Source organism: Zingiber officinale, chromosome 2B (assembly GCF_018446385.1).
Source record: "Zingiber officinale cultivar Zhangliang chromosome 2B, Zo_v1.1, whole genome shotgun sequence".
Classification (NCBI taxonomy): domain Eukaryota; kingdom Viridiplantae; phylum Streptophyta; class Magnoliopsida; order Zingiberales; family Zingiberaceae; genus Zingiber; species Zingiber officinale.
The window spans coordinates 101,200,982-101,265,357 of record NC_055989.1 but is presented as its reverse complement, the minus strand read 5'-3'; the positions used below and the strand labels follow the sequence as shown (position 1 = coordinate 101,265,357).

The 64,376-nt window shown below is 40.9% G+C and overlaps 7 protein-coding genes across 7 annotated transcripts; 3 read left to right on the top strand and 4 right to left on the bottom strand.

Annotated features, from left to right (window-relative positions):
* Positions 1-11,832: 11,832 nt before the first annotated feature.
* LOC122046521 (MACPF domain-containing protein NSL1-like) lies at positions 11,833-17,167 on the bottom strand. The gene is made up of 7 exons (XM_042607257.1): positions 16,727-17,167; positions 16,275-16,513; positions 15,245-15,449; positions 13,986-14,075; positions 13,722-13,905; positions 13,008-13,171; positions 11,833-12,719 (listed from the first exon to the last, which is right to left on the bottom strand). Exons 1-7 carry the CDS (start codon positions 17,141-17,143, stop codon positions 12,036-12,038), a joined length of 1,983 nt encoding a protein of 660 aa, XP_042463191.1. The 5' UTR covers positions 17,144-17,167; the 3' UTR covers positions 11,833-12,035.
* Positions 17,168-17,439: 272 nt separating this feature from the next.
* On the bottom strand, positions 17,440-19,232 carry LOC122046523 (aspartyl protease family protein 2-like). Its single transcript, XM_042607260.1, has one exon. The coding sequence runs from the start codon at positions 19,143-19,145 to the stop codon at positions 17,652-17,654; it is 1,494 nt and encodes a 497-aa protein (XP_042463194.1). The 5' UTR covers positions 19,146-19,232; the 3' UTR covers positions 17,440-17,651.
* Positions 19,233-24,302: 5,070 nt separating this feature from the next.
* LOC122046524 (transcription factor MYB36-like) lies at positions 24,303-25,562 on the top strand. The gene is made up of 3 exons (XM_042607261.1): positions 24,303-24,603; positions 24,713-24,842; positions 24,951-25,562. The coding sequence occupies exons 1-3, from the start codon at positions 24,468-24,470 to the stop codon at positions 25,489-25,491; spliced, it is 807 nt and encodes a 268-aa protein (XP_042463195.1). The 5' UTR covers positions 24,303-24,467; the 3' UTR covers positions 25,492-25,562.
* Positions 25,563-26,168: 606 nt separating this feature from the next.
* LOC122048494 (cytochrome c1-like) lies at positions 26,169-28,111 on the bottom strand. Its single transcript, XM_042610057.1, has 3 exons — positions 27,991-28,111; positions 27,398-27,724; positions 26,169-26,296 (listed from the first exon to the last, which is right to left on the bottom strand). The coding sequence occupies exons 1-3, from the start codon at positions 28,109-28,111 to the stop codon at positions 26,169-26,171; spliced, it is 576 nt and encodes a 191-aa protein (XP_042465991.1).
* Positions 28,112-28,384: 273 nt separating this feature from the next.
* LOC122048493 (uncharacterized protein ycf23-like) lies at positions 28,385-30,416 on the top strand. Its single transcript, XM_042610056.1, has 7 exons — positions 28,385-28,523; positions 29,474-29,595; positions 29,675-29,734; positions 29,826-29,915; positions 29,993-30,100; positions 30,176-30,298; positions 30,411-30,416. Exons 1-7 carry the CDS (start codon positions 28,385-28,387, stop codon positions 30,414-30,416), a joined length of 648 nt encoding a protein of 215 aa, XP_042465990.1.
* Positions 30,417-57,551: 27,135 nt separating this feature from the next.
* LOC122046520 (L-type lectin-domain containing receptor kinase VII.1-like) lies at positions 57,552-60,396 on the top strand. Its single transcript, XM_042607256.1, has one exon. The coding sequence runs from the start codon at positions 57,628-57,630 to the stop codon at positions 59,758-59,760; it is 2,133 nt and encodes a 710-aa protein (XP_042463190.1). The 5' UTR covers positions 57,552-57,627; the 3' UTR covers positions 59,761-60,396.
* Positions 60,397-60,436: 40 nt separating this feature from the next.
* LOC122046525 (VQ motif-containing protein 19-like) lies at positions 60,437-61,432 on the bottom strand. Its single transcript, XM_042607262.1, has one exon. It carries the CDS (start codon positions 61,252-61,254, stop codon positions 60,520-60,522), a length of 735 nt encoding a protein of 244 aa, XP_042463196.1. The 5' UTR covers positions 61,255-61,432; the 3' UTR covers positions 60,437-60,519.
* Positions 61,433-64,376: the final 2,944 nt, after the last annotated feature.

Below are 64,376 nucleotides of genomic sequence, written 5' to 3'. Positions count from 1 at the left end.
GCTTCAATCGATCCATGGATCGATTGTAGTGCCTGAATCGATCCGTGGATCGATTCAGAAGGCAAGTCTCCTGCGAGCAGAAGCTCGCTGGATCGATCAGCCGATCGATCCAGGTAGTCTGAATCGATCAGTGGATCGATTCAGAAAGGTTCAATCGATTGGAACCCAACTCCAATCGATCCAAGTTGCTGATTTTGGCTGGGAAGGTCTGATTTCAGCATCTTTGAACCTCTTTGAGTCTAGGTAACCATTCCAAACCCCCAAAACACATTTGTATACATACAAAGGGTGTTTTCATGTGAAAACAAGGATGGATTGGTTAAGGAAGGCTTCATTGAAGTTTAGGTTGAGGTTTGTTTTAAATTTTGAGTATTTGAACCTCAAAACTTCTAAATTTGGGTTTCCTAAAGGTTTTGGGGATTCCAAGTCATTGTTGGTGCAATGACAGAAATTACCACCATGTCTTTATGGGGATGGACTCTTTAAAGACATGAAAAATTATTTTTTCATGAACCTTGGAAGGTGGTTAACCTTCTTTAAAGAAAATGCTCATGTATGAGCTTTTGAACTTGTAATGGGGAGTGAATATCCTCATTAGTTCAAGTGGGAACTCAAGTGGTTAAAAAATGCTCAAGGTTGGGTATTTGTCTACATTGAGGGAGAAGTTAAGGATAAATGAAGGGTATGGGACCTTCATTATCGTGTTGATCACAACGAGTGATGTTGTGAACAACGAGGAGCAACTCTTCAGGGGGAGAGTCGTCAACAAATGGATTTGTTGATGTGTACCCAAAATTGGGGCATGGGTTGATGTGTGCCCAAAGATGGGTTGATGTGTGCCAATAGGGGGAGAATGAAAGGACCTGTGGTTGATGTGTAAGTTAGGCTTTCATTATCTAGAGGGAGTGTGCCCTCTTAGGGGGAGAATGAAGAGCTTAATTTATGTGTTCATTACCTAGTGGCATGAAGATTGAGGCTATAGGATTAGCCTAACTTACATGTGGTATTGTAAGTATTATTGTGGTATTGTCAAACATCAAAAAGGGGGAGATTGTTGGTGCAACATCCCTCAGGTCAAGGTTGACCTGGTTGACCAAGCTGAGTCTTGGTTTGAGTTTAGATGTTTGAAAATAAGAAATTGATTGAAGAAGAGTCAAGTAGGTCAAGGTTGACCGGATACTTGACTGGGAAGTCCTAACTGGGATGTTAGGTAGAATCGAAGTCCTGGTGAGTGAAGCCAGGCAGAAGGAAAGTCCTAGTGAGTGAAGCTAGGCAGATTGAAAGTCCTAGTGAGTGAAGCTAGGCAGATTGAAAACCCTAGTGAGTGAAGCTAGGTGAAAGTCTTGGTGAGTGAAGCCAGGTGAAAGCCCTAGTGAGTGAAGCTAGGCAGATGGAAAACCCTAATGAGTGAAGCTAGGTGAAAGTCCTGGTGAGTGAAGCCAGGCAAGGGAAAATCCAGATGGATCAAGGATGATCGGACATCTGGTGTTGGGAAGTCCAAGTAGGTCAAAGGATTGACTGGATACTTGGCACGAGGAAATACAGATAGGTCAAAGGGATTGACCAGACATCTGATGGAAGTCCAAGTAAGTCAAGGGAGTGACCAGATACTTGGCATGAATAGAAAAGTCCAAGTGGGTCAAAGGGATTGACCAGACACTTGGTGGGAAGTCCTAGCAGGTCAAAGGAGTGACCAGATGCTAGGCATGATGTACCAACAGGTCAAGGTTGACCGGATGTTGGTTTGAGAGGCTTGGGACTTGGTTTTGGGCAAAAACCAAGTGCTGGATCGATCAGTGGATCGATCCAGGAGATGGATTGATCAGTGGATCGATCCAGGCCTTTCCTAAGCGAACAGAGAGCCTCTGGATCGATCCGATCCAGATGTCCCAATCGATCAGTGGATCGATTGGGACGCGGCTGCTTCGCGCGATAAGCACTGGATCGATCCATGGATCGATCCAGGCGTTTTTCCCAGAGCACAGAGGCGCTCTGGATCGATCCGTGGATCGATCCAAAGCCTCCCCGATCGATTGGGAACATTCGAATCGATCGGGATCCGACCGTTGCGTCGGGTTTATAGCCACAGGCGAACGTTGTCTTCAGCATCTCTTCACCGATTCACTCCAGATCTCTCGCCAGCTCCTCCACAGCACTCACAAAGCTCAGATCGCCAGTTCTTGAAGGATCTTGGAAGTTCTCCAAGTCAAGAGGCGGATCAAAGCCAAGAAGAGAGTTAGGGTTAGGGTTTATACTCATTGTAAGCTTGTAAGCTTGTATTTCTTGTATCCTTTCCCTCTCTTCTTGTATTGAGTCTTGTAGGGCTTCTCCGCCCTTGGTAGTTACCATAAAGGAGAGTTTTACTTAGTGGAGGGTGTGTGTGTTGGTGTGGATCCTTGGATTAGTCACCTCTTGTGAGGTGGATACCAAGTAAACCAACCGTGTTAGCGTTGTGTGATTGTTTCTTTGTATTTCCGCTGCACATCTTTGAAGGAACAAGCAACGCCGACCACCGAGCGAACGCGACGAGCTATTCACCCCCCCCTCTAGCTACTTTTGGTCCTAACAATTCTCCCCCTCTAGCCAGCCACTACCGAGATCAACAAGTGGTATCAGAGTCAAGTTCGCTTCAGGAGGACTAACTGCCGAATGAAGCATACGAGATGGCCGAATCAAGCATCTATCCACCAAAGTTTGAGGGGGATTTCACCAACTAGAAAAAGAATGTGGAGGTATTTTTCAAAACTGATTTCGATTTGCTTTTAATAATGGAATTTGGTTTTATAGCACCCGAAGACAAAGAAAAATACCACTGGACCAAAAAGGAGCAGGTCGATTTGGTAGCAAATGACAAAGTAGAGTTTCATCTACTAAGAGTCTTACCACTACAAGAAGTCAACCAGATCGAAGCCTAAGTCTGTGAAGGAGCTCTTAGAGAAATTCCTAGAACTACACGAAGGAACCTTGAAGGTGAAACTCGCGAGACGGGATCTGCTGAGAAACCAAATCAGCAACATCAAACTGGAAGAAGGCAAAACCGTTGCACACCTTCACTCAAGGATCAAAGAGCTCATCACTAGACTCACGAATCTCAGAGAAAAGGTAAGTAACCGAGATTCGATAAGGTACGCTCTTAACTCATTCCCTAGAAATACTGAATAAGCATCATTAGTAAATGTTTATTCTATATCTAAGGATCTCGATTCAACTACTTTAGAATAATTATTTTCAACTTTTGAAGTCTATGAAATGAGATGTGCAGGTCCGAAGAAGGAGCATAACATTGCCTTAAAGGCAAAGGCAGACGAACAAAATTCAGAATCTTCTCTCGATGATAATGAAACAGCACTGATGGTACGTAAATTTAAAAAGTTATTTAAAACTAAAAAATTTAATCAAGTGCAGGGTAGAAAAAGAAGGATAAGATGTCACCACTGCAATGAAGAAGGACATATGAAAGATAATTGCCCTAAATTGAAAGACAAGGATAAGAGCAAGAACAAGAAGCCGACCCAAGCAAACAAGTACAAGAATATAAAGGCGACGTGGGATGAAACGTCATCTAAATTAGAAACTGAAGCCATCGCCGGACTTGCGCTAGTGGTAACACTAAGAAGAAGGAGACGAAATAAGCTCATCCGAAATGAGCATCGAAAGTATCAATGAAGAGGGAGTGACATCGGAAGAACGTAGTACTTCAGGGGGAGCTTTGAATCATGGGATCAATAAGGTAAGTCAAGTACGGTCTCTTCCTTCTGGCAAGTTATTTCAGTTTATAAAACTATTAACTAAAAATAATTGTAAATTAGAAAAAGAAATTAAAGAATTAAAATCAGCTCTAGCTAAATCTTGTCGATTAGAAGAATTTGATAAAATAAAAAATAAAAATGAAAGCTTGAAAAATGGAATGGGTGATGCTTTGATTATCCGAAGTTGAGTTCAACCGAACACAACTCCAACCTTCTCCTCGAGCTAGCTTCTACTCCGGTTTTTCGTCTCTCAAAAGTGTCATGCGCATTCTTCTCATCCGTCGGTGTACTCTTCTATAGCTTTTCATCTCTTGGATGTATCGAGCCTGTCGACTCGCTTCCTGTACTATCATTCTCATCCGCTGTATCTTTTGCTTAACTTCTTGTGCTCCTAAGTTCATGTACACTTAGACACAAGACATTAAATACAAATAATACCTAACTTTAACTCGGTTGACCACATCAAAACTATCTTGGGGTACTTACACAGTCGACTGGTCCACTTCGGTTGAGAGAATAAAAATATTCTATTCTCTTCCAATCAACTAGTACCAGTCGATTGATGAAGACATCAGTCAACTTTTCACCTTGGCTGAGCAAATAGAAGCTCAATTGCTGAACTTGCTATTTCTCAACCATCAGTCGACTAGGACATACATCAGTCAACTGGTAAACCCTAATCTTAGAATTTTACCCCGAGTACAATCTCTCAGCACTAGTCCTCGCCCACACAACTTTGACATTGTCTTTTAGCCTCCTCCATCATCCTTGCATCCCTCAAATGCTTTCTTATCCTTTACGCTTTGCCTTCAAGAGCTTCCTTCAGCCTTGTCCTATGTTGTCAGATCTTCCATTGCCAAGGGGATCTTCACCTCCAGAACTTCAACCTTGCTAAGAACTCCTCGCTCCGGGACTTCATCCTTGCCAAGAGCTCCTCGCTTCGGGACTTTATCCTTGCCAAGAGCTCCTCGCTCCAGGACTTCATCCTTGCCAAGTCACAATTGGACTTACGTTGCCAAGACTCACACCGCCAAGCCTCCACACTTGGATTTGCCTTGTTGTACTTGCATCCTGCATACTCACAATGCATATCAAATACAATAAATAATCTAACTTAAACCTTTACCCAAACATCAAAATCTAGGGTCACACTGATTGCTCAAACAACCATTGCATTTAAGAACAAAGCTCCCAGTATCTGCTTACAAACATGGTATTTTGCATGCTGCAATATTAATTTGCATCAGACCAACAAATTATAATGATTTTTCTCCCCAACAAATCGTTTTTGTCCAGAACTAGATATTTCCTATCTCAGAATTTTTTGATGTTTGGTCTATATTCTAATAACTCCACCACAACGGACAAAGATGGGACCTCAAAGGAGGTTGGGAATATATGTTGGGTATGAATCTCCATCTATAATAAAGTTTATTGAGCCAAAAATTAGAGATTTATTTATGGCTCATTTTGTTGATTGTCATTTTGACGAATTCATATTCCTTGTATTAGGGGAAGATAATAAATAGTCTGTTAAGAAAATTAATTGGAATGAATTATTATTATCTCATTTTGATCCTCATACAAGAGAATGTGAACTAGAAGTTCAAAAGATAATTCATTTATACTGTTTAACAAATTAATTGTCAAATTCTTTACTGACCCACAATGGGTGACCAAATCACATGTACCAACTGCTAATGCTCCAATTTGAATTAATGTCCATGAAGGGCTAACTACTATTAATAATGAATTAAAGGCATAGTTAAAATGTGGTAGACCAATTGGTTCCAACGATAAAAATTCTCAAAAGTGAAAAAGAGCCAATAATGTTGATGGTCAAATCGAGGTACAAACTCCTGAAGAGTTTCCCAACATGACAAATAATAAACTTCTAAAAGAAGTTTAGGTACTTGAAAATTATGATAATCATGATATCTCAATTAATTATGTTGTGACTGGGGAAAGATGAAATCGATGTGCAATTGACGTCAATGATAAATTTGTCTATGCTATAGCAGTTGCAATACTAAATGAAAATGAGGGTCATGAGCCAAAGTGTGTTGATGAATGCATACATAGAGATAATTGGTGAAATTGGAAAGATGCAATTCAAGCTGAGTTAGACTCATTGGAAAAACGTAAAGTTTTTGGGCCCGTAACACGCACACCTAAAGATGTGCAACCAGTGGGGTATGAATGGGTATTTGTGCAAAAATGAAATAAGAAAAAGGAAATTGTACGATATAAGGTACAACTTATTGCATAAGGTTTTTACCAAAGACCGAGTATTGATTATGAGGAGACATATTCTCCTGTGGTAGATGTGGTAATTTTTCATTATTTATTTAATCTGGCTACAAATGAACGACTTGATATATGTCTTATGGATGTTGTGACAACCTATTAATATGGCTCACTTGATACTAATATTTATATGAGAATCCCTAAAGGATTTAAATTTCTTAAAGGACATGATTCTAATTCTCGAGAACTTTATTTGATTAAATTATGCAAATCTCTTTATGGTTTGAAGTAAGTTAGACGCATGTGGTATAATCAACTTGGTGAATCTTTGATAAAACAAGGCTATATGTATGATCTCATTTGTCCATGCATTTTTATTAAGAGATTTGAATTTGTTATCATTGTTGTTTATGTTGATGATTTAAATATGGAACTCATGAAGAGATTGAAAGAGCTATTATTTATTTGAAGCAAGAATTTGAAATGAAAGACCACAAAATTTTGTCTTGGTTTGCAAATGGAACACTTAGAAAATGACATCTTTTTACATCAGTCGGCTTATACAACCAAAGTACTTAAAACATTTTATATGGATAAAGCACATCTGTTGAGCACACCTATGATGGTAAGATCATTTGATGTGCATAAAGACCCTTTTCAACTCCATGAAAGTGATAAAGAATTACTTGGACTAGAAGTATCATACCTTAGTGCTATTGGAGCATTAATGTATCTTGCAAGTCATACATCTCTTGATATATCATTTCTCGTGATTTTACTTGCAAAATATAATTCTTCACCGTCACAAAGACATTGGAATGATGTTAAACATATTTTTCGATACAGTATACCGCACATACTATACTGAAATATACTAAACTATACCAATTTAATGGTATATCGAAAATTTTGATACGGTATAATGTTGTACTGAAATTTTCGATATCAATATCGGTATAACATTTATATCAAAATTTTTAATATACTGCACCGATATCAAAATTTTACACTAAACGGTATGAAATTTAACCACATCGAAAATTCAATATAGTATCGATATGATTTTTATGTATACTGAATATTTTGGTATAATATACAATATAGAAAACAAAATTTGGTAATTTCGATATGCCACCCTACTTATAGGTAATGCAAATGCTAGATATTTATCTAATCCTCATAATGCTCGATCACAAATGGGGGTATGTATTTACATGTGATGGTACAATTATTTCTTGACGTTTTATGAAACAAACTATAGTTGCTACTTCTTCTAATCATGCTGAATTAGTGGTGATTCATGAAACAAGTCGATAGTGTGCTTTGTTGAGATTTGTTATCTATCATATTCGAGTAACATGTGGCCTACTGCCAAACAAAGAAGTACCTACTGTATTGTTCGAAGATAACTATTTGTATTACTCAATTAAAGGAAGGATACATCAAAGGCGATGGAACAAAATATATTTCACAAAATTCTTTTTCATTCATGATCTTACAAAATTAGTATTCAGCAAATTCATTTGAGTGACAATTTGGCGGACTTGTTCATAAAATCACTACTTACTTTAACATTTGAAAAGCTAATTCATAAGATTGGAATGATGATTGAAAGATGTTAAATGACATGCTCAAGAGGGGAAGTTATACACTGTACTCTTTTTTCCTTAACTAATTTTTTCCCATTCGATTTTTTGGTAAGGTTTTTAACGAGGCAATGTTACATTTCAAAGATGAACATCCAAGGGGGAGTATTATGAATAATATATTTTAATGGATGTCCATATTATTCACATGTTAATGTTACAAGATGTAACCTCTATTACCTCATTATCCCCGATTACTCTCCACTAACTCTCATAGTTATGGAGTCCCGTAACTTCTAATGTGGAAGATGAAAAATGTATACATTAAGCCTATAAATACTAGCTTATGTGACAGAAATATGAGTGGACAAAAATGAAAAGAAGTGAACTCTCTCTAAATTACTCTCTACATAATCCTTATTTATAGTATGTTATGTAGTATTTAATAAGAATGCATTAATTTTTTATAATTGTAGTTGAATATTTTTTGAAGTTTTGTGTACAACATTAATTGGAATCACCAATTGAATCTATATGATGCGGTGAGTAGAGGAGAAGGCACTTGGAGAGGAGGGTATTTTCAAAATTTCACTTTTTCTTTTCTTTAAGAGTGTGTTTGATTCAAGCATACCCTAAGTTATATGATTACCTAGTAATCACATAATTAAGATTATAGTCTTCCATGCACTATCTCAGCTAGTGGCTCACGCGAAGAACATCAGCCAGCCCAGCTATGACATGTTCTCACTAAAAAAATCTGCAATATTGCTTCCACCAGAGAACAATGGCAGCTCTGATATATCACCCTCTGTCGATAATATGGCAGAGACTAACTCGTTAACCATAGTTCTACTTTTTGTCAAGATAGAAACTAAGCCCCCTTTCAAACTAATCGAGTATCTCATGTGTAAACTCCTTGGCCAAAGTCTTTGTAAAAAATATCATGTCGAATAAGAAATAAACACATCCTAATAAGAAACCAGACTCAACTTAGGAGGAAAACTTTGCGTCAAATGGTTTCATCGTGGACGAAGTATACAAGAAGGCTGGCAACTCGATTGAGTCTTTTCCCCTAGTAAAGTAAAGAAAACGAAGAATACACATTGAGTAAAAAAGTTACTTACATGTGTTTAAAATAAATAAAGCTTTAAAAAAGTACACATTTAGTCAAGCTCCATATTGAACTTTGCTAGAAACCAAAACTAACAAAGAAGAATTGCCAAAAGTGTCAAGAAACGAATAGAAAATGAGAACTAAGAAAATCATGCCGCGACGATATGATCTTTGGGAGAAGATGGGGAGACCCGCCCGGTGGGGAATCGAGCTCTGTTGTGCCCAAAGGGTGTCCACATATCACCACAATAGTATGATATTGTCCACTTTGGGCATAGACCCTCATGGCTTTGTTCTTAGGCTCTCCCCAAAAGGCTTCATGCCAATGGAGATATCCTGCATCCTTTTAACCCCATGATCTTTACCAAATCTTTTCAATGTGGGACTTTGATTGAAACCCAACAATCCTCCCCTCAAACGAAGGACCACAATTACTTTCATAGTCCGGGCCTCCCCGCGAGCATCCGGTCATCCTGACCTGCTCTGGGCCTCCCCGCAAGCATCTGTGCTTGGTCACCTTGACCTACTTCGGGCTTACCTGCGAGCATCCGGCCACCCTGACCTATTCGCCTCACTGCAAGTACCTGGTCACCCTGACCTGCTCCAGGCCCCCCCCGCAAGTACTCGGTCATCTTAACCTGCTTCGGGCCTCCCCGTGAGCATCCGATCACCCTGACCTACTTGCCCCCTGCAAGTATTCGGTCACCTTGATATGCTCCCGGCCTCCCCGCTAGCATCCATGCTCTGTCACCTTGACCTACTCCAGGCTTCCCGCGAACATCCGGTCACTCTGACCTACTCCGGGCCCACCCTCAACTTCGTTCAAGGTCATCCCACTTGGCATCTGGTCTAGACCATGACTCTGATATTATTTGTTGTGCCCAAAGGATGTCCACATATCTCCACAATGGCATGATATTGTCCACTTTGGGCTTAGGCCCTCATGGCTTTGTTCTTGGGCTCTCCCCAAAAGGTCTCATGCCAATGGAGATATCTTGCATCCTTTTAACCCCATGATCTTTACCAAATCTTTCCAATGTGGGAATTTGATTGAAACCCAACAAGCTCCATGCCAGCAATGACGCGAAGCCAATTCCAGCAACTCCAGGTCCGCAATGGCGAGCTTCCCTGACCCAGGGTGGTGTAAACGAGAAGAAAGGGCAAGATCGGAGGATAACAACCCCTAATTGAGATCCGATGAACCAGCTATGATGAAATCGCAAAAAGCCCCGACATTTTGTGGCTTCACTCCTAGATAACTCACAAGTAGGATTGTTAGGTGAACAATAAAAAATCAGGTGCTTGTGAAGCAGATTTCTGCTTGCATCAAGGGATCGAACTGGTTTGGTTTCTCAACGCGAGGAGGGAGTCGAGGTCGAGAGTGACAAGCCGATCCGCGTATCATCCTAGCCCACGTGAAGAACTCCGAGTTGCAGGGGGTCGCGAGGCCATCGGAGGGAGCGAAGTCGTGCTCCTCCTCCGTCCGACGCATCAACTCCGCAAAGGCCGACAAGTTGAGCAACGACATAGGGATCTCAATCCTCTGACAGGCCACGGGGGAGATGCACAGTTTGCGGAGGGTAATTTTTGAGAGAAAAAATCTTTAACCAATTGGTAAAATTCCTACATTTTCAAGATTTTTTGATTCCGGATTATATTCTAAAATTGCTAACATACGAGAATCACTGGAATTACTTATTATCTAAACCAAACAAAGGTTTTGACGATAACTCCCAACTAAACACACCCTTAGGGAGGGTTGGGTTTTTCAGTCGCAGGGGTGCACGCCGCTGCCATTGCACGGGTGTATGTCTCTACCGTTGCACGGGCGTACGCTGCCGCTGCACGAGTGTATGTCATCGGCGTTGATGCCGCCGCCACACAGACACACGTCGCCACCGCAAGGGGTCTTCTCCCTCTTCGTTTTCTCTGTTTCGTGCACACTGCCTTGGTCTCATGCTGCCCTCGTACCACAGTCGGCCGACGCTACCCTCCGGAGCGCTGCTCTCCGACACCGCCTCCCTTTCTTCCTCATCACAGCGATCATCCACCTCCGCTGAGAAGGCACGCCTTTGGCTCCCCTTCCCACTGAGCTCTTAATGCCCCCACCTCCTCACCGGCACACCAACAGTCCACGCACGCTTTGCCGCCTCCCTTTCATGTCGTAGGGCACGCGCCATCTCCTTTGTCGACCAGCTGTTCCCTTTGCCAGAGGCCTCGCCGTCGCCTCCCCTCCTGCAAATATCGCCTCTTCTACCCTTTTTCCGTCTGTCGCTAGCCATTGCTGTCTCGGGTTTTGCCACCTCTAGCAGCCTTTGCCTCCTCCGTCGTCTCCAGCAGCCGCCCCAGGTCGCCTCAAGCGATCGCTGCCTTATGGATCGCCAACCTCGCTGGCCACGACTCTCCTTTTTCAACACAACCACATCGGTGCAAATATAAGCGTGTTCCGCCTCCACTGTGTTCTGGCCTTCGAACTGTCCGGTCTTCTCATCGATCTGGCCTGTGTGCTGTGTTCCGACCTTCGCAGCGATATGATTTGTGTGCTATGTTCTAACTTTTGCATTGCTATTATGTTCCAACTTTAGAACCGTTATTATATTTCGGCCTTTGCATCATTGCTATATTCTAACCACCTTTGCGTCGTTGTTATGTGTTGGCTTGCGAGCCACTGTTCTATTCCGACCTGTGTACCAATGCTATATTTCAACATGCGTGTGACTGTCGTATTATGGCTATGTTGCGTCCTCCAATTTCATACCACCCTTCAGCTCTACACCATTGCCTCCGTCTCTATGCTACCGGAGTGCTTCTAGTCTACTCTTACAGGCGTGGCATGCTTTACATTCAATTTTTATGTTCTTCGTCACAGTATTATTTAGTTTCTATCATCAAGTGCTAACTTAAGTGTCAGACTAAGACAATCCCCGATCTATTTTCTGACAAACTTACAAATTCCATGGACCGAAGACTTTGGGACATTTCAATCATCTTTTTAGGATGTCCAGCGACTTAAAACATAAAAGACAACTCATTATCTCTCCTCCCTCATGGTACGAGGACTTAGTCAACATTCCAACCTCATCATCAGCCCTGCCACCCCAACCCTTCTCATCTTATAGACCTATACACTAACTGTCTATTTTAAAGGAGTACGAAATCGTATTTGAAACTTATATTACAAACTCATACAGCATAATTAAATGCAGGAAATGGCTGGCATTGCAATAATCTACAATGAATTCCCCTCATTCTCTTGATTCTGTCGTAATTTTAATTGTACTATTCGATTCACTTTCCCCGAAATTTGCACGTCGTTCCTTTGGCCTGATGTTTCATAAGGTTAGAAATCATCCTCTGGCATTTCTATTAGCAAGGAATACTTGACTTTAAGAAAGATCTTCCCACCCTCCACGCATAACTTAGCACCAGTAACCACCCAGTAGCCTGGTAGATCATCTGGGCCTCTCGACATCTCGATGGTGTCCACAAACCGTGCCATCCTTGGTATTCTGATCGGCACCGGTGGACCTTTCGGATAGATTGCAGAGTTCACTTCCACCTTGCCCTTTGGCTCCGGTATCAGACCTGTGCTGAAGCGCGAGCTGATCAATGCTGAGATGGAGCCTGACTTTTGAGAGATGGTAGTCGGCCCTCCATCCCATGCTGACCGCCGGATTTTCATTGAAGGGGCATTGGAGTATGCGAGCCGGAGAAACAACACCTTCTTCATGCCAAACTCTTTTACTTCCAACCATGCCTTGGTCACTATGTAGGCTGACTCGTCGAAGGAGCCCTCGTATTGCACTGGAGCTGTGCAGACTTGCGAGAGCAGTGCCCACTTGACAGGTACGTAGTAGGCACGTTCATCCAACGACAAGTCATTTCCAGCACAAGCAGTGGTATCAGAGAGATGAAATGAGTTAGGTTGTGAGGAGAGGTGTTGAAGATGAATTGCTAAGCGATCGTTCCTCTTGCCTTCCAGGTAAAGTCGAAGACCCGTCACAGGAAGTTTCTGGGAATGAACCTGTAAAAATAGCACAGAGGTAGTTGCAAGTGACGAAATTGGCATGTAGTGAAACAGAGAAAGCAGACGAACTATATCAAAGTTGCCATGGTGATATGATGATTCTGGGTGAATGATCTATCATATTCGCAATATCAATCAATGAAAGAAGAATACATATCCCAAACAATTCTTCTTATGGATCACTTCATGGCAATCACAAAATTCAATTTCCTGCATCCTATATTTTGCTTGGATAGGTTACTTATTGTGAATAAAAAGATAGGTTATAAACGAACTGTTGATTACCTGAATATTGTTAACATAAAGTCGTGGACCCATCAGTGTAAACTGGAGTGATTGTAAATGTTTTTTTTGTTGAGGACCAAGAGGTAGTTCACCAAATGCTGGAGCCCACTGACGAGGTATTTGGAACTCAAGAAAATGACGCAATTCTTCAATCGGTGGCTTATCTAAGTCATCAGTAAGAACAGTCAGCAACTTCACAAATTCACAATCAACATTAGGAATATTGTATACATAGACTAAGTAGATGGCATATAGCCCAAGTGAATAGGTAAAATTTTCTAGTTTCAGAACCATTATGGGCAACAAATTAAACGATATTAGAGAATGTAAGATTAGGATCTTCATGAGATGGAACCACAAGATACATGGAGGCAGCCAGGGGAACATTCATTTAAAGTAAACTTTTGAGAAGAATTGCTGACTATTGTCAATCTTATCTACTTGTCTTCTAAAATATAGGAAGATGTTTGGTAATTGGTTGAGACAAATGAATGATTGGTAACCTGCAAAGAGTATCAAAGTGGATTCTTTGAACTCTCTTAGCTAATCATTTAATATTATCTAACAAAGTGCATAGGGAAAATCTAACCTTCAGTGAAGGATTCCATAGGAATCGAAATGTTTAAATTAATGAATTGCCTTAACTCCTTTGTTTTCTTGAGAAGAGCAGTAGGAAGCATAGGAGGAGATTGTAGTGGGGCAGAGATTACTTACATCTACAATAAAGATTCACTGCATGACTTAAGAACCCACTTCCTTTAACACCATTCAACAGAGAAATTATAGGCACCAAATGCATTGACACCAAACTCGGTGCTTGTGGTATTGTTACAAGCCATTGGTCATGGCTTTGCCCTTTGTCAAATCCTCCTATTCGCACAAAATGACCTGCAATATCCTACAAAAATAAACATGGAGAACTGTCATACATAAAAAGTTCATATATAGTAACACCTTACAAGAATTAATGAAACTTACACCATTCTTTGTCTGTAATACCATAGTTGATCGAGAAGACACTGACTTAAAAAATGGTGTGTGTATATCTTGGTTCTCAAAATTCGTGACCTAAAAGGCCCATGGTTCAGTCAAAAGCTTGAGATATTATCAATACGAATTAAACAAAATAAACAGTATCTTGATACAGAATAAAGATGATAACATTTCCGCAGGTGGTCATGTGTTAACATTGCTACAGAAAAAATTGTAAGAACAAATCAAGCAACAATGAATAAGCATGCCAATCCATGCTAGCATCTCTTCCAAGAGTTTATCATCAGTTACCATCATGATATGTCAATGTTATCTAGAATTTTATTGAAATCTACATGTTTGTTTTAGCACGAGTGAATCTAAGACAATAACATGGTGGCAAAAGGCGAATACGTTCGCCCCCAGCGCCCCCGCCAACCCCTCCTCGGGCCAACACGGAGGAAGTAAATCACGGACGGCTACTAGCCTTTGGAATAATGACTAGCACATAAGGGAGGCATTTACCTCGGCTTTGTCGAGATTCGAATCCCAGACCTCATGGTGACAACACCTCATGCGCTAGCCACTAGACCATCCCGAGGGGACTAATCTAAGACAATAACATGAATCTAGACAAGGAGGTGGATTGCAATTAAAACAGGTGACAACAAAAGATTAATAAAAATATATCAATAAATATGCTATCCTCCTATTGTGACTTTAGGGAACAAAATCCATTTTTTTTAACGCATGTGGTGGTGGCTCAAATGCCCCTTGCAAGGATAGAAAATCAGAACCAAATGCAGATTGTAGATGGTGATCTTGCAAAACAACCTCTATATTGTTCAGTAGCTAGGAGGGTGAGATTTGAGGCGTAACCATGGGAAAATAACTTAATTTATCTCTTATTCTTGTTACTATCTAAATTATCAGAAGAAAAATGGTGTGCCAGAGTTATGATGCTAATCAGTTATGAGTACTAATCAGTTATGATTACTAACAAGCCAAAACCTCAAGTAGTCACTAATGCAGGAAATTGAACAATTCTAGAATTGCATAAAATTTCCTACTAATATCCAGCCAAAATAAGCCAGAAAAATTCAGGCTACCCTTGGCTACAGGATACTTCTGTATGTTGCCTGACAAGGGACATTTGAAAAAGTATACTTTGTCACATATAAATGTACAGTTCGCTCAATTGCTACCATTATGTAAACTTTTCTACTTTGAATGCAATATGCAATCAGTTCTCTTTCTCATACTACCTTCATCTTTCTAGAAGATTCATCATTAGCCAAGGTATGATCTCCTTTTGTAGTTTCTGAAAATCTCCCGTCGACTAATTTTTTTAGCAAACTTTGCACCTCACTTTCCTGAAGAAGAGAATGCTTCTGTTGCTTAAGGTAGACCACATCTTTACCGCCCATTGCTAAACCAACAATTATGTGTGTGCCATATTTTTGGATAAACCTAGAGGACAAAAATAACTTTTACGTTTCAAGAAATGATACAGAGGCTGAAGCAAAAACATCATTCTTTGACCTTGCTGCAATTGATAGTGAAACATTAGGAAATGAAAAACAAAATTAATATGGCTGGATCTTAAGTTGCCAGAAGTTGATCACCCTCAGGTAAAATTATATAAGAACAAAAGGTTTTATGTATAGGAATTATGAGACCATAAAAAGAAATTCACGGTAAGGAGGGAAGTTTTGTAAAAGATTATCATGAAATATAGGAATTGAAGAGAACCAAACAAAAAAAAAAGAGGCATCCGTGAACCCAAGTAATCAGAGTGAAGATTCATTTTGTTTTTTCTTATTTTTCTTATGAAAAAAATACTCAGGTTATAGATCACTAAAGGACAATGCAATTTGCTTAGATCAATTTGCAGAAATTGTTTGACAAAATGTTATGCAAGTGATTCTACTTTCTAAATTTTCTTTGCGTTGGCTTCATATATAACTGAGATTGTTAATAAAACATAAAGCATTTTCTTCACATCAAGCATGTGCTGAAGTATTCTCTATCCATGTATTTCACTACAATTGAAGCTCAGAGCCGCCTACATCCATGTAAAGTGGTTCACTTGTTTTTCACAAATGAAAACTCAGACAGTTCTCCTGGAAAGTTCCAATAGCCTCAAATAGACTGTTGAATGTTAGCGGAGATAGAAACAGAGAACTGATGGGAAAAAAAACAATAGCAATAACAACAAGTCAACAACCAAGCCATATTAGAAAAATGTGAGAAGATATATTAGGAATTTAGTTTTACCATCAGAAGCGAACTTACTCTGCAAGTGCAGCAGGATCCCATGAGGAAGGTACTTCCTGCTTAATACTGTCAAGCAGGACGATATGAGAGCTCACAAGCTCGACGTGGTATAGTAATATGTACCAGCCGTCGAAGGCGAGAGTTTTGGTAGCTGACGCGTCCTTCTGCCAGCATCCTCCGAAATCAAACATGGCGTTGAACAAACCAGAGGGAATTTTTCCCGGTGTGGAGAGATTCTGATTGAATTGCTCTGCCATCTGATCACGATTCAAAAATCAGTGGTAAGACCACAACAATCGGATGGTAAGAAGCATCTCTACCCGCCGAAAGGCAAAATTTCGGTGCAAGCAAAAAAAACCAAAGTCAATCTAACTAGGCATCCCAAGGAAGGAAAAAAAACACAAATTTTGGCGATAGTCGCACAACCAGAAATACCGAAAGAGAAGTAATACACGTTTTGAACTGAGAACCTGGTTAAACGAGAGGACATCGCTCCGGTACCTCGTCCTCTCCCCTCTATCGCACTTGATGACCTTGGGGGCATTGGGTACGACGACACCTCCCGGCATAACGAGATCTTGGACGAGGGTTTGGTCCAGCTCGATCAGCCGAGAGCCATCCGGTCCTGGCTTCACGTGGGAAAAGGAGAAGTTGTAGCATAGATCGTACCCGCATCCGATCGCCGCGACGGCCTCCGCCGCCGCCACTGCCGGCGTCAAATTGCTCCGACTTTGAACCGCCATCATCGTACCTCTCTCCCGCCGCCCTCGCAGTGTCTCAGTTGCCGGCAACCGAGAACAGCAAAGCAGTAGTAGAATGAGAGTTAAGAATAAAAAGAAGCGACTAGAAAAGAGGTCGTAGTCGTCGTCGTCGTCGTCGTCTTCCATTTTTTATCTTGACCCGACGCAGAAGCTTCGTCCCATTTGCCCCGAAAGCAACCGATGTGATCAATCGCGGCGCCGCTTGAATCGAACGCTGACCGTCGGATCCCCAACCGAAGGGTCTTGCTAAAGGAGTCCACTGTCGCCCCAGAGCACCCAACCACGAACGCACACGTTTTAATTTGACGCGCCATGTAGCTTACCAATGCGCGAATCGGGCACTGACGGAGAAAATTAATAATTAATAATAATAATAATAATAAATAAATAAATTACAAAAAAAAAAAAAGGCATTCACCACAGACACATGTAAACTCAAGTTGACCATGAAACAAGAGACACACAAGTGGTGAACAAATCACAGTTCACGGGTGGCCGCCACTTGCAGATCGTGCCCAACGGCTAATCAGGTAGAAAGTACATAAAGGTGAAAGTTTGGGTGGAGTAAAAGCTTGTACACCAAAAAAATCACATAATATGAAATAATTATCTAATTTTTTATGTATTAGATTAGTCAACATCCACCAGGCATGAGTCCCACTTTCGACCTTTGGCCGTCGAACACCACCCGGTACCCTTGCTGCTGTATGTTGCCGATGATGGACACGCCGCTGTCCGCCCCTGCGAATGCGAAGCAGAACGTGCCCTTGGTGTCCACCGGGATGAGGTAGTTCGACGCCGGAAGCGACACAGCCGAGCCGCCGGCGAGGTGGAGCACCACCGTCGGCACCTGCACTTCCATCTGGCCGGTGAGGTCGTAGCATGTGTCGAAGAGTGAGAAGCCACCTGGTGCCAGCTTAAGGTCCATCGTCCCAGCCCTGAAAGCGTCGCGCAGCGCCTCGTACGCCGGCCGGGCCAGCCGCGTCACTGACGTTCCTGAGTCCACGATGACGCCTCCCCTTCCGGTTGATGGGTCTAGTCGGAGGTCGGACGCCACGACTCCGGGCACGGAAGCGCCGCCCACGCTTACTCCCGTGAGTTCGATATAGTAGAAGGTGTCCAACTTGGGGTTCCGCAGCATGGGAGTGTAGGCAACCCGCGAGGAGGCCCTCGGCACGGCCGAGTCACCGAACACCACCGAGGACGAACGATTCGGATAACCGGCGGAAGTGCGATCCACCAGGCAGTAGGAAAACACGCGGCCGAACCTTCGCCCTGCTTGAGACGGAAAGGAAAGACTTCCCCGGCCGAGGCCGAGGAGACCCGCAGCGGCGACGAAGAGGCCCTCATTGTCGTGGCCACAGCCTAGGGCGACGCGCGGGACCCTAATGCTTCGCCGGAAGGTAAGCGTCTCGGTCGAGAACTCACCTGTAGTAAGGGATCCGTCGCCGTAGGAGACCTGGTATTGGCAGGCATTTCGGCTCGTGTCGCATCCGGCTTCATCCAAGCGGCGGCACAACGAGGCGCCGCAGGGAACGGCGGCGTAAGTGTGGGAGGTTCGAGGGTCAAAGATGGGATCGGATTGGGAGTAGCAGCTCCGGCACGGGGCGCACTGGAGCCAGACGACGTCGCTACCGGTGTCGAGCACCATGTAGGCGTACCTCGGCGGCATGCCGATCCCGATCCTGGCGAAGTACTCGCCGCTGCCCAGGGCGAGGCCGGAAACCACCGTACTTCCAAAACCTCTCCGGCCAGTTTCGTTGGCAACGGCTTTGGGAGGCGGCGGATCAGCGGCCGCGAGAGTCCGCCGGAGGGTTTCAATCCGAGCGGCGTCGCGGTCGAGGCGGAGGCGGAAGATCTGCTCCGGGGAGGCGTCAGTGGCGGCGAGAAGAGAATCTCGGTGGGAGAGACCAGCGTGGAGGGAGGAGGGAGAGCGAGTCGCCTCGAAGTCCACGGCCGTGGCAAGGGTTTCGGCGGAGTCGTCTTCTGGGAGGAGGGCAGCTGGATTTGTGAGAGAGGTGAGGACCAGAGTTTGGCGCTGCAATGGCTTCGAAGCGACATCAGCCACTAGGAGTAAGAGGGAGAGGAGGAGGAGGTTGTGCGAAGGAGGAAGAGAGATCGTCGCCATGAAATGAAAGAGGGCGAGCGAGCTCAGTGGGAGAAGCGTGGCATGCGGGTTCAAATGAAGAAGGTAGCAAATTGCAAAGGAACGTTACGGGATTTATTAGATCGGCACGTGGGTTCCGGAACCAGGTCGGCGGGCCGCAAAATAGATTCCTTTTTTTCTTTTCAGGGCACCATCGTCTATACGCGTAATTTTACCACCAACAATTATTTTTTTAACGACCTTGTTCAATAAGTTTCCAACCGTTAGACAGCAAAAGAGGATAAGACAGAAGGCCTGTGACTAGCAGCGAACAACACTTCCAGCTTGCAACCTCGCGCGATTCACTTTGACTTGACATGCATCGTCACCGCACCTTTTGTCTGGTTTTGAACGCATAATTTTACTCCAAACTCATCGTATGAAGATGTGTGAAACTGCAGAATAGATAGATGCTTCAACGACAGATAAATAGATCTTAATTTGTAGCAAATTAAAATGGCAATTGTAGGACGTGAGAGAGAACATGCATGATCAAGAGACATACAAGGAGAATTATATATTAATTGGATGCTAACACCGTCGTCACATGACTTGTGCAGCGAGTGGCATCTGGTAGAGAAGCTAGAACATGGTGCCAACGAGTTGTCATCGTTGGCAAATTAAAGATATATTCTTGAACAGATCACGTCATAATCCTCCGAGAAAGATGCAGAAATATTGCACGAATTAATGCAGGCAGTAGATCCACAACGCTTACTGTAAGGCCTTGACATGTTAGACATTCACGACTTAGATAATATCCAACATAAATCCTCAAGTCACAAGAGTTAGCTCACTCTTCTCTCCCCGCTCCTTAGTCGCACCTACTGCGGCGCCGCCACATTTATTACTAAACTGCGGAGCATTCCCTTTGCCTTTGTCCCTCCAAATGAATAAACAACATTTTACTCAACGCATTCACAACTTCGATTTCAGTATTACTCATTCCAGAGGTATTTAATTTTTATAATTCCAAAAAAACTAGTACATTTATGTTATATCCCTTTTCCTGCTTTTTCACAAAATAATCACGTGGATTTATGTACGCAAGTCTTTATTTTTTTTTACAAGCCTTTGTAAATTTTAAAAAAAAAATTGCTGCTTTTAATTTATAGTATCAAATTCAATTAGGAGGACATGGAAAATATTAAAGAAGCTTATGGAAGAATATTAGTTTTAATTTAATATAATTTAAAATATTTTTTAATTTATAAATTTATATCATTTAAAAATTTAAAGTTTAATATTTCTGAATCAAAAAGGAGTTTTAGGAACTGTGTTAGCTAGTGATTATCATTATCCTAATTCTTATACTAGTAAGTTTAAAAATTGACAATTCTCAATTCATACTATCGAATTCATGCAGGAAGGCAGGGATACATTAAAAAAGCTTTCAAATGTATATTAATTTTGATTTGGAGTCATTTAGAGTTCTTTAGATTCATCAGTTATTTTCGCTTAAGGATGACAATTTGAGTCGGATTTGGGTTGATGGGTTCAGATTTGACAAGTTGGAATATTAAAATCCGAATCCAACCTGATTAATATTTCAGATCAAATTATTCAACCCGAACACTAACCTAACCCATTTATCTGTATTTGACCTAAACCCGACCTAAAATGACCCAAACCCGAATCAAACCCTAACTCGACTCAACTCGACTTGACCTGACCCAAAATGACTCATTTATAAAAATATATTTATCTTAACCCGAACTCAACTCAAATTCAACCAAAAAAAGACCTATTTTATTAAAATATGCTTATTTTAACTCAAATTCAACCAGAATCTAACACGAATCTGACTAGAATCCGACACGAAAATATTTATAAACAGGTTCGTGGATTGTAATCAGGTCATTTCAAGTTGACTCAAACTCAACCCATTTATTAATCGTGTCAATCACGTCGACCAAGATTTAGGATTTTTCAAAACCTCTGGTCCACCACTAGGAGTGCTAAAAATAATAATGGACACCATATTTTCACTCTTTGTAATTTTATAAATTCATAGAAACTGAAATGGGTGCAATCGGAGCTTTCTAGATCGATCAGTGAGTTTTGGTTAAAACCCACTGATGGACCTAGAGAGCTCCGATTGCACCCATTTCAGTTTCTATGGATTTCTAAAATTGCAAGGAGTTCAAATATGATGTCCATTATTTATTTTGGCTTTTTATATATGTTAACAAGCAAAATCAAAGAATCGGCAAAAAAGTCTACATTGGGCCTGATATGGACTCAAATCAGGCCCAACGTGGGCTTTTATGCCGATTCTTTGATTTTGCTTGTTAACATCTATAAAAAGCCAAAATAAATAATGTACACCATATTTGAACTCCTTGTAATTTTAGAAATCCATAGAAACTGAAATGAGTTCAATCGGAGCTCTCTAGGTCTATCAGTGGGTTTTGACCGAAACCCACTGATCGACCTAGAAAGCTCCGATTGCACCCATTTAAGTTCCTGTGGATTTCTAAAATTGCAAGGAGTCCAAATATGATGTCCATTATTTATTTTGGCTTCTTCAAATATATTAAAATGTGATTAAAGATTGACTAATGTTATTCCTATATTCTGCCGACAGAGGAGAGAGAGAATTTAGAGAAATATAATGAAGAAAAGAAAAACAATAGAAAAAGTCAAATTATCATGAGGGTAAAATAGGAAATGCTTTTAAAAAAGTGCGCTCTTTAGTAAATACCAAAGTAGTGTACGTCTTTTGGTAAATTCAGATTTTCAAGTGTATCCTTTGGTAAATTGCCGAAATATTAAAGAAGGTTTTGGAAAAAAATATTAGTTTTTAATTTAAAATAATTTAAAATATTTTTAATTTATAAATTTATATTATCCAAAAATTTAAAAGTTTAATATTTCTGAATAAAGAAGTTTTAGGAAATATGTTGGCTAGTAATTGTCATTATCTAGTTCTTATACTTTACAAGTTTAAAAATTAACAATTCTCAATTCATATTATCGAATTCAAGTAGGAAGGTATGGATACATTAAAAAAAAGTTTCCAAACTTATATTAATTTTGATTTGGAGTTATTTAGAGTTCTTCATATCCATCAGTTAGTTTCGCTTAAGGGTGTCAATTCTAGTCGGATTTGGATTGGTGGGTTTAGGTTTGATGGGTTGGAATATTAAAATCTAAATCTGACCTGATTAACATTTCGGATCAAATTATTCGACCCGAATCCTAACCCAATCCATTTATCTGTATTTGACCCAAACCCGAATCAAATCCTAACCCGACCCGACCTGACCTAACCTGAAATGACCCATTTATAAAAATATATTTATCTTAACTCAAACTAAACTTGAATCCAATTAAAAAAGACTCATTTTATTAAAAATATGCTATTTTAACTCAAATTCAACCAGAATCGAATCCGAATCTGACTTGAATCTAACATGAAAATATTTGTTAACAGGTTCGTGGATTGTAATCAGGTCATTTCAAGTTGACTCAAACTCAACCCATTTATTAATCGTGTCAATCAGGTTGACCAAATCTGACCCGAACCCAATAAGACTTAACCCTAATTTAATTATTTTTGTGCTCCATTTGGGTCATGTTTTTGTGTCAGGTTAGAAATTACCACCCCTAGTTTCGCTCCCTTGATTCCTAGAACAATAATATTCATTAACCAATACCATCAATAAGTTCCTAGGACTCTCTGTTCTGAAAATATTAAAATTTTGAATTTCTGAATGATATAGATCTATAGTCATTTTCGTATTAGAGTAGCCGATGGACTTAGAGAACTATAAATTACTTTAAATCAAAATCAATATATTCTTGAAAGTCTATTTATCTATGCTCTTAGACCTAAATTCAATAACATAAACTAAAAGCATAATTTTTAAAATTACAAAAACTTAAAATTTTTATCACAAACTTATTATAACATCTAAGACAACAATACTCACTAACCAATACTATCAATAAATTCCTAGTACTCTCTCATAGTTCGAAAAATATTAAATTTTTACATTTTTAAATGAATGTGGAAAAAAAGAAAAAAGATATAATATGAATGCGCCACATGTTTTTAAAATTATCAAATTAGATATATGAAATGGATAGTATCGGAACTTATTTACACGGTTCAATAAAATGCTGATCACTAAATCAACTCTCATGCCGATGAAAAAATTAAATCAACTCTCTTTTTTCTCTCAAATTAAGGAAATTTCAAAGATTACATGGGATCAACATCACTCGTGCTTTTTAGCCTTTTACCGAGTTCGGATCACGAGGAGGAGACGCGTTCAAAGGACTCACCGCTCTTGCCTTGGAATTTTCAGAAAGATAACTATATTTTGTCTTTAAATTTTACTTATCGTCGTTTAATCAGTCAAAGTACAATAAAAAATCTTTAGCTTACTTGTATTAATTAATCAGTTTTCTTTTTCGTTCAGAAGGATCACATTCGGGACTTTTCCACTTACCGATGAAGATGTTGTGGACAGCGATTAATTTAACTTTCTTGGTTAAAGTGTGGACAATGATGTGCGATATAAATACGAGATTAAAGTCAAACTCATTGTCTAATAAGTTTCAAATTGCATGGTGAAGCTTATCTGAACTTTTATTTCACAAAAATAAATAATGTATTATGTAATACGAACTATATCAAGGACTATACTAGCTAGTATGATTGCCTAAGCTTCCTTTAACTCGAGCCGAACCAAATAGGTAAAATATCTACGAATATGTTCACTTCTAGCATTTTTATCAATTTGTCTCAAAACTAACACGGAGAAGATAAATCATAGACGACTATTAATCTTTGAAATAGTGACTAATATATAAAGAAGATATTTATCTCGACTATACTAAGATTCAAATCTAGACAATAATATTTTATGTGCTAGTTACTAGACGATCCGAGAGACAAAATATCCATGAACATGTTTGCTTGCCTTAAGAGAGAGCAATGAGGCATGCATTAAATTAAACAACGAGCTAGAGAATTGGGAGTGTCTCTCTGTCCATGAAAGTATGAAACAGCTGGTGGTATTCCGAGATTGTAAAACCAGGATTCCTCCGTTGCCATCCATATTGGACTTGTCGATTTAATTCAGAAACATGCTCACACAAACTTGAAATATCAAACTGATGAAATGCGCAAGAGGAAAGAGACAGGAAGCAGTCACAGGGTCCGTCTATATAAATAAATACACAGGGAAACCTTTTGGCATCGCATCGTAGCTCATAATCCACCCCAATTTTAACTCTCTAAGCTTAATTCCTCTGTTTATAGCAGTTTCTGTGAGCTTTTGATCTGAATCACTCATGGGGAGGGCGCCGTGCTGTGACAAGGCCAAGGTGAAGAGAGGGCCGTGGTCGCCGGAGGAAGACCAAGTCCTACGGAACCACATCGAGAAGAATGGCACCGGCGGCAACTGGATTGCTTTGCCCCGTAAAGCAGGTTTCCAATTTAATTTCCTTTTACCAGTCATATATTTTCCGAAATTTTGCGATCAATCGTCTCAAAATGGAAATCTGATTGATCATGGATGTAAAATCGAACATTTCAGGTCTCAATCGTTGCGGGAAGAGCTGCCGTTTGAGATGGCTTAACTATCTCAGGCCTGATGTCAGGCGCGGTGGCTTCACTGGGGAAGAAGACGATATCATTTGCAGTCTTTACATTCAACTCGGGAGCAGGTAAAATTTAGCAGTTTGACGGACGGACCATCATCAATTCATCATCACACTCGTTCTTTGCTAAGCCTTAATGGAATATAATCCTTTATAAATCATAATATTAAGTAGGTGGTCGATTATCGCCTCTCACCTCCGTGGAAGAACAGACAACGATGTGAAGAACTACTGGAACACCAAGCTGAAAAAGAAGCTGATGGCAACGTACCCAGCCACTCAAACTCCTGCTGCTGCTGTCGATTCCGAAGCTAATTGCATCGTCATGGATACCGTCTGCTCCGCGATCGATGCACATGAGCGACACCAGTCGTACTCGACTACCTTCTCCAGCAGTTCGAGCTTGATGACGGAGCAGAGAGAGGTGAGGTCCAAGATCAGCGAGCAAGAAGGCCCTGCGGCTTCGTCGAGCACAGTCACCGTCGAAGATAGGAGAAGCAGCAGCAGCAGGATCGGGTACGATAGTTGGCCGGCCGGCGAAGACGACATACTGCTGACGGAGTTCGTTGACATGGGCTGGATTAGTGAGCTTCTGGGAACGCCGCGGGAGGCGGTGCCTCCAATTTCTTGTTCGTTTTCGGCCGCTTCCGAGCCTGTCGACGACAGTCCTAGAACAAAGGCCCGAGAGAATACAAATATTCGTTTTGGCCCTTGAGTTGTGGAATTGTTTCATTTGCCACCCAGATCTCGGTACAAAATGTAACGATAGAGGATATATATTTTTTTAAAAAAAATTACATTGTAAATGACTTTAAAAATGTAAACTTTTAATTTTAAAAAATGCTTAAAAACTAAAATAATGATGATGTAACGGAAAATCTATCCTGCGATCGGCTAACACAACAAAAACAAAAAACAATCTCTTTTGATCTAAGAAATTAACATCATTTTAACATCTAGGCTTCTTTCGTGGACACAAGTCATCCAGTTTTGTATGTATATATAGGTAATCAGAATTGATTATAACTTAATCACTTATAAGTTGATTACTGATCAAAGTGATTACTATATTTTATATACTAGATTAAATAATTACCTATTACTCATGTTATAACTTGTATGTTTTATATAACCTAGCACTAGGAAAAACCTTGAGGAATCCAAACCCAAAAAAAAAACTCAAGCATGGGAATTTCTGTATGCCCTGATACGGTAGTTAAGGTTGATCTGTTGGTAGTTTTGAGAGCATGAAAATTAAAATGAAGTAATTAAAATAATGCGGTAACCACTCACAGTGATCTCCCGAAGAACCGTAACCAAAGACGCAGATCGATGAAGAGATTGCTGTTGTCGGAAGCGCGATCACGGAGCTGCCGGAAAGTGCTTCAAGGTTCACGAGCCAAATCCCAACCTACGGATGTTCTCCCTTTGCTCGCACACGATCACCTCCGCTGCTCCTCTGATAACCTCGATCGCTTGCTCGCTCTTCACCTCCGCCTCGGATCTATGCTTGGACGCACCTTAAATAAGAAGGCTGAGGAAGACGAAGGGGAAAGGACACCCCTTTGTCTCCCTGGCGTTTGCAGCAAACATCAATTTGCAGCAGCGAAAGGGATGAACCCTTTCGTCTCCATTAACGCCTAAACGTCCAACATCTCCCACTCGTCCAAGTCAATCCATATGGTCACATAGACCATGTCAGTCACATAGATTACAAGGTGATCAAGTCACGAAGACCAGAGCAAAATTAGTCTCAAAGACTAAATAAGTCACATAGACTTTATGAGGATCAAGTCACGAAGACTAGAGCAAAATTTAGTCACAAAGACCAAATAAGTCACGAAGACTTTATGAGGATCAAGTCACGAAGACCAGAGCAAAATTTAGTCACAAAGACCAAATACGTCACGCAGACTTTATGAGGATCAAGTAACGAAGACCATAGCAAAATTTAGTCACAAAGACCAAATAAGAACATTCATTCCATACATTAGGAAAAATGGTTCGTGCGACAGCAAGCACAGTAAGCATTCAATTGCTAAGAAGATTGTCACACCTTACTTAGCTGCTCTATAGAACAAACACTACAAGAATTTTTGCATTCAACAACACCCAATAGACAACGCTTTTTAATAAAAACGTTGTCGTTCTTTGTTTTACAACGCTTTTAGTGAAAAGCGTTGTCTATGGTATTTACTTTTTACTAAAGACAACGGTTTTTAATGAAGTGTTGTCTTTAGTGTTGTTGTTTATGGTCAAAGACAACATTTTTTTAAAAAACGTTTTTTAAAGTGTTGTGTATGTTTCCCCTAAACTCACTTAAAATAAATTCGCAGCCCTCGCTTTGCTAAACTCTAAACCCTCAACGCGCGCGCCTTCTCCTCACCACTCCTCTCCACGAGTTCTCCTCTCCACTCCTCTCCACGAGTGCCTTCTCCTCTCCTTCCTCTCCACGAGCGCCTTCTCCTCTCCACGAGTGCCTTCTCCTCTCCACTCCTCTCCACGAGCGCCTTCTCCTCTCCACGAGCGCCTTCTCCTCTCCTTGCCGCGTGATCTCCTCTGAACCCTAATCTCGACCCAAACTCCTCACGCCGGCCCAACTCCTCCAAGTCGACCCAAACCCTCAGTCTCTTCCGCTTCCTCCTCTTTCTCCCTCTCCTCCGCCTCCCCCTTCTCCTTCGCTCCCACCGCCGCTGGCGCCGCCTCATCTTCCGCCACTGGTTTCTCCCTAGGCGCTTCTTCCTCCGCCGGTTCCTCCCCATCTCTCTTCGGCCTCTCAACCTTTGGCTCCTCATCGGCCGCATCCTCAGCCTTTTCTACCTCCAGTCTTTTCTCTACGTCTGCTCCATCTTCCGCCGCTTCTACCTTCAGTCTTTTCCCGCCATCTGCTCCATCCTCCGCCTCTACTACCTCTAGTCTTTTCTCGCCATCTGCTCCATCCTCCGCCTCTACTACCCCCGGTCTCTTTTACTCGCAGGCGGTCTCTTCTCCCAAACCCATCCCTTTTCCCTCAGCATCCGCCGCACCTTCCGCTTCCTCAAGCCCTAATTTTGGTTTTGGATTGGGGGCTTCGACTCCCAACTTCGGCTTCGGTTCGTCTTCCACTGCTGCCTCTCCGTTGTTTGGTACTTCCGCTTCCCCTCCGGCGCCGGCCTTGTCCTCGGCTCAGATGATTTATTCTCCACGAGCGCAGAGGATCTCTAGCTTCCTGCACTGCCTTCATGGCGCCGCTTCGACGACGCCCATCTAGCTCCATCCTTCGATCCCTGCTTCTGCCTCCGTCCCTCTATTCTCTTCTTCGCTACCGCTACCTCCTCTCCTGCCATCACCAGCATTTCGACCTCTCCTTTCTCCTTTGGAAGTGGCAGTTCCTTTGCTCCGAGTTCGTTCGATGCCGTGTCGTCTGGTAGTACTACTTCTGTTTTGTGAATGATGATGTTTTAATTTGTGACAACCATCCATCTGGATTATTGGTGTTATCTGATCGTTAACTTGACGTCGCTCTCTGTGTTTAACCTTGTTGTAATTGATTTTTTGTTAGGATATGTCAGTGGTTGGTGTTCCAGACTGCTTGCTCGACTAAGGTTACTCGTCGCTTTGGAATTGCTATGGCCACTTGGGTAGAGAAGGTCGGGGCTCAAGGGGCCTCTGTTGTTGTGAAGGGTGTTTGCTACGACAATCCGATTGGGTTCACTCGGGCTGTAGGATTTCCGGGTCTTATTTACACAGTTGCTAAGATCATGAATCGTTAGTGTGGCGGCTGGTTAATAATGTACTGGTTAACCAACTAAGCTCTGTATAAGATTTAACTGTACCTGAGCTATTCAAATAAACAATCTCAATATCGACGAATATTAGCGTTAGAAGAAAGGAACAAAGCTTAAATGCTGTTTAGCAGCAGTTTAGTAATTTAGAGATTGATCATATGGAAACTAATCCAATTCAGAAATGTTCATATATACAAAAAAGAGTAAAGTAATTAAGCAGTCACCGGAACTTTCTTGTGCCACAGCGAACAATATCAAAGAAAAGGCTGGAGGTTAAATATATTTTGCATTAACAAAAAAAAAAAACTTTTCTTTGTCAATTTGTGTTGAATTTAGGCCATTAAACGAAAGTATTTTCTTCAACTATATATGATATACAAATTAAAAGTTGATATTACTTATTCCAAACAGTCTGGTAGTATGGTTTCATGGTAAATTACTTCTCCTTTGAAAGTATGATGATGTTTTGTGAATGATGATGTTTTGGAAAAATTGTCACTTAGGTGAAAGGATGTTTTCTGGATTAATATGCAAGTACAAAGCACTGTATTATATGTTATTCTGTAAAGTTCTGTCAGTGTAAATTATCTAGTTTCTTTATCTAGCTTTTGTTCCACTATTGGGTTTGTTTTTCTAATAATTACTCGTGCAACAAAATACTGAGCAAGAAGCTGTAGATCTTATAATCAGGTAAAGTAGAAAAAGTTAACTACTTCATTATGCTTTCATCTTAGTATTTGTATATTTGATTTGTCTTCTTTGAACCAGCTTCAAGTCAAAAAGCCAGATCCTCTAGATAGCTGTTAAAAATAAGGTATTATTTGGTTTGTCAGTGATCTTAATATTTGGTAATATTTGGTCTTTGATGCTCACGACAGAGTTCCAACGCTGCATGATTACCTTGTTCAAGCAGATTGCTCGCTGCCTCAGTAGCTCGCATTTTCAGAGTTCCACAGCTCTTCTTTCTTATGATGATCTTGTTCTTGCAGATTTGTGTTTCCTCTGTGGACCCTTTGGCATTTCCTTCTGCAGTGGAAGCAGGTGCCCAAATGGTTAGGATGCGATGAACTTGACTGGTTTCGATCGGATTGTCTGTCATACCAAACATTAAAATCCTTGTGCTAAATGCAGGTGGAAATTGGAAATTATGATTCTTTCTACGAGATGGGAATTCAGTTTTCCCCTGAACAGGTATATGAATCATGATCGTACTTTTCCTTGCAGTTCCTCGAGTATTTTCAGCTATTTCTATCTCGTCACTATTCTGTGGTGCCATTGTCAGATTCTAAAGCTCACTAGAGAAACTAGAAGGATTCTTCCATCCATTACACTGTCTGTAACCGTGCCACACATGCTTAGTCTCCCTGATCAGGTAGCTCATTTATTTCCTCGTAAACTGAGATTTGTCACTAACACAATCTCTCGTTGTTTTTTGTTCAATTTAAAAAGGTGAAGCTAGCAGAGTTGCTGGAACAGGAAGGTGCTGATATAATCCAAACTGAAGGAGGGAAATACTCAAGTCCATCAAAACCTGGTGTCCTTGGTTTGATCGAGAAGGTAACAACAGTACGAATAAGAAATCTTAGCACACTTGTGATGAAAAATGTGATATTTTTCCTCTTTAAAATGTAGGCCACACCAACGCTAGCAGCTGCATACTCCATTTCCCGAGCAGTTCAGATTCCAGTTATGTGCTCATCTGGATTAAGCGCTGTCACTGCACCTATGGCTTTAACAGCAGGAGTAGCTGGTGTGGTATGCGTTCTTTTGCTTTCTAATCTAATCATTATCTGCTACTAGTGAAAGAAATATAGACTCTTTCAGATTCTCTTGTGTTCTTGATTATCTGCTACTACTTCATTGTCAGAAGTAGTTGAACACTAACACTTGGACGCCAACATTTTTGAGTTGGCGCCTAGATTTGACCATCTAACAGACACGGCTAAAGGATCAACTTCTATGAACACCCTTAATAACTTATACAAATATTTGTGAACAATTAGGTTGGTGGCTATCATTTATCCTCCCTTTTTGTTGTTTTTTCCATGTACCCAATGCAGCTTTCATTTCAAAGGTTCCAAGCTGATGAACAAGGATGGGTGGACACAATCAAGTTAGTGCGATTTGGAGGAGCTGTCAGGATTAGTACCATGGATTGGCTTGGGCAATCTCAATATTTGCGTCAAACTGTCTTCTGGCCTTCCCTATCATCTGCAGTATCTGAGGTATACTATGCACATTTACCGTGAATTTTCCTTATTGAGCTTGGGCTAGTGACGGTTACGAATGTATTTTATTTCAAGAACCGTATAAGCAAGTGTTCGTGCATCTAGTTTTATAACAATGCACTTCATATCTTTGATCTAAAAAGCTTCTGAAACAAGTCATCTTCTCCAAGCATGCCCTGGTCAACATGCTAGTCACCTACTGGAGTCATTTCCTCGATGGCACGGATGAATACCTGAAATCCATCCTCTACTCCACCATTCTTTGCCACTCCTCAAGCCGAAACAACTGCAAAGGTAGAGTCAACATCAAGTATTACATTGTGCCTGGCTACAAGAAGACCGGGGCCGCAAAATCCAATAAAGACAGGTCAAACATCAAGTAGCATTTTGTAACTTATTCCTCTTAGGTTATATGCTTGGTTAATATATATGCTTAGAACTTGTAAAGACAGGTCAAACATTAATATGCTTGGTTAATATATCCATCTACAGCACTCCTTTTCTACTCCCCTGCTTTGTTCCTTTCTGTTTGATCTTTTGTCTACTTCTCTAACCGGGCTTCTAGCTACCCCTTTTGTGTTTCTGGTTTCTCTCTTTTGAATCTTTATGGACAGATCGAGCAGAATATTCGTGCTTGGCAGTGTAGATCGAACTGCATATGCGAAAGGCATCAGAATCAAGGAAGGGAGCGGAGGGTTTCCCAAAGTTCCTTTGATTTCTCCAATTCTCCTCATGGCAGGTTTATCAATCTGCCCCTTTCTCTTCTACTTGTTCCGTAATTTCTGTGTAAAAGGTTTAATGAATTATTTTCGATTTTTTAAGATTTAAATTTTATGTTGTATATATATCACAATATCACACGAGGCTTAATGATCACAATTTTTTTTTGAAAGCAACGGATAGGGAGATCCACCGGTAATATGTATCCTACTATATATCCAGTTATGAATTGATCATTGCTTTTGTAATGTGTTCCTCCTCAGTTTATTGAAAATTGAAATTGCCGTCTATGGGTGAATTATGTATGTCGACGAGCTTATATATCGCATGGTTATTGTGCAATGCCACAGAGATTTATCTCTTTGGAGCCTGCATCACTTCTTTGAAGCTTCTGAATGGTAAGGACCTGCTCTTTGTTCAATCTGATATGTTGTGTTTTTAATGGACATAAACAGATCAGGTTCTGATAGTTCTTGTTCATTGTTATCTCTTCACATCTTTTATAATTTCTTTCTGATGTAGCTCAGCATCTAAATTTCAGGGATTAGCACAGAACTAATGCCAATTTTTTTATTTTGATGCAGTGTTTAAAGAGCTTGAGTAGAAGTTGGCCCTAAAGAAAACTTGTCAGTTACGATATAAACACACTTACGGTATGAATTACATGTATATATAACATTGACATATTATTTAGTACGAGATTTACATGTATGAAAGTTTTCATACAAAATTTCTTGATTGCCTACAACCCCAGGTGTGCTGATGACAAGTTGAAGAAGATGGCTCTAAGAGTGATAGCCGAAAGCCTTTCAGAAGAAGAGATTGCTGGACTTAAAGAAGCAATTCCATGCGATGGACACCAACAACAGCGGTTAGTCAATGATGAGGTTTTGTAAAACTTGTGTGTTTGAAAAATTATTGTCATGAAGTTAAGGATAACTTGTATGATACAAATTTAATTTGTGGATCAATATGTATACATTTTGTTTGTATAATATAAAGTTTTATTTATTTGTTAAATAGTCTTATTATAAAAATGATTGTGGTTGTGGATATTCAATTATATGTAAATTTTGAGTATTTTTATAATTTTGCTATTTAATTAAGAAAACACTATTTTTTAAATTTAAAAAGACAACGTTTTTAAGTAATAAAAGACAACGCTTAAAAAACAATGTCTTTGAGACCAACCACAACGCTTTTAAAGCGTTGTCTTTGATATGTGCATTTTTACAACAGCATCTTTAACAACGCTTTTTAACAACGAATAGACAACGCTTAAAAAGCGTTGTCTTTGTGACCAACCACAACGTTTTTAAAGCGTTGTCTTTGATATGTGCATTTTTACAACAGCATCTATAACAACGCTTTTTAAGAACGAAAAGACAACGCTTAAAAAGCGTTGTCTTTGTGACCAACCACAACGCTTTTAAAGCGTTGTCTTTGATATGACTTTCTACAACACCATCTACAACATCACTTTTTAAGTACATACGACAACGCCAAAAAAGCGTTGTTGTTTAGCTTTTTTCTTGTAGTGAAATCAGAGACATAAATGTCCATAGAACGAATCAAAGACATAAATGGCTTGCTTTTACCCCAGATTAAATTATTTACATCATCATGAACATCTCTAATCCCTCATATTGACCATATGTCAAGAGCATGTTCAACATCTCCAATCAAACAAATTATTCACAATTACATTTTATGTACTGAACTAAAAATATAATCGGTACCAGTGAATAAATGTCACAGACGTAAATCAATCTTAATCTTCCTTTTTAGCTAGAATCCATTCATTCTAATCAGTCGCTTTCCTAGTTATGCTCCATAGACCAAATCATCCATAACCAATAGGAAACATGCTAAAGTAACAGACACTGATCAGAACTTCAAGTAGACAGCTAAATAATCACTTAGGGTAAAATCGAGATTAACTTATAATCTTAAGGGTCTCACATAGTAGAGAAGCAGGGATCCATTCTCCTACTACCCTTCTTGTCGCCATAACACATGTGGTATGAATCACATGCTACGATGTTATTCTCTTTACCAAAAAGAGCGCATGTTTTTCCCAAATTTAACATCGTACAGATTTCAATCTAGACATTCCCAATGTCTAATCCTAAATTCAACATATAAATTCTAATATGGCCTCAAGCAGATTCAGTAAATGGTGGGTTCATTTACTCCAATCATTACACAAATAATCTCATCTTGACATAAATATCAAGGCGACCTTAACTTATGGGTATGCCTCTATTCACAGCTACATAAGCTGTCCCATAAGCAACGGTCTTACCTCTATTCGTACTTAACAAATAGAGATGATTGTCCATGTGAGTGGACCAATCCCAATCTGCCAACATGCTTATCGAGACTTTTTGTTCGAATGTAACCAAGACATATACACTGAATAAATCATGAAAATTTTCATTTATCAAAATGTCTTTACAATTGTTACATTCTTCGAAGTCCCAAAGACTTCATATGCCCATGAAATGACTCTTTAGTCAATGGCTTAGTAAAAGGATCAGCAAGCATATTCCGTGTAGGGATGTACTCAAGAATAACCTTTTTCTTGTCAACAATATCCCTTACAAAATTATATTTAATTTCTATATGCTTGCCTTTGCTGTGATATTTAGGATCCTTGGAAAAAGCTATCGCAGCTTGACTGTCACAGTACACAGTAACAGGACTCCCACTATCTTCAACAATCTACAGATGCTTTAGGAACATTCTTAGCCAGATAACCTCTTGTACAACCGCTGCACAAGCCACATACTCAGCTTCCGTTGTCGACAAGGCTACACAAGTCTGCTTCTTGCTGTTCCATGAGATGGCACCATCATTCAACAAGAAGACATAGCCAAATGTGGATTTTTTGTCATCAAGGTCCCTTGCCCAATCTGCATCTGAGTAGCCACTTAGGCTCATATCTGATCCTTGGAAACAAAGGCAATAATCAGCTGTTCCTTTAAGATATCTGAATATCCTCTTCACCGCTTTCCAGTGTCTCGATCCTGGGTTTGACTGGAAACGACTAACTAAGCCAACAACATAGCTTATATCGGGACGAGTACACAACATAGTGTACATCAAACTACCAATAGCACTGACATATGATTTTTTCTTCATTTCGGCTATTTCCTCAGGAGTCTTGGGATACATACTTTTGCTCAAAATAGTACCTTTTGCTATAGGCATCTGTTCAATATTGCAATCTGACATATTGAAGTGTTGCAACATCTTAGTGATATAAGATTCTTGAGACAAACTCAAAAGCCTCTTTGATCGGTCTCTAACGATCTTCACTCCTAAGATGTACTCTGCTTCTCCCATATCTATTATGTCAAATTGTGATGAAAACCAACTTTTTGACTTTTATCACACACTTTATGTCACTTCCAGCTATCAACATATCATCAACATATAATGATAAAATGACAAGCTTTCCTTTTTCCTTTCTTAGGTAAATACAATGATCCTCATTGATCATTTCGAAACCATAAGATAATATTACTTCATTAAATCTTATGTTCCATTGTCTTGACGCATGCTTTAGCCCATATATAGACTTCCGAAGTCTACATACTCTTTTCTCTTGGCCTTCAGCAACATAACCTTCTGGTTGTACCATATAGATTTCTTCGTCAAGATTACCATTAAGGAAAGCCGTTTTAACATCAATCTGATGTAATTCTATATCATAGTGTGCTACTATAGCTAGGATGACACGTATTGACACAAACTTCACAACTGGGGAGAATGTCTCTTCAAAGTCAATACCCTCCATTTGGGTATATCCTTTTGCAACCAATCGAGCTTTGTATCGATTAATCGATCCATCTGCTTTCCTCTTTACTTTGAGAATCCACTTATTCCTAATAGCCCTTCGGCCCGGAGGAAGACCGACTAAATCCCAAACTTGATTCTTTCTCATTGACTCTATTTCTTCATCCATTGCAACTTTCCATTCTTTTCTAACTGAGTTGCTCAAAGCTTCCTCAACCGTTCGAGGTTCCTCATCGTCAACTGGGAGAACCATTAATGCCTCATTCTCAATATCAAACCTTCTCTGAGGAATAATCTGACGACTACTTCTTCGAAGGTTAGACTGTTGAGAAATTGACTCATTTAGTGGCAAATTACTCCCACTCGGTTGACTAGATTCAGGCATCTCCTGATTCGTTGATAAAGGAACATTATCCTCCTCCTCTATCTCATATAGAGGAATTGTCTTATCAACTTCACCTCGTGTTGGAAACTTAGTTTCTAGAAAAGTAGCATCTCTTGACTCTATCTCAGAGATGGTTTCATCTTGTCGCTCACCAATAAAAACATAACCCTTAGAAGTCTCAGAGTACCTTATAAAGATACACTTCTTACCTCTGGATCCTAATTTTCCATATTCGTGAGTCTTATCATGAACGTAGGCAGCTGACCCCCAAGGTCTCAGATTACTCAAATCCGGCTTTCTGCCTGTCCAACATTCATGTGGGGTAGATGGAACTGACTTTGAAGGCACTTTGTTAAGTATATAGGTCGCTGTTGGAGTGTATACTTAAAAGTTTAGCTTTTGTACACATTTATTTTGAAATAAAGAATCACATTGGTCAAATGTTTACATTTATTTGTTAAATGTAATTGTTCAATTAATTTATATAGTAGATAACATGGAGTGCAAAGTCACACTTAGAAGATCATGTTGTCGGTTCTCTATAAATTATAAACAGTTGCTCACGACTAAGATGGAAAGGAACAAACCATCAGAATAGACGTAGTGTAATTAAATATTAGTTTATCTTGACTAATAAATTATACTGATACACTTTAAGTGTATTGAGTAGGATCATTTAGGTAAGTTCTTTTTATACTCACTTAGTAAAAGAACTAGACCTTAGTTATTATGAAAGTGTGTGCTCTTAATCCTAATATAATAACAAGCATGTATATTTAATATTTATTTCTTTGACTTATCAAAGGGTGAGGTTTAGCTCGATAAATCAATATGCCCGATAAGTTGGGAAATGATATTACTTATAGTATGTGTTGTTGATTATAGAAGAAATCTGTGTCCTAGTTATCTAGGTTGAGAATGTCTCCAAGAGGAGCTCATAAGGATTGTCATGTTAAACCCTGCAGGTGGACCTAGTCCAACATGATAATAAAGTTGAGTGGTACTACTCTTGGAGCTAGATATTAATTAAATGAGTTGTCAGTAACTCACTTAATTAGTGGGCATTCGTAATCTTAAACACAGGGAGACTAACACACTCATGATAAGAAGGAGCCCATAATGTAATTTGGGATTGGTGCGATAGTGCGGTAATAACTCTCTAGTGGAATGAGTTATTATCGATGAACTTGAGTTGTGTGTTCGGGGCGAGCACGGGATACTCAAGCTCATCGGAAGGCCAAAACCAATTTCTCCTCTAGGTCCCTGTTGTAGCCTCAATAAAGCCTCAAGTCCATCCAAAGAAAAGCCTATCTTGGTGTCCAAGAAGGGGCCGGTTCATTACTTGGTGACCAAGCAATGGCTGGCCACATATTCTCTAGAAGTGGCCGGCCCTTGCCTTGGGTAAGGGGGTCAGCCGCAATATTTAAATTAGGAAGGTTGTTTTTGAATTTTTAAATTTCCTCAGATATTTACAATTTGTAAAAAAAGAGATTTTAAAAATTTATAAAATTTTTCTAATTTAAATTAGGCCACAAGGTTTTAAAAGAGAGTTGTAAAATTTATAAAACTTTCTTTTAAAAATAAATATTATTAGAGATGTTTTAAATTTTAAAACTTTCCTTTTAATATCCACATTAGAAAAAAGGAGAGTTTGTAAAATTTTATTAGAAGTTTTCTTCTTTTAAAATTTTATAAATTTTTTTTTTCTTTCTTTCCCTTTTAATAAGTGGTCGGCCACCTTGCTTAGTGCCCAAGCAAGGGGCCGGTCAAATAATTAAACATCAACAAATAGTTGTTTAATTAATAAATCAATCTAGGATTGATTAATTAAAAGGAAAGAAAAAGAAAAAATTAAAAGGAAATAGGAATGAGTCTAATTTTTTTATAAAACTCTTTCCATAATTTTCCGTTGGGAAACTAATATAAAAAGGGGGAAGGGGGGGCTTTGAAAAATATAACAATTGATATTGTGTTGTTGGATATCATCAAGTGGCCAGCTCCTCTCCCTCTCTTCCCTTTGCTCTCTTTTGTTCTTTTGTGGTGGTGGTGGCCGAATTCTAGAGAAGGAGGAAAAGCTTTCCGGGTGGTGTTCGTCTTGGAGGATCGTCGCCCACACGACGTCTAAGAGGAGGCGAGGGATACGGCAGAAGATCTCGAGGTTTTTAGCATACAAGGAAGAGGTATAACTAGTATTTAATTTCCTCATCATACTAGTTAATTTTTCTTTGTATAAATACCAAATACAAGAGGCATTCGATTCTTGTTTTTCGAATTTAATTTTGATGTTGTGTTCTTTTTCTTTTTTCCTTGTGATTTGATTGTTCCTTTTGGTTAACCTAGAGTTATATAAGGAAATTAAATATTAACTTTCCTTAAAAGGCTTTGTCTAGTCGGTGGTGGTTGCTCCCATATCCAAGAAGGCCAAGTGCCTCGCCATGCAGCACTGGAAGCCAATTTTGGAAACTAATATTTAATTGAATTTATAACCTAGGTGATTTGGATCAAACGTGTTAAGCTCTGCAGGAGATCCAAATCTAAACCTAAAAGAACATATAAGTTAAACTTGGAATCAAACGTGTTAAGTTCCGCAGGAGATACAAGTTTAACTTAAAAGAACACATGATAGCTAGGAAAGGTTCAGATCATGTACAAAATGTTTGTACAGTGGAGCCATTGGGTTTTCCGAGTAGCAACCAACAGTTGCAACTAATAATGCATCTCCCCAATAGGAGATTGGCAAATTAGCCTGCGCCATCATAGACCTAACCATTTCAAGAAGAGTCTAATTTCTTCTTTCAGCAACCCCATTTTGCTGTGGAGTTCCAGGGATAGTTAGCTGTCTAATAATCCCTTTCTCATTACACATTGTTTTGAACTGATCAGACAAATATTCTCCTCCACGGTCAGTGCGCAAGGTTTTAACCTTACGTTCCAATTGATTCTCAACTTCGTTCAAGTAACGAATAAAGCAATCTAATGCTTTAAATTTGTAAGAAATCAAATACACATGACAAAAACGTGTGAAGTCATCGATAAATGTAATGAAATAAGAACTCTCATTTCTAGCCTTCATATTCATCAGACCACAAATATCCGAATGAATTAATTGCAATGGTGATTCAGCCCTAATAGCCTTACCAAATGGTTTCCTAGTCGTCTTTCCAGCAAGACAATGCTCACATATAGACAAGTTAATCTTAGCATGAGTGCATAAGAGGCCCTCCTTAGTTAATCTATTCATTCGTTCTTGTCCTATATGTCCCAATCTAGCATGCCAAATTTCATCATTAACATCAGCATTACTAGTAAGAGCAATGTTTGAAAAACAACTATTATTATTTGGTTCTACATCAAGAACCATAAAACCATTTGTTACATAACTATATCCAATTAACACAGAGTTAATTCGAAGTTCCACATAACGGCTATAAAAATTTACATTGTAACCTAAATCAAGAAGACAAATGATGGAAACCAGATTCCGTCAAATCTCAGGAGCGTACAGGACATCATGTAGAAACAAAGTGCCTCCACCACGTAGGTTGAACTTGCAAGTGCCAATTCCTTTGACTTCAATTCTTGCATTGTTTCCTACATATATCCATTTGTTGTCAGCTGGTACCCGACGGTACTCCACATATGTAGCTCGATCACGAGCTACGTGGTTCGTTGCTCCTGAATCTACAATCCACAAAGGATATGAATCAGCTAACAACACTGTACTTGCAACATATTGCTCATGGAAAGAAGATAAAAATGGATCTACCTTTTTAGGCTCAGTACAATCCCGAGCAAAATGACCCTTCTTGCCACAGTTGAAGCAAGTCAACCTGCTCTTAGGTTTTTGTCCATATTTCTTTCCTTTCTTCTTGATTTGATTTTTCGCAGCAACAACATTAGCCTCCTTTCCTTCCCCCTTTCCTTTCTTAAACCACTTGTTCTTATTCTTGGAACCAGAACCTTTAGCTACAAAAGCTTGACCCGAAATCCTTGCGGATTCAATCCTCTCCGCCTCAAGTTCCACATGGCGTGAGACATCAGTAAAGTCTTGATACTCTCACTATGGGTCAGATTCTGTTTCATCGTTTCCCAAGAATCAGGAAGGGAACGGATAACTGCCTGAACCTGTTGTTCATCGGTCAATGTATAACCAGCAGTCTTAAGCTCCCGAATCATGTTACCTATCTCCCTGAGATGTTGGGCCATGGTAACATTCGAGCGCTTTTTACAGCTATCAAACTTAATAGTTAGCCGACGGAGCTTACTCAGACTGACTCCACTGTACTTCTCTCTAAGGGATACCCAGACAGTATGAGCCGATGGTAATGGCTCATATTCAAATACCAGGTCATCTACCATTGAACTAATCAATATGCCCTTAGCAATGGAGTCCTTTCTTTTCCATGCCTTATAGGCATCAAGGTCACGTCTGTGCTGTGCTGAAGAACCATCAACCGATTCCTCCATAATTTGATTTACAGCCTCTAGAATTTCTTGTTCCTCAAGAACATATTGTATCTTGAGGTGCCAGATTTTGTAATTATCCTTATATAATTTCTCACCCTTATTGAGTTCAGCTATGATGCTTTTAGTTGCCATGATCTACATAAATAAACAAATTATTTATTATTTCAGTGTAATTCATATATGTGCAATTAATCATTGACTCAGTGTAAATTAGAATTAGTTTACAAAATCAAGTGATAACATTGTTTCCACTCATCATTTGTATGTTTTAATCTAATCAACATTGATCAATTTTATTGCACACATCCCATCTAATGAACGAATCATATTTATATGAACTAATCATATCATGAAATGAACTAATCATTTCCAAGCTAGTTAACATATAACATAACTTTTCATTATTTAATTCTGTTCGTACAAAACGAAAGAAATTATTACATGACTCAAAACCCAGACGAGCTGACACTGTTCGTACATAACGACAGTAAACAGAACACAAATAAACTAGATAGGCCAGCACTGCTCCCACTAGGACAAACACTAGTGTAGCAGCCAACACTGTCCCTATTAACCTGGACTTATTTAGGATAATCTCAGATAGGGCAGCTTCAGGATTCTCTATTAGATCCATTTCTGGATCTTCCTCGAGTATCTCCTGGTCCTCTTCAGACTCTTCAGGCTCTTCTTCACTCATATGGTGAAGTAGTTCCTCACACAGTACTGAATATGTGACACGCCCTTGATGACGCCCCCATACATAGTCTGCTATTATCTTGGGATACTCTGGCAATGAATGCATCAATGGCCAGATCCTATAACTGTCCAGGACTGGAAACTCTTCTTGCTCAAGTTTCCAAAATAGTCTATCCAGCCGTCTAACATATTCTGTCAACTCCATAAGCAAACTTATACTCTATCTCCTGAATCTCCTCTCGGAACTGGTTTCGCCGTACTTCGCAACGAGTCAATGTGGTAATCGTCCATGCCATCTGAAAAATTGAATTTAAATAAGTCAGTATAAAACCGACTAACCAGTACAAAACCAGTTTAATTCAATTTATACAGGCATACCATCATTATAAATCAAGAAAAACAAATCTTCTTAATTTTCAGGAGTTTAAGTCGACTGACCCATTAGACCGGTCAATCAGGAGTCTGAATGTTAAACTTAGTCTATTGTCCTCATTAGAACTAATCTAATTGGACCTATGTTCTGTTATCGTTTAAGCCCATTTGAGTCAATCTCAGACTTATTGATCAAACTTAGGTCCGTTTGATTCTTCCAATGCCTATTGGATTAAGTCTGACTCATTAGAACAAATCTAATTTTTATGATCAAATCTGATACACCTGAACTAATCCGGTCATATTTGATCAACCCAACTTCTGTAATCAAGATCACCCTAATTAATTCAACAATAAACCGAGCTGGTTAAACCAACAAATAATTTGAACCAGCTTTAGGTATCATTGAATCAAACTGGTCTGCTTAAATTAATTAATAATTTAAACTAGACCTGGGTTTGATCGGCCAAGTTGGTCTGGTTCCATTTCAATAAATTGAACCATAAATTAATTAAATATATTTATTAATTAATTAAATACATATAGATATGTATTATTAATTAATTAATTAATATTTAATTAAATTTTAGATATTCTCTACGTGAAGGAAAAAATGAAACATGCATACATTTTTTTTTATTTACACGTTTTCATTTTTTTTCTCTTACACGATTTTTTCAACTGTGCATTACTGTTCATGCATGCAAGAAACGAACGGTACTGTGCACTGTTCATATCATTTTTTTTTATTTTTAATCAATTGAAGAATCGATTAATGAATCGATTCAACACAGACACAGTAGCTTTTAATCGATTCATCCATATGTTGAATCGATTCTGTGCATTTTTTTTTTCTCTTTTGCGATTTTGAATCGATTGGAATACAATTTCAATCGATTCATTCCAATTGAATCGATTGATTAATCGATTCAATTGATGAACAGTATCGTCTTCTTCGCGATAGAAGAAGAAAAACGTGAGATTTTTCGCGTCGATTTCCATGCTTTCAAAACTATGCATGATCTGATACCATTGTTGGTAGTTTTGAGAGCATGAAAACTAAAACGAAGCAATTAAAATAATGCGGTAATCACTCACAGTGATCTCCTGAAGAACCGCAACCAAAGACGCAGATCAATGAAGAGATTGCTGCTGTCGGAAGCGCGATCACGGAGCTGCCGGAAAGCGCTTCAAGGTTCACGAGCCAAATCCCAACCTACGGATGTTCTCCCTTTGCTCGCACACGATCACCTCCGCTGCTCCTCTGATAACCTCAATCGCTTGCTCGCTCTTCACCTCCGCCTCGGATCTGTGCTTGGACGCACCTTAAATAAGAAGGGTGAGGAAGACGAAGGGGAAAGGACACCCCTTCGTCTCCCTGGCATTTGCAGCAAACATCAGTTTGCAGCAGCGAAAGGGACGAACCCTTTCATATCCAGTAACGCCTAAACGTCCAACAGGATCCCCAAAAAGTCAAAGTTCAAGAGGTTGAATGTTGCAGTTAAAATTAAGAGGTGATCCATATTCTGAGATAAGATGCATCATCATTTAGATTGAAAGTTTGTCCGATCGAACCCTTGGCCGGTCAGACCTCGAGCCTTGAACTCCCAAGTATTGATGAAGCTCAAAGCCGAGTATTAACTAACTCGATCAAGTGTTCAAGCAGATCGAACATATAACTCAATTAGACATACTGGACACTTGGTCCACCCGAACTCCTAAGTATCGAAGAAGCGAGAAGCCAAGTATAAACGAGATCGATAGAGTCATTCATCCGATTGGATATATGGCCCGATCGAACACACTGGACACTTGGTCCACCCGAGCGAAGACCGAGTCACCGACTAGATTCACCAAAGCTGACCTGGTAACTCTTGTGAGTGATGGCGGGTCTAATTATATTAAAGACTCAATCGACTTGCCGGGTGAGCCTATGGTGCGCCCCACGGCTCAACGACCTCATATTTCTTTTCGGTATTTTGTGTCACGGAGGACAGAGAATATTCTGTATATAAGCTGTGCATTTGAAGCTTCCATCCAGTTAATCGCAGAGATTGCGAGTTCATTTTAGAAAAGGTGTCAAAGTCCCTTTATGGTCTGTCATTTTTTTAGAAATGCTTTGAGATATGTGCACGGACACAACATAACACTATAAAAGGGGTCTCTATCTACAAGTGTAGGTATGCGACGTTACATACTTTCATACATCCATCGGTACTGTTCTTTCCACTATTCATTTTCTGAAACCGAGCACTGACTTGAACGTCAGAGGGCCAACGTCGAGAACCCCTTCCATGGTCCGATCGCTAACGCTCTTCTTGCACGCATGAGTACTTGAGAGTTACTTGAATACAGCGAGGAGTCTTCATTTGGTCCACATTAAAGCTACCTTTATTAGCTAGCCATCTTTTCCACTTTCGAACAAGATCATATTTAACGTCGTCCGTGGGAATCTTTTCCTACATCTGAAGTGTGAAGATGGACGAGACTGGATGACTTACCACGATAACCTTGACACAAGAAGAGTTAGAGACGTTGATAGCCGCCCGAGCAGCTAGAATGGTGCAACGACAACAAGCAGTAGCCGAGAGCCACCTGTTGAACGATCCTATTATATCTGTGACCAGCCAGTAGGCTGAGTGTGGGACCCAAGTGGAATGCCCGACCGGGTTCCAATCGATCCACCCTCTCCTGGCTGCCTTCTTGTAGGTACCTTTGCAGCCGACCAACCTACCGCAGTGCCTCATCTCCAATTGCATTTCCCTGGGCGTTGTTTTGCACGCCCCTTGATGACATGGGTTGAGCAAATAGGCCTCAAGACTCATCGTCAGAAAATGTGTCTGCCCGCGACTATCATAAAGGCAAGGCCCTAATGGTTAGTAATTATCCTAAGCGGGTGAGCATACTGTTCTCCTAAGAAATTCTAGATGATAAGTTACCAACCCTTTCAACCACTCTTGATCGGAGAATACGGAGGGACGACCGACCCGGAGGACCACTTACTCAAATTTGAAAATGCGGCTACCTTCCATCAATATACATACGGGGTCAAGTGTCGAGTATTTCTCACAACACTGTCTAGCTTAGCTCAGAGGTAGTTTAACCAACTCTCGACCGAGTCCATATGCTGCTTCAAGGACTTTCATAAAGTTTTTTGTATCACTTTGTCAGCAGTCATTATTACCACAAGACTACACTGAGTCTATTCTCTCTCAAGCAAGGGTCCAAAGAGACACTAAGAGCTTATATCAAGAAATTCAATCAAGTGGCTATGGACGTCTCCTCGGCCACTCCTGAGATCCTAGTGAGTGCCTTCTCCCAAGGGCTCACGAATGGTGAGTTCTTCCGATCTCTCGTTAAGAAGCCACCGAGGAACTTCAATCATCTGCTTGGACGAGCCACCAAGTATATCAACATGGAATAAGCTCAAACTGCTTAGAAGAAGGAAGTTGCCCCTTCTTCCGTGCCTAAGTGTCGGAAGCCTCCACCCACTTTTCCACCTAGCCCCTGCTATCACATCACAAGCCAAGGCAGTAGGTAGTTCAACATGTTGAGGCCAAGAGGGCACACTTCCCCAAGTACGACCATGCGCTCCTATATGAGCACGTGAGAGACCGATGGGAGGGGGATGAATCACTTGATTTTGAAATCGTTATTTTCTTTTAAAAATACCAAGTTTGTAGCGGAAATAAAACTAAGGAATAGAAGTGAGAAAAATAAAAGTCAAGCGCTAACACAAGTAATTTTTTACTTGGTTCGGAGCCTTCGATGACTCCTACTCCAAGCCTCGCACTCGGTGAGTGCTTTTGTTGGATAATCACTATCAGTTACAAAATTTGAGTACACGAACTGTAAAATGAAAGATTACTAACAAGAAGAAAGTATGAATAGAATTCCTTAATCGTAGGTTGTCGGATTAACCTTTAAGGAAAAATGAAAGATTACTAACAAGAAGAAAGTATGAATAGAATTCCTTAATCGTAGGTTGTCGGATTAACCTTTAAGGATCATCGGAGTCTTCTCGGAGCAGTGCGCAAGAACGAAAGTTGTAGCAAATGTTGTGTAGAAGTTGCTGGTTGAAGCCTCCTTTTATAGCCCCGTTTGGGGGCTTGGATCCCCTGCTGGGAGTCTAGACTGTGCTGACGTGATGAGCTCTCATCGAAATTTCATTCCTGAAGTTTATCCACCTCCGAGCGCCTGGATTATTGACGTGAGTTGGCTAATCATCGCGGTCCAACTCAACTTTTGGATGAATTTTGCTAATCTGGGCGCCTTGAGCAGCTCCAGGCTCCAGGACTATGGGTGTCTGGCCAGGCACCCGCCCGACCTCGTCTAAGCTAGTTCGAGCACCCGAACTTCGAGTGCTCAAATCCCTTCCAGATGCCTGGACAACCTTTTTCACCCTTGTCTTTGCTACAAAAAAGAGTTAGTCCAGATAACTATAATATGTTTATCCTATAAATAAAGTTAGCACAATAAGGTAGCAGTATTAATACGATTCTATCTCCTCGAGACTAGGATTTAGTCGTGGTCTCAATTTGGATTTCCAAAATGGACCTAAATTGGACTTGCGCCTAACATCCCCAAATGGGACTCATCCTCATTGGATCACTCTTCTCCAGTGCTTACCTTACTTACCAATCGCAGACTTCCTTTATGTCAGGTCCCTTGACCCACCAGGACTTCCTGCCAGATTTCAACTAATTTAGACTTCAGCTAATTATCAACCCAACTGGACTTCCTTCTGCCAGATCTCAACTAATTTGGACTTCTTTCTGCCAGATCTTAACCAATCTAGACTTTTTCCTAGTTATTAAATTAACTAGACTTCAACCTAGTGTTTCAGTCCTCCAGACCCAAGAAGTCCTGCACACTTGGTAAAAGGTTAGACAAACAACACATTTAATTTTAACCTATTTGTCATATATCAAAATCTGATTATTAGTGCAACCTACATCAATACTATGTTATATACATATCATTGCTTGAGAACTCACAATACAGAGGATTGCTACCATTATAATCAAGAGCAACGTCGACCAACCAATTAGGGGTTTCGCTAATGATCCCCTTCTCCTAACCATCAACGCTATCACTGATCGAACAGGCCTCCATATCAGAGTCTAGCTCAGGTTGATCAGAACCAACAAAGGCCCCAACCGAGAAATAATCAAGAATCAGCTTGGGCTTTTGCAGAGCAACCCTGGCTGTCGACTTGAGAAGAAGAAAATCGAGGCAACACCGCTCGAGGAGACATTAGTATGATAGCAGGTGGCCCAACTAATGGTGATTCTAATCGGGTCAGAAAATCATGTTGGTGCAATATCCCTTGGGTCAAGGTTGAACAAGTTAACTAAACTTGAGTTGACTCAGGTTTAAGTCTTGATATCTGGGTTTCGATATTTGACAGTATATAGAGATTACAAGTACAATCGTCCATTTGGGAAGATTGTTAGAACAATTCCCCTCTGGTCAACATTTTACTAGGTTGATAGTAAGAAGAGTCAAGTATGTCAAGATTAACCGGATACTTGACTGGAAAAGTCCTAACTGGAGGTTAGGCAATGAGAAGTCCAACAGGGAGGTTGACAGAAGAGAGAAAAGTCCAAGTGGACCAGTGTTAACCGGACACTTGGTGTTGGAAGTCCTGGTGAGTGAAGCCAGGTAGTTAGAAATCCTAGTGAGTGAAGCCAGGTGAAAGACCTAATGAGTGAAGCTAGGCCGCATATGGAAGTCCTGATGAGTGAAGTCAGGTGAAAGACCTAGTGAGTGAAGCTAGGCAGATGAAAATCCTGGTGAGTGAAGCGCAGCAATGGAAATCCAGATAAGTCAAGGATGACCGGACATCTGGTAATTGGAAGTCTAAGTAGGTAAAAGGATTGATCGGATACTTAGCACAAGGAGAAAAGTCCAAGTGGGTCAAGGGATTGACCGAACACTTGGTGAAGAAGTTTTAGCAGGTCAAGGTTGACCGGATGCTGGGCAATGAGGAGTCCATATAGGTCAAGGTTGATTAGATGTTGGGATTGGGAACCTTAGACGTGAGTTGGTAAGTTAGGGTTGGTCAATCGATCATGTGAACTAGAGCCCAATCGATCAACCAATCGATTGAGAGTGTGCTGCGAGTGAAGGCATCCCAATCAATCAGTTGATTGATTAGGGAGATTTTCTCGCGAGCACAGAAAGGTTTCCAATCGATCAGCCGATCGATTGGGCAACACATATCGATCGGTCGATCTATTGGGACTGGATTTTTTGCAAGGATGCAAGGAAGCCTGAATCGATCGGTCAATCGATTCAGGGCTTTTTCCAGCGAGAGCACAGAGGTGCTTTGAATCTATCGATCGATCGATTCAAGCCTCCCCAATCGATTGGGATATGACTGTTGCACAGGTTGCGAGCTTCAGACGACTATGATCGTTGGGATCTGACGTGACAATAGATTGGGAGCATGCTTAATCGATTGGGAGCCCTAGATCGTGAAGTATAAAGGCGACAGTGAGATTCAAACTCGACAACGCTTACACGAACATCTTCTTCACCAGGCTCACAATTCTTCTACCAATTCTTAGAGCATCTTGAGGACAAGTGTTGCTGCACATTCAAGATTCAAGTGGCATCGACAAGCTACATGATATCGAATAAGAGAGGTTATTCATTGTATTGTTTACATTTACTTCTTGTTTCGAGTTGTATGCTTGTGTGAGTTTGTACAAGGTTTCTCCACCTCCGGATTATTCTGAGAAGGAGTGTCTTTCTTAGTGGAGAGTGTTGGTATCCCAAGGTGGTTTTGATGTGATCAAACAAGCTAGGTTAGGTCATGTTGGTGTTTAACCATATGTCTAAGTGTGCAGGAGCTTGGGAGCATAGGAAGTTGAGAAAAAGATGCAGCAAGTAAGAAGGACGACACGGGAGAGAGCCGGCGGGCTCGGTGCGTTCGAGGGACGAAATGCTGTGAAAGAGTATGTAGGCGGATGAGAAGGAGGCACACGACGTTTTCGAGGGATGAGAAGCCGGAGCGAAAGCTTGCTCGAAGGTCGGAAGTTGGGTTTGGATGAGCCATATTCCGGAAGGACGAGATCACCCAAGTGGAGCCGAAGCCAGAGCAGAAGACTCAGACCTAAGCGAGCAGAGTCGCAGCAAGAACTCAGACCAAACAAGTTAACAAGTTGTTAACTTGGTCCGGGCGCTTGGACTGAATCTAGGCGCCTGGACGGTCCAAGCGCTCGAACTTAGTCCAAGCCCCCAAACCTTGAATCTTATCCAGATTGTATCAAACACGATCTGTTACGACGGGAATAAAATTTTATCCCTCTCTAGGTACTTGGAACCCTTCCAGGCACCCCGATCAGGGCTATAAATACAGTCCTGGTCCCAAAAGTTAATACACAACTGAAAAAGAGAGAAACAACACTTGTAATTATTTACTTGTCTATTTATCTTCGTGATTGTGAGCTTTGATTGCTGTAAGAGGCTTCTCCGCCTGAAAGAGACAATATTGAGATTTTCATCATCCTTGGATTAACAACCTCCCCGGTTGTAACAAACTAAATAGTTGTGCCTCTTCTTTTCTTTATTTAGTTTTTATTTGTTTTATACAACTGTTAATATTGGTAAAGCTATAAGTCGAGAAAGGATGTTTTGTTTTCTTATTGTGTAGGCTCTAGTCAGCCGCTCGAGATCCAACAAGTGGTATCAGAGCAAGGTCGCTTCAGGAGGACTAACTCCTGAATGAAGTACATGAGATGGCCAGACTGAGCATCTACCCACCAAAATTTGAGGGGGAATTCATAGCTGGAAGAAAAGGATGGAGGTATTTACTCTTGATAATGGAATTTGGTTTTGTAGCATCCAAAGACAAAGAAAAACACCAATGGACCAAGAAGGAGCAAGTCGATTTCGTGACAAACGACAAAGTGTCTTACTGTCACAGGAAGTCAACTGGATCGGAGCCTACGAGTCTGTCAAGGAGCTCTAGGAGAAATTTATGGAACTACACGAAGGAACATCAGAGGCGAAACTCGTGAGATGGGATCTGCTCAGAAACCAAATCAGCAATAAGAAGAAGGAAAAATAGTTGCACACCTTCACTCAAGGATCAAGGAGCTCATCACCGGACTCACAAATCTCAGAGAAAAGGTAAGCAATCGAGATTCACTGAAGTGTGCGCTTAATGTATTCCCTTGAAATACTGAATGGGCATCATTAGTAGATGTCTACTATATATCTAATAATCTAGAAACTAGTACTTTAGAAGAATTATTTTCAACTTTTGAAGTTCATGAAACAAGATGTGTAGATCTGAAAAAGGAGCCAAAGCACAACATGACCTTAAAGGTAAAGATGGGCGAATTGTTGGTGCAGGAAGCACCAGACTATCGAACCTGTGCTTTGATTATGTCAAAGGGTTCAAAGTTAAGTTGTCTTATGATCTAACAAGGTTGATTGAGCTTGCAGGAAAGTCCTAAGTGTTCATAGATAAAAAGCCTAGCTGCGGTTAGGCAGGTGGAAAACCCTAGGAGGTGGTATGGGTGATAACCCTAGGTGGGAAGTCTTGGCAGGTCAAGCGCTTCAGGCAACATCCTAGAGTCGGGGACTATAGGTTGAAATCATGGTGGTCGCGGACTGGGTGGAAGTCTGGACGGGTCGTGGAGAGGATGTCCAGCATGAAGATCGAAAGCCTCGGGCGCTGAGCAAAAGTACATTCGGTCTGGAGGACCGGTCTGGCAACAAGTAACTTCTCCTAAGAGGAGTAGGTGAGGGCGCGTTCCCCGAAGAGGGAACAGTAGGCATTGATTCGACCTAAAGTTTTGACGAAACTTAGTTAAAACCTGACAGTCAGATGCTGTCAAATCTCATATTATATATATTGTTTTATGCTTGGACTAACTTTATTTTGTAGAAAATAAAGGACTAGAAAAAGCTGGTCCGAGCGCCTGGAGTCAGTCCAGATGTCCGGAACTCAAAAATTATCTACAAGCTGATGTGGCGTACGTCGATTGGTCGAACTACCTGTTCCAGGTGCCCGGAGGGGTTCCAGGTGCCTGAAACAGCCTATAAAAGCAGCCTTCGACCAGGAGTTTAACAACAACATTCCGAACAAGTTCTGCTTCTTCGAGCTGCTCAGAAAACGCCTCCTCGACGCTCAAAAGCTGCCCTGACGACGATTGTGCTAAGGATTCAACTCTCCAAGTCGTCAATGTTGGTGCAATATCCCTAGGTCAATGTTGACCTTATTGACTAAGCTTGAGTTGGCTCAAGCTTGAGTCTTGATATTTGGGTTTCGATGTTTGACAATACATAGAGATTGCAAATGCAATCGTCCGTTTGAGGAGATTGTTGATACAATTTCCCTCTGGTCAAGGTTGACTAGTTAGATATGAAGAAGAGTCAAGTAGGTCAAAGGGTTGATCGGATACTTGACTAGGAAAGTCCTAACTGGAGGTTAAGCAGTTGAAAGTCCTGGTGAGTGAAGCCAGACAGTTGGAAAATCTTGGTGAGTAAAGTCAGGTGAAAGACCTAGTGAGTGAAGCTAAGCAGTTGGAAAATCCTAGTGAGTGAAGCTAGGTGAAAGTCCTGATGAATGAAGCCAGGTAGGTGAAAGTCCCGGTGAGTGAAGCCGGACAGTGAAAAAATCCTAGTGAGTGAGGTGGAAATCCTAGTGAGTGAAGTTAGATGAAAGTCCTGGTGAGTGAAGTCAAGCAGATGGAAAGTCCTAGTGAGTGAAGCTAGGCATTTTTACTCGATCGTTTTAAAACGAACGAATTAGTCACGAGCGCTATTCACCCCCCACACCCACTCTAGCGCGCAACGATCCTACACAAACAAGATTCAGAATCTTCTCTCGATGATGATGAAATGACATTAATGGTAAGTAGATTTAAAAAAATATTTAAATCTAACAAATTTAATAAAGTGTAGGGTACAAGTAGAAAAAGAAAAGTAAGATGCTACCACTGCAATGAAGAAGGACATGTTACTTCCATCTGCGAGCTGGTCGCGAAGTTGAGCCAATCGAGAAAGTGAACAAAGAAATAGTGCTCCCTCCAGTGCTTATTAGAGGAAAACATCTTATCAAAAAACTCAGAGCCGACTTGGGCTTCGAACAAAAAGGTTCCCGGCTCAGACAATTTATGATAATAAAAGTAATAGAAGGTCCCTGAGGTACTAAAGGGATGTTGTGCAGATGAAATAACACGACAACCCCACACAATAACCTAAACGAGTTCGGTACTAATTGATGTAGGGATATATGAAAATATTTATAGATTGCAGAAAAGAAAGGATGAACAAGAAATCAAAGGTCAACACAAAATTGGTCCTTAAAGAAGGACAGGAAGTCGGCTGGAGGTTCATGGGGCCGGTCATAGGCAGAGGGAATGACAATTTGATAGTCAGATGAGAAATGGTATGTGGATCTCATTTGGTATATCTCATCCCCATTAAATTTAGATTCGGTGGAAGTGTACCAGAGCCCGGGAACAGGCACAGGGGGTTGTTGAGAACCAGCCATCAAAAACAAGGAAAGAGAGAAGAAGCAAAGCACGGATTCAACGAAAGTAAGAAAGAAGAACCTTACTGAGAAAGGTTGCCGGAGAAGATGAGGAGGAGAAGCGTCGCAGAGAGTGCTCGAAACTGAAAATGCGAGAAGTAATGAAGAAGACGACGAGTGAGTAACGGCTTATAAAGCCTGGCAAGCGATCTCTCCAAGCCATCTGATCGAGGGTTATGAAAAATAAGGATGAGATCTGGCCGTGGAATTTGAAAAGGCGCCTGTCATATCATCAATGGATATTTATCTGTCACGTCAAATGTGCGGCAGCAGAAGGTGGGACACGTGGCAGTTGACTACGGGAGAGCATTAATGGAACTTAATTAAAAGACATGACCTCGTGCTCGACCATAATGATCAAAGTTTTGCATAGTTTTCCAGAAATTTAGATGATGTCAGCCACTATGAAAGGGCACTCATCCAAAAATGCGCAGAGAAATGAAAAAATTCGCTAAGTGTTGTTGTCAACAGTCCCGATCAGCATAGATATCTGACTATGGTATAACCGAGTAGCTAATCCACCACCAGGCTTATAAGGTATGATCTGAGCGACAACTACACACTCAGGTCAGCAAATAAAGTAGAACAGTGAAGATTATGTGATTCAATCAGGAGCTCGAGAATAGAGAAAGGAATTGTTGGTCGGCCAATGAGATCTCTAAGTCAGCAATAAAACTTCGACGCTCATTGTACCCGAACAACGCTTGGGCTCAAGCTAATAAACTAAGGTCGAATGACAATTAGAAGATATGAGTCAACCGACATCCAGAGCACAAAGTGTGTCCAATCGGCGGTGGTCACTCAAGACACTACTTGTCCAGTCAGTCGGACTTACAACCTCCTTTGACTAGACTTCAGAGGAAGACTTGTGATGTGGTGATAAAGGGGGGTCCACTAAGTGCATGTCAAAAGATGGAGATAACAGCTAACGTGGAGGTCAAAGTCAAGGAGGTCAACGTCAGCGAACCAACGGGCTCACCTAATGTGGGCCGAGCAGGGGGTCAACTACACTAGCCGATCGGTGCAGGTAATGTTTAATCAGTAAAAGACTTATCCGAGCCAACCACCCGTCTAGCTCAGAATAATAGGGTAAGATCGATCGGCGCTCAGTGCGAATCGACAGAACACTAAGGAGACCGAAGCGCTTGTCCGAGCGGGAGGGGACAAGCTACTATACCTAGTCACCACAAGAAAGAACAGTCGAGGCCGACCGAGTGGAGGAGTCCCAACCGAGCGACTACCCCACTTAGCTGAATAGTGAAATCATTGTCGTATATCTCAATATCCTTTTGGGAGATAGTGCCGCTGACACAGGGCATGATCAACAGGCGGATCATATAACGGAAGCTTCTACTGTCTTATCAGGGATATGCATGCTCTGTTAAAGTATGGTGTCAGAGATATTTTCTTGACAAGTCCTTTCATAGGATAAATTGGAAAACATGTCCACACTTCGAGGAGCATGCACGTCGCCCACCAGGGCATTATATAAAGGGGGTTCATATACCAGTAGAAGTACCTATTATTCAATATTCACGCCTGTGCACACTGTTGCTCCGTATTTTTCCTCTTTCCAGTGACTGACTTGAGCATCGATGGACCAATGCCGGTGACCCCTTCCCTGGCTCAGCACTGACGTTTCTTGTGATTGTAGAGCAGAGCAGAATCCACATCCAGTCAACAAGTAGTCATATCCCCAGCTTGCTATCTTCATAATTTTCGGACAAGATCAATTATTATTATTATTATTATTTTACTTGGCGAAGAAAACTCATAAGAAAAATAAAGAGGCAACTAAACATGAAGAAGCTATTATAAGGTGGAAAAGAGGAAAGAAGAAAAGGAGTTTTTTTAAAAGTGAAGTGTTTCAAGCAACAGTTGACCCACACAAGTTATGACACTAAGAACAAAACTATCAGTTGAGTGTCTAACCCTGCAAGCATATACATTAATACTTCTGGATCAAAGATTGGATGTTCAATTGCAATTAAATTGTTGGCAATGGTCTTAACTGATTGCATATAGTCATTGGTGGAGATATCTTGTTATTGTACAGACGGTATTTGTAGACGAAGTTGGAGAACTCGTGCTTAAGAGTAGGATGCAAAAAAGTGATCCAGAACTTCCCGCACTTGATGAGAGATGTTGAGCCCCATGAGCATGGAAGTATTTGTTGGTCCCTTGTTGGCTGACTAGAGAGGGTGAATAACCTTGCAATTAAGATGAATCTACCTTTCTCTCTTTCGACATTAGTTATACAAAGACTTTAATAAAGAAAAGAAATACTTATAAAAGAGTACGAGATTACTAATATTTACTTGATTGCTATCGGGAAGGTTGATAATCCAAAACAAATGAAACACATTTACTAAACTCCTTGTTCGACATAAGTCGGAGGTGAAGAAATCTCGTATAGGATGTTGACAACTCAAAGAATAAAGAACATAATGAATATTTCGAGTACAGAACAAGTATTGTTTAAATGAAGAGAACCAGGACTCTATTTATAGTCTACTGATCAAAAATAGTCATTTACTGATGTGACGACTCTGAGCGCTTGAACCCACTCCGAGTGCCCCCGGCTATGCACCTTATCTGCTCACAATGGCTACACAACGATGTGATGATAAAATTTTATCACCGTCCGGGCGCTTGGACCTATCTGAGCACCCTCAGTGCTGTTGACGTGGTGCCGAAAGTGACATGTTCGCCACCAAGGCAGTCCGGGTGTCCGGACGTCTAAGCGCCCTGAACTTGATCCAGGCGCTCGAACGAGTCGGCTTCATGCTGACTCGTCTGGCTCCTTCTCCGGTCGAACGGGTGATCCTCCAGCCTTCTAGAGTTGAGCTCACCCGAACGCAACTCCTGCCTTCTTCTCGAGCAGTTTTCCGCTTTGGCTTCTCGTCCCTCGGAAGTGTCGTGTGCGTCCTTCTTGCTCCACCTGTGTACTCTTTCGCAGCTTCTCGTCCCTCGGATGTATCGAGCCCGTTGACTCGATTCTCGTATCACATCCTTCTCATCCACCTCGTCTTCCGCTCAATTTCTTATGTTCCTATGTTCCTGTACACTCAGACACAAGACATCAAATATGCATAGTTTAACTTAGCTTGATTGACCACTTCAAAATTAACACATAGTATTTTTAGTATTGACTGAGTAATTGATGAGATTAATCATATCAATACTAATTGATCCTTTTTAAATCACATAGCATAAGATGGATCATTTTTTTTTATGTTGGGATGAAGTACTTACTATCAACATGGCCAAATAAACCATATGAAAACAAAGCAAAGAAAGAAATTTCAATTTCCAAAGGCAACAATTATCACCGTCAAGTTTAGCAAATACAGAAGAAACCGTATGAATTAAAAAAAAAGGATTTTGTGATGGTGAAGGAATCTTTTTAGATTTTGAAGAAGACATCAAACATTTTGTTTTAAAATAAAGTTGATGGCAAACTCAATTTGGATCGTGGACATTAATAATGAAGAAGATTTGTGGCTACGAAAACTACAATGGTGTCTTCTTGTTTGAAAATAATCAAGAAGAAGTTGATTCCTTGTGCCGTTGGAGGTACTTTTATTGCCAAAACACGAGCACGACGCCTGCTTCTTCGACTATACTGCCTTGCTGGAAAAAGAAATACGTTGCTGGATTGTTGGAGAAGGAAGAGGAAAGAGCTATTGTTGATGGCTTGTTGGGAAGGATTACGAGAGATGAAGAAGGTTTGCCGTGGCTGGATTTATGGAGAAAAGAAAGGAGATGGGAGGTAAAGGGTTGTAGAGAAAGAAATGAGAATCCGTGCTGGAATTTTGATATTGAAAGAGAACAACAACTATTGATGTTATTGCTGTGAAAATAAGGAGATGGGAGGAAATAAAGAGAGTTGCACAGAGAAGTACGAGCTGTTGTAGTTGGGCGGCTGGAATTGAGGGAGAGGATGGTTAGTGTTGTTGCTGGAAGATAGTAGTAAATGTGATTGCTGTGGTTAATGTTGGATTCCCGCAAAAACAGAGGAAATGAAAAAGCTCTGTTGCTTAGTAGTAGATACAAAGGAAGAAGAGAGGAATACCATATTAGAAAGTATACACTGAAGTGTATATGTAGACATACAGACATAGAAAAGAAAGAAAAATAACTAAAACAAATTAATTGCTTCATTATTTTTTATGATGATAATAAATATAGAAATAATAATAAATTATAATTCGAACATGATAAATTATAAATTAATTTTTGAATTACTATTTTTATCGTCATTATTGAATAATACATGTGTTGAAGAACTTCTCTAATTTCTTCATAGGCATATTGTTGGTGTTGAAAACCCCCGGCTGCTTCCAAACACAACCCTCCACCCTAGCTCCAGCTCCCAAGAGGTTGCAACCTCATGACCTTGCCGCAAGGTCATAGGCGGCAGAGGTGCAACCTTGCATTGAGGCCACAGGCAGCCCAGGCACGGTCTCACCTGCGTTCCCGACGACTCCTTTCTATCGAGAAAAGGGAGAGGGAAGATGGGAGAGAATTGATGAGAGAGGGAGAGATAAGTGGGAGAAATAAGGGAAGATGAGAGGTAAGAGGCAGAAGAGGAGAAATAAAGCAGAAGAAATTTAAAAAAAATAAATAAGAGAAGATTAACTATTGAAAATTAATTTGATTTAAAATTTAATCATTATTTTAGTAAAAGAAATATTCTATTGTTAAAATAGCAACGAAATTAATTTCCGTTGCTTATTTTAACAACGAACAATATTTTCCATTGTTAATTCGGTGGTTATTTACCAATTTCTTTTACTGTGAGTTCAGAGTGTGTTTGCACGTCGACCTGAAAGAAATGCTTGGAAAAGAGGGCTCAGCGTCTGTGCTGGACCTGCTGGTGACCACGGCGAATGATGGATCGAGCGTTGCTTCTCAGCTTGCCACGTCTCATTTTCAATATCTTTAGGTTTTAATTTGGTTTGTGGAGAACACTGTCAAGTAGCAACTTTCAAGACAGATGTTTTAAAAGAAAATAATTTTTTTTAATGAATTTAATATATAAAATTGAAAATGCTTGGGTTGATTTGGCTAACTCTTGGCCTCCTCAATAGTATAGATTAGTCATCTTCTTGCCCAACTTAATTAAAAAGATAGAATTAAGGGTGGAGGGAAAAAATAATAGAATAAAAGCCAGTGAAAGTAATATATATATATATATATATATATATATATATATATATATATATATATATATATATATATATATATATAAAGAATTTAGAATCAAAATTATTTTATTAATCATAACTTTTTATTATTTTAAATAAAAAATAAATTTTACAAAACGAAAGAATCTTTCATCCAAAATGGGATAAAATGGATTGATCCTGTCTGAATAATACTTGTAGAAATAGAACAAGTTTCTTGGTTTCCTCCTTGAGATTTGAAATTTTCAACACTTTTTAGTCATTATTGGAAGCTTGAATTTTAAATGGTAAATGAAGAGTTCACGTTGTAATTAAATGTATTTAAGACTTGTAAATTTGAGCTTTGGCTTTTGTATGCATACCCAATCAAGGAATTTGATTATTTTATTTGATAGGTTTGGTAGATTAAAAAAATAATTAATCGTGAGCCAATTTGATTTTTAAAATGTTTTTAAATTTATTTATTTTTAAATTGTCAACAATAAATAGATTAAACTTGGTAATGAGTTGAACACTTCACCACTTCGTATTTAAGCGAATTTTTATCCACTCTTTTATTTTCAACATCTCATTATATTTTGACTAAATAATGCTGAATAAAAGTCTGCATAATAATATCACCAATTCTCTCCTCGCTCCAACTAGTTCATTCCCCCCTTCGCTCCAACTACTTTATGGCGTCTTCAATGCCGCCGTCGCTCCTCCTCCTTCTCCTCCTCCTCAGCTTCCTCTGGACTCTCTCTTCCGCCGTCGAAGTCCTCCTCAACGGCTTCAACGCCTCCAACCTCAGCCTCTTCGCCAACGCCACTCTCGAGCCCTTCCCCTCAAGCTCCCGCCTCCTCCGCCGCCTCTTCATGCTCTCTCTCACTTCCAAGGACCCCTTCTCCCTCGGCCGCGCCCTCCTCCCCGACCCCATCCCCACCAAATCTTCCTCCCTCGGCGTACTTTCCTTCTATGTTTCCTTCCTTTTCTCCATGGCCACCGTCCCCCAGGCCCTACCCGGCCACGGTCTGTCCTTCCTCTTCGCTCCCTCCCAAGACACCCTCGGCGCCACCTCTTCCCAGCACCTCGGCCTCTTCAATCGATCCTCTGATGGAGACCCCTCGTCCCGCGTCTTGGCCGTCGAGTTCGACGTCTTCGGCAACCCGGAATTGCACGATATGAACGGCAACCATGTCGGCGTCAACCGCAATTCCCTCAATTCTATTCAAGCTGCCGCCGCCGGATATTGGCTCGAAGACGGAGTTACCTTCGAAAGTCTCACCCTAAATGACGGATCCAATTACCAGGCTTGGGTCGACTACGCCGGCGCCAAACTCAACGTCACCATGGCCCCTGCAAAACTCGGCGTTAAGCCGCGCCGCCCCCTCATCTCTTTCAAAATCGACCTCTCCGACGTCTTTCTCGACGATATGTACGTCGGATTCGCCGCCTCTAACGGGCAATTAATGCAGCACCACCGCGTCCTTGGTCTGAGCTTCAGCTACACTAATTCTTCTGCCAGCACCGGCCTAATCACGACTGATCTCCCTGATTTCATCACGCTGGAATCTGACAAGACGCGCCTTTTGATCATCCTTCCTGTGTCTGCGACGGTGATCGCGATTCTTATGGCGGGAATAATAGGTTTATGGGTAGCCAACCGCCGTAGGAGGAGAGACAGGGGAAACAGGGGAGAGTTGGTCGAAGAGATGATAGAGGAATGGGAATCGGAGTATTGGCCACATCGAATCGAGTATCATCAGATTGCCGCCGCCACGGACGGTTTCTCCGGCAGCAATCTCGTCGGCCAAGGAGGCAACGGGAAGGTCTACAAGGGGCTGCTCGGAGGCGAACAGGTGGCGGTGAAGGTTTTCTCACAAACCAACGAGGCGGAGGCGAAGCATTTCTCGTCGGAGGTTCGCACACTCGGCCGGCTGAAGCACCGTAACCTGGTCGGCCTCCGAGGGTGGTGCCGGACGCGACGAGCAACCGCCAGCAAGATGATTCTCGTGTACGACTACATGAAGAACGGAAGCCTTGACCAGTGGATCTTTGGCGATGGGAAGCGATTGGATTGGCAATCGAGGGTGAGGATCCTTCGAGAGGTGGCGGCGGCGGTGTTGTACCTGCACGAGGGCTGGGGAGGCGAGACGGTGGTGCTCCACCGTGATGTCAAGGCGAGCAACGTGATGCTGGACGGCGACATGACCGGTCGGCTGGGCGATTTCGGGCTGGCGCGGGCGCACCGGAGGGGGCTGCCTTTGGGGACCACCCAGGTGATGGGGACAGTGGGGTACCTGGCGCCAGAGGTGGTGAGGACTGGGCGGGCGACGACGGCGACGGACGTGTACGCCTTCGGGGTGCTGACGTTGGAGTTGGCGAGCGGGCGGAGGGCGGTGGAAGATGGGCGTCCGCCTCTGGTTACATGGTCTCGGGAGGTTGTGAAGGTGAACGGGGATCTGGCAGTGTTGGAAGCGAGGATGCGGGAATCGGAGGGGTTCGACGACTGGGAGGCGGTGCGGCTGGTGGCAGTGGGGTTGGCATGCACGAGCGAGGATGCAGTGACGCGGCCGACGATGAGACAGGTGGTGCGGATGTTGGAGGCGGAGGAGCAGGAGGTGGCAGAGGACGGCGCGCGCGGCAGGGCGGAGGCGACGTCGTGGCTTCTAGATGCGCGGCTGCGGACGACGGTGGAGTCTGACAGGGCGTGGGGACAGCACCAGCGTCCGCAGCCGCGGCACCACCTCACGATCAATGAGCTTCGAAATTCGATCTCCATTTGCATGCCGCTGACTGGGTCCGATATCATCGTACAGCCACGTTAAAATCACTAAACTTTTTTCTATGAATTCGAATCAATCCAATTGTCGATGGAACTGAGTTCTATCGTATTTATCTTTTACCACCGTGTACTACAAAACAAAATAAATTATTATTATTTAATTAAAGTAGTGAGAAATTGTGCAGGGAGGATCCTTTCTGGATCGCCCGATTCACAGGATTTACATTATAATTATCTTTATAAGAAGGTTGCTGTCTTCCAGTCTTTAGTCGTTCTGAGGAAAAGGCTGGCAAGTCCCGTGAGGACATGTTTTCTCTTATCCATCGGTTATGGTACGACATTGGAATGGTGTCCTCAAGTGGATGCCACCTTCCTTGACATTTCAGATGTAGGAATTAACGTTGGTGTGGCTTTTTCTTTGCTCCAATTAAACAGCGTGCCTTTGCAGATGCTGTCTACTTTCCACTCTGACGTTGCTAACTGATCGTCAATAATGAATATTTTCATCCAGTTGGGTTGAGTACTTCCATGCTTTGTCGACTATTATACTCGTCAACTCTCAAACGGTGGATTAAATGAATCTCTGCCTAATAATTAATGAAACTCGATTTTCGTTATTGCGTTTGACTCTTGATCTGCAATTGGTTGATTGTGTATACACTCGAAACCTGATAATTTTCCGATAAAAAATTTGTTCCGATCGTGTGGTTCGTCGACAGTACACAGAACAGATATATATAAAGCTCGAATTTTACACCGCGAAGAGCATGGCATACAGAGTCTTTGAGTTCACTTGCAACGATCATGCAGAGGACATCTTCGGAGACGTCAGAGGAAAAAGCGGCAGCAGCTTCGGCGGCTCTGCCTCCCTCGGCGACGGCCGCAAGTAGAACCCTCTCTCGGCGATGTCGCAGTCCTGCTCGGCTGATGTCCAACGAGGGCAGAAGGGGTCGGCGACCAGCGGCGTGATGGGGCTCAGATACATGTCAGGAAAGTCCAGCGAGCTCGGAGACGGTTGATTCCTTGGCGGCAGCCGCGATACGGTCGCCTTGTGCAAGGTCATCGTGAGGTTCTTCATCTTGAGGTTCTTGAGGCTCTCTCGCCGTTCGTATAACTTGAAAGATTTCCTTTTGGGGCCGGTACCTGGAACTTTACTCCGAGGCGGCGGCAGTGGCGCGTTGGTGGGAGGCGCGGCTCCGAAGGAGGTACCGCCGGTGAGCATCTGGACCACTTTCTTGAAGGAGGAACAGTCGGCCTGGACGAAAGTGGTGGGGGACGAGCTAGAATCGATGGATTTTGGCGTTCCTCCACCGTTGATGCTGATGCTGATGCAGCTGCCGCTGGTGGCGGAGCTGGGGGAGGTGGGAAGTGTTTCCATGACCACTGATGGCCGTGAAAGCTTGAAGCGAAGGGAAAGGAGAACAGAGGAGGTTGCCGGTTGGCAATTCCTTAGGGATCTGTTTGTTAATTTATGCGGCATGGTTCCTGGAATTTGCTCAGTAGTTTCCAGCCACTGCTGTGCCAGGAATCTAGTCATCTGCAGACTGACGAAGTCAAAAAAAAAAAAAAAACAGATCAGAGATCTAATTGACTTGGTAGCTCAGAGTCATCCATTCTCCCTTCACGTCAGGAAAAGTCAGTGGTAAAGAGCTAAACGTTAGGTCCAAACGTGAACATGAAGAAAAGATTTGAGAAGGGAAAGGGAAGAGGAAGGCAACCTTTCTGATTCAAAGTTTGGAAAGTTGCAGAGGCATGCACTGAACTGTATTATTGGGTTGGTCAATCAACTGTTAGGTCACGAACAAGTCAAATTGGACAACTGGGAGGCTCACAAGTTGGGAGACCTTGAGGACGTACCACCGACTCTTGTCGTTTTGCGCACAACTGTACTCGCATCATTTATACATCGAGTCTATTGACCCCAATAATTTTATATCAAATTGTTTCTCAAACGAATCAGGTTGAAATGATCAGATCGAATTGTGTTTTGCATTAAACAACTGCATAAAAGTAGAAGAAAAGAAACAAAGTACTACGCTAGATTTCCAATTCCCTTTCATCCTAGCAATGTTAAGAAGGGACGAGTTTGAATCATGTACCGTCCTTGTGGCATGTAAAGATGGAATTCTTTTGGTTGAGGATTATCCTGATAATTTTGATTATTCATCCAAGGTTATCAATAAAAATCCTGTTTGATTTAGGTAATCGATGATTCAATTGTAATATTCCATGCCCGACACGTAAGCAAAAGGGACATGCAACCAGAAATTGAAAAACTTCAGAAAATTGAGATTTTTCTTGATTCCGGGGTTATCAATTCTTTTTTATCCAAAATATTCTCGGATAAAAGAAAAATGTGAAAAAAGTAAAATGTAAAGAAAAAATAAAAAATATAAAAAATAAAATATAAAAAATAAAATAAAAAATAAAAAATAAAAAAACGTAATTTTTTTTTTAAAAAAAAAAATCATTAAAAAATAATTTAAAAATAAAAAATGGTAAAAAAACTTTAAAAAAATAAAAAAAATAGAAAAAATTTAAAAAAACATAAAAAATAGAAAAATGTAAAAAATTTTAAAAAGTAAAAAAAACATTAAAAAAATTTTAAAAATAGAAAAATATAAAAAACCCTAAAAAATTTAAAAAACTAAAAAATATAAAATATAAAAAAGCAAAAAAAACTTTTAAAATTTAAAAAAAAATTAAAAATTAAAAAATATTTAAAAAATTATATATATATATATATATAAAATGTGAAAATATAGTAAAATATAATAGAGTTTAAATAATAATAATAATAATAATAATAATATTATTATTATTATTATTATTATTATTATTATTATTATTATTATGTATAGTTAATTTTGTAACTAAAGATAATTTAATAAAATACTAAATTACTAACTATACATAATAATAATAATAATAATAATAATAATAATAATAATAATAAATTAAATTATTTATTAAAATCTTCAAATAAACATATTTTTATTGTATAATTTAGATTTAACCAAACAGATTTTGTTTTATTCTCCAAACGATGATATCACCGCCCCCGCAAAGGACTAGACCGCGGTCTTGAAATCATGTTAGCTCACATTGTGATGGGCTGCTTTATAGTGGGGGAGCTGTAATGCTATGTTTTTTTTTTTCCTTCTGTTGTTTACTCATCGTCAAATAATAGATAAACAGATGGATTTATATCCGGGGTCACTGTTTTTGTGATTTTTTTTATCCGGTCAAAATTTGACGGAAAGCCCTTTTTGCGTGGGGTGCGACGCTTGCCTCGCCGTCGAGATGACTGCTCGATGCGTTGCAACCTTTGCCTCCAGTTCCTCTTCAACACCCAGTTCTCCTCCTTTGCCGTGCCGATGTATAGCAACGTCAGGTCCGACGGTAAATCTCTCCCCTGCTTCTGCCATGCCGCCGTCACCACCATCGCCGAGATCTATGTTAGCAGGCTCCCCACCAACCTCTTGAATCTATATTGCCACGTGCACGCGAGGAAGACCATCAACTCTAGCGCGATCGATGCGGCACAGATTCCATACCCCCACCGCCGCCCGATATGATGTGATATTGGATGGAGACCAAGATAGTGACGGCGAGCAGCAATCCGATGCTAATCAAGAAGAAAAGAACTTCTGCATCTGCACCTTCTCCTCCTTGTTGGCCTCGTCAAACTGGTTGAAATTGAAACCTGAGATGCTCAACTTTAGGCCCGCCTTCCTCCCTTCCTCCCCTTGTCGGATTCATCATCATTATCGGCAGCTTGGTAGGGATCGTTATCAGGGCTAAGATCAGAGTGCTATTGTTGCTGCTGGATGCGGAGGTTGCAGCGCTGCTGGTTGAGCAATAGCAACCTCAAACAGACTTGCATTGGAGATCTTCAGGCGGCCACGAGGTGGAGGCGGAGGGCATCCCTGATCTGGAGGAGCTTGTCACCACTGAGGCGGGTGGTAGCTGTGCCAAGAAGGGGAATTAGGATTAGGATCAAGATTAGGTGTAAGGCATGAGAGATTAGGTAGTGGTAGAAGAGCTTCAATTGCTCCAGGTCGACGAAGGAATGGAGAAATCTTCGAAGAGGATCTAGAGCTCACCGCCATAGTGGCAGCGTCCGCCGTTGCCGACGGAGGAGAAGGGTAGCTAGCGCTTTGCAGACTTGTAGTGGCTTCCCTTCTTCTTCTTCCTAGCTTGTCGTCACAGCCAGCTTTGTGGTGGGTCGTTGGTGGTGGAAGGGGAAATGATGGAGATATTAGAAAGCGGAAAAAGAATTTAAATATAATAATTTTTACCATATATACATTAAGAAATTACGAGGAACACATTCCCGAATCTATAATACAGTGCATCTTTTATATACAGAATTGATATGGTATATTAGAAGTGGATCTAATGTCGTGGTCAAATTTAAGATAAGGAAGTGGTTAAAGTCCTGATAAGAATAGATGTATCTAAGTGGAATATTTTCACTTAGATTTAACTCCTCACTTATTATTATGACTCTCAAGTAAAGTCGGTCGATCAATAGTTGATCAAATTTAAGGGGCTTAATTCCTTATTCTTTAAATATAAATCTCTCTGTAATAGTCGATCGAGCCTAAGAATTCATCAGATCAGGAGAATTTATCATTCTACTTAATGTTAAGATAT

Coding starts and splice junctions, on each gene's coding strand:
- LOC122046521 (XM_042607257.1), bottom strand. CDS start 17,143: ATGGAAGACGACGACGACGACGACGACTACGACCTCTTTTCTAGTCGC. Junction 15,450..16,274: donor GATCCTGCTGCACTTGCAGA/GTAAGTTCGCTT, acceptor TTTGTCCTCTAG/GTTTATCCAAAAATATGGCA. Junction 13,172..13,721: donor AGTGAATCTTTATTGTAGAT/GTAAGTAATCTC, acceptor CTGATGACTTAG/ATAAGCCACCGATTGAAGAA.
- LOC122046523 (XM_042607260.1), bottom strand. CDS start 19,145: ATGGCGACGATCTCTCTTCCTCCTTCGCACAACCTCCTCCTCCTCTCC.
- LOC122046524 (XM_042607261.1), top strand. CDS start 24,468: ATGGGGAGGGCGCCGTGCTGTGACAAGGCCAAGGTGAAGAGAGGGCCG. Junction 24,604..24,712: donor TGCTTTGCCCCGTAAAGCAG/GTTTCCAATTTA, acceptor CGAACATTTCAG/GTCTCAATCGTTGCGGGAAG. Junction 24,843..24,950: donor TACATTCAACTCGGGAGCAG/GTAAAATTTAGC, acceptor AATATTAAGTAG/GTGGTCGATTATCGCCTCTC.
- LOC122048494 (XM_042610057.1), bottom strand. CDS start 28,111: ATGCTGGTGATGGCAGGAGAGGAGGTAGCGGTAGCGAAGAAGAGAATA. Junction 27,725..27,990: donor GAAGCGGCGCCATGAAGGCA/GTGCAGGAAGCT, acceptor CGGGGGTAGTAG/AGGCGGAGGATGGAGCAGAT. Junction 26,297..27,397: donor GGAAGCGGAAGAGACTGAGG/GTTTGGGTCGAC, acceptor TTCTTATTTAAG/GTGCGTCCAAGCATAGATCC.
- LOC122048493 (XM_042610056.1), top strand. CDS start 28,385: ATGGCCACTTGGGTAGAGAAGGTCGGGGCTCAAGGGGCCTCTGTTGTT. Junction 29,735..29,825: donor TTCAGTTTTCCCCTGAACAG/GTATATGAATCA, acceptor TGCCATTGTCAG/ATTCTAAAGCTCACTAGAGA. Junction 29,916..29,992: donor TGCTTAGTCTCCCTGATCAG/GTAGCTCATTTA, acceptor CAATTTAAAAAG/GTGAAGCTAGCAGAGTTGCT.
- LOC122046520 (XM_042607256.1), top strand. CDS start 57,628: ATGGCGTCTTCAATGCCGCCGTCGCTCCTCCTCCTTCTCCTCCTCCTC.
- LOC122046525 (XM_042607262.1), bottom strand. CDS start 61,254: ATGACTAGATTCCTGGCACAGCAGTGGCTGGAAACTACTGAGCAAATT.